The sequence below is a fragment of the Lates calcarifer genome, linkage group LG17 (genome assembly GCF_001640805.2).
Source record: "Lates calcarifer isolate ASB-BC8 linkage group LG17, TLL_Latcal_v3, whole genome shotgun sequence".
In the NCBI taxonomy this organism is placed as follows: Eukaryota; Metazoa; Chordata; class Actinopteri; family Centropomidae; genus Lates; species Lates calcarifer.
The window spans coordinates 2,732,993-2,793,940 of NC_066849.1; the positions used below are offsets into that span (position 1 = coordinate 2,732,993).

A 60,948-nucleotide genomic window follows, 5' to 3' on the forward strand; every position below is an offset into this window, starting at 1 on the left:
TGTGTACAACTGCACACTCACACACAATGACTGACTAGTTTCTAAACCCATAAAATATTCTCAAAAAGCACATGACAATGCTGAGATACAATCCCTGCATCAAGTGGAAATCACTATATTCCTCTGCAGTGTGTGGACCGATGAGGCTAGCTGCACTATTGTGAACTCCACCATTATGTGGGATGTAAACTGTTCGTACAGCTGTGGAGCAGAGTGCTGGAAGGTTTCCCGTTACCCCTGTCTCCAGGTCTACGTCAGTCTCAACTCCTCAGGAAAGGTGGTTCGACTGCTGCACAATGAGGAGACACAGGACAATAACCCTGAGGTACTGAGCGAAGTCATTTGTTTTTGGTCATTATTTATTCTAACAAATTGTGTTTTTAATTATGTGTATACGGGAAAATGAATATAACAAAAGGAATCATATGTATTTTGAACTCTGGCCTCAATGAGTGAAGCGCCAAAACACTTCTGGGACCTAATAATGCATCTGGATTAACATTAACATTAATTAATAACAAAACTATCTTTCACAGAATAAACTAAACACTGTTTATCTCTTTTTTCCTTTGCTTCAGTGCTTCTACATCCCAAAGTGCAGTAAGGACTATGCAGCCACACAGGCCATAGTTCAGAACATTTCTGAGCGTCTCAGGTCTCAGCACACAGTTCAGTGTTTTGTAGACCCTACAGACAGGATGGACAATGCCATTTTGACTCAGATCTATGGCCAGGTCGCCGTCTTCCACTCCCTGTTCTGGCCAACCTGCACCTTGATCGGAGGAACCCTCATCATTGCCATGGTGAAGCTGACCCAGTACTTATCCATTATGTGTGAGCGGCTAAGCCGCATCAAGAGGTGAAGGGTAGAATGGCTGTAAGTTCAGATGGGAGTTCCCATTATGTGGCCATGGGGACAACTTAAACAACTTCATGAAGCCAGCTGTGATTAGTCTGTGACAGCTGGAATGCTGAAATGGGATTGAAAAGAAAGTAGCAGTGACAATCTAGGAGTATATATTTCTGAGACAGGTAGACTGATGCTGGTTTGCAGCTTGACATGAGTAGGATCTGTTGGTGGTTGAAGCTGAAGTAATAATTCACATTGTGTCTGTAGAACAGTCTTTCAGTTTATGAGATATATGCAAATACATGCTTATTCTGCATTCACTTGCTGTTGAACATTGTGGAAAATACACTTATTTGCTCTCTTTCCCTTTCTGTCCAGTGACCATTAAATATAAAGCAACAGCCAGCAGTCAGTCAGCATAACTTGCAGTGCAAACAGGGGGAAACAGCTAACCTGACCTTGTCCAAAGGTCTTCCAGCACCTGTGAAGCTCATTAGTTAATACATTATATCTTTAATCCAGGCAAGCTGTTACCACCTGTATAGCTTCATGTAGTATACACATTTGAGTTATATCACTCTACTCATGTAACTCTTAGCAAGAAAGTAAATGTGTACTCCTCAAAATGTCAAAGCGGTTCTTTAAAGATTGATCTCCTTAAACTGTTGTTTGATACCAAAATTATTTTAGGCCATCTGGACCCACATGAAACAAGCCTTTCTTTAATGCTTTACTGAGTCCGTGTCTCAGGACGAGAGAATTTGCAGTGTGGGACCAATGTAAGGGAACTTTATCTACCACTGCTCTGATGTTTGAAAGTTTGTATACTGTATACTGACACTGTGAACTATAATTTAACTGAAATTAACACATTTGACACCATATCTCAGGAGTCATTGTCTAAGTTGGCTTCTAAACCTACTACCTGCCTCCCTGACCTTTGACCAGCTAAACTGTTCAAAGATCTATGGGCAGTTTTGGGACCTAGAATCCTAAATATTGTTTATCAGTTACATCTGGCATCATCCCCACTAGCTTTAAAACTACCATGTTTAAAGCATTTACATAAGAAACCTCACCTTGATCCAGGGTTGCTCAGTAATTATCAACCAGTGATGTGATCCAGAGAATGACCAGGACTTGGTGGTAAAAGTCAGGATAGCTCAACCTCTGCTGTTTATTCTTTTCAGCTGTTGGTTTTTCATTACAAGTTGATTTGATACAATGTCTTTGAATTTGTTTTGTAGAAACAAGTGAGACGGGTGCCTCTGAATGGATGTAAGAACATAAATTGTTCTTTAGCTCAAAAGAGTCATAGTGGAAAAGCAAACAAATAGTTAAAATGGTTGAACTCATTGGAAAGTAAGATGAATAGAGAGATTTTCCAATAACTCCATCAATTCTGCGTCACTCCAATCCATTTACCACAGTCTTTCTCTTTAATTTCATCTTGTCATGCTGAAGCTGCAGGTGAGAGTACAGTAAACTACAGTATTCTGCACATGATTACAGCTTCTTTAAACAAGGGAAGTGGCCTCCAAGAAGAAAACCAGTAAAGTCAATTTTCTACTAAGGGACTTAATTTAAGATATTCAAGATTTACCCACAGCTTCACACATTAGAACTACTACTATCTGTGACTGATCTGACCTTTTTTTCCAACATGTTTTTTTTCATTTGAATGATTTTACTATCAAATAAACATAATGTGCCTGTTACGTCTTGATGATATTATTATTAATGTATTAAATTATTTACTGAGTTTGATGGTGTCACTGTTTGACATCCTGCCAGTTAACTGTTTCATAATGATTGACAGTTTGATTGGTGCTGTGACTGTTTGGATGGCCATCATTTTATATTATACATATAACTGTAACCACAGCAGATATAATCAAAGACAGTGTTCTTATCAAATATCATATAAGTTTCATACTGAGATACTTAACATTGTGACCCAATTTTGAAAATCTATTCTCTACCTCTTGGAGTAACTGCTGCTCGGAAATGTGATGTTGATATTATTTTGAGTTGATTGAAATACAACATGGAGAGGAATTGGATAAAAAAAAAAATAGCTTGTTCTGTTGGGATGCAGGTTTAACATTTACTGTGGCCAGAATTATTGAAAGATAATGAATATTTGATAAAATGCCAAATGTGCAAATGTAAATTGTTTATGTTGAAAAGGCAGTTTCATGATTAGATATCAACTAATCTGTCAAAGATGAGAGTATTCATGAAAACTGTGTCTTTACATTGTTGTGGCTGAAAGCACATATGCTGAGACATTTGTCAGCATCCAAGACTAATATCTCACACCTTTGTCTACTCACTGTCAAATGTGGAGCTTAGGCGTGACACTTAGCAGTGAGTAGAAATAGGCCACAGATCAACTCATTGTCATTATCGCTTGTCAAATGTCAGTCAGATTAGTGCAACCCAATACAACAGACCTGCAACATATTGTTAATTCTTTTGAGCTTTTGAAGTCACCATGGAATATTTGCATAAGTTATGTTTTCATTATTTAGTTCTACTCACACACTAAATGTTAGTCCTTTACTTGTATTGGTAGCTGAAACTATAAAGTTTGTCCTTGCCTGGCTGGGTAGCACAGAGGAGAGGCATGGTAGGGTTTGAGGAATACTCATGTCTTTAGTAGCCTTAAGCAGACTCTCTGAATTTCATTTATTTATTCTGTCCACCCTGCCAGAAATAAAACTCTGGTTGAGAAATACTGGGTTGCATTGCTGACTATCCCCAGGTTGTTGATACCTTCAAAATCATAGAGGATGGGACCCCACTGTCCTCAGTAGTAGCTAAAGTCCCAGCCATGGGTCATCAAACTAAAAATAAAAAATTGTTTTTCCTTCCATAGTTAAGTCGGTTTTATTTATATAGCACCAATTCACAGCAGAAGTCATCCCAGGACACTTCTCATATAAAGCAGATCTAGACTGTACACTCATTTACAGAGACCAAGCAACAGTCCATGGACTTTGTTTCAAGTGGAAGTATTATTCAACAACCGATTCAATTTCTGTTTCATTATTCAAATACATTTAAATCCACTGAATACACTCACAAAAATGATTTTAAATTAAAAATGTGACTTCAGTCAGTCATGATCTGCTGTTCCTGTTCCTGCTGACCTGTGTCACAAATGTGACTCAGGTCAGCTCTGTATATGTCTGTACTGTATGTTTAAACTTTTACAAACCATATGCACCAGAGAGTGTTGATTAGTGGGATCATAATATTTAGATAAGTTAGTCATTAATCATCACTGAATTAATCATTACTTAGACAGCTGTGTAATCTCCCCCAGCCAGAGTAATAAAGATGTTCACAGCTGCATTCTCCTCCTGTACAAAAACAAAGAAGTAACTTTACCTCAGACACACCAAGGCTGGACAGGGTCGAACCAACACTCATCTGCTACTGCGTGTGTCTGGAGCCATGTCGCCCACTTACCTAATTCTGCTCTTTGGCCTTGGCCTGGTAAGTTTAACCCTATGCATGTCATATAACACATTGTATCTTAAGTGTAAGTATAGCCATTGCTTTAATATTGTGTGGTCTCTCAGGAATAGATGCAGGATCGTTTGTTTTTCTATGAGCTGTCATTAGTTATTTGTGCTTTTATTTTACAGACAGCAGCAAAGCTAACAGGTGAAACAGGTGAGTCAGATGATATGATGAGTTCTCATCAGCTTTGTCAATCAAAGACTTGAGTATTTTTCAGGTTGAGGTTAAATAACACACAACTTTAGAGTCTTTAGAGTCAAAAGCTCTGATTCATTCTAAACACTTCTGGTCTTTTAGCATTGAGCTGATTTTTAGGGTCAGTTGAGCTCACTCTGCACCATTTATATACCTCACAATGAACATTCAAGACAACAAACAAAACTTTACCCTCCCCACATTGTAAGTCAGTATGAATGCTATTTTTAAAGTAATTTATAATAAAATGTTGAATAAGTCTCGTGCCCTCTCCTCTGCATCATGACAGTGTGGTACTGGAGGAGGTGCAGGGAACAGCCACTGGCAACAGTTATAAGATTATTTCTTGCTCAGAGGGTTTTTTGTTCTTATATTTTAATCTGATTATTATTGATTCTTTATCTGCAGAAACTGATGTTGATGAAGGCCAAGACTGGGATATCTTCAACATCAATGAAGGTTTGAAGGCTCTCATTGTTTTAGTTTTGTTTTGTTGTGTAATGTGTCTGTGTCTCTGAGAGGATTTTCATCAACTGACACAATTTTCCTTTGCAGCTGCTGGGCTGGACCTGCTGGAGGGAGATATCGAACAGGATCAAGTAAGTGAGTGTGTGCAGACACCAAAGACAAGACTGATTTTATATACACATAAGTTATATTTAGTAGTAGTTGAGTGCTCAAAATATTCCATTAAGAATATTGACACAAATATATTTCCATATTTGAGCTATATAAAAGCCAGGCAATATAAACAGCATTGATAAGATGAGTCATTTAGTTCTGATGTAATTGTACAATGATATCAGCTCACCTATGTTAAAGTATTTCAAATAATTAAAATGATGGCCATGCACAGATGCAATAAATAGACAGTCCTTTCCGTATTTACATAAATAATATTGTTTTAGGTCTCATTAAAAAAAAAAAAAAAAAAAAAAGCAAAACCTCTCTAAGTGTGGTTGTTTTGAGTGACACTGACGAATTCCATGACCTGATAGGAACAGTTTTATAACTACATGCTTCCAAATGGCAAAATCTCCAGAGAGGATAGATGCATAGAAATCAAGGAAGGCCAGCAGTTTGACATCACATGTTCACAATTGTTTCACTTAAATGAGTGATGAGTTTGTTATATCTTGTTTTTTCCATTTTCATCAGACATTCAGCAGAAACTCCATCTTAGGTGATAAGTATCGCTGGCCAACAACCATTCCCTACTACCTGGAAGACAGCCTGGGTAAGACACAGTCTTATGGGAACTCTCATTCACAGCACTTAACATGTAGATATGCTCTCAATTAAGATAGTTTTCCATGTTCTCTTCTCCTATGCTAACATGAAGACATGAATGCAAAGGGGGTGATCCTGAAGGCATTTGACCAGTACAGACTGAAGACCTGTATTGACTTCACACCATGGAAAGGAGAGGAGAACTACATCTCTGTGTTCAAAGGCAGCGGGTGAGTTTGTGTCCATATACACTGTACTGTACTGTACTGTTGAACAAACAAAACTATCTCAGTGCTTATTACATGCTCTCTGGTTTTATGTGCCTTTCTAAATGAAGTCACAACAATCATCCATGTAAATAATGCTGTACCTAACAAATTGCAACTTTGCACCAGCTGATGTTTTCATGCCATACTGAGTGAAAGGTACAGTCACTTGTAATGACAAACCCATAGAGAAGGTACCATCCAGCTCTGCAGATCCTCAGCTTTACAGAGCAGTTTAGCATCTTCCAGCTCATTGATTTGCTGTTTTGTCACTTTGCCGTTTTGGTTCAGTCTCAGCACTCACATTAATCTTGTTTCCAGCAGCAACAGGCAGCTGTTTTCACATAAACCCTAAGTACTACCTGCCCTGCACTGAATGGCAGACAGTACAGACAGTATTAGCCACTATCAGGTGAATGCAGTGAAGCATTCAGCAACTACAGAGCTAAACAGAGATAAATGAAAAGTGATTGTTGGAGTTACTGTTTTCAGATAAACAGAAATGTGACTCAGATAAACAGAAATGTTACTCTCACACTGAGACAGGATCTAAACTGAGGCTGAGAGAACTACAGGCGTGTGTCATCTTCTGAACGTCTCCTTCTGTCCATGGTTTAAAAGACCATTTACATGAACTCACATCTTGCTTCCCATCTCTGTAGATGCTTCTCCTCTGTGGGCAACCAGCATGTGGGAAAGCAGCAGCTGTCCATAGGTAGAAACTGTGATCGTCTAGGAACTGTTGAGCATGAGTTCCTGCATGCTCTCGGATTCTGGCACGAGCAGTCCAGAGCTGACCGTGATGATTATGTTAACATCATGTGGGATCGCATTGAACCTGGTAATATTGATGAGTGACACCTGATCAGTGACATTTTTCTCTTTATGTTTGCTCACCATCTGAATACATTTTTACTCAATATGATGGGCTGGTTCTTGAAAAACACTTTTTTTAATTAGTAGAAATCAAAAGCAAAGGACTGAATTCCTGCTATTCTTCTTATACCTTTCTCAGGTAAAGAGCACAATTTCAAGACACGTGATGACACAGTGTCCAGCGCTCTGGGCATCCCTTACGACTATGGCTCTGTGATGCACTACAGTAAGACGGCCTTCAACATCGGCTCTGAGCCCACCATCGTCACCAAGATCCCTCACTTCATGGATGTGATTGGTCAGAGGATGGGCTTCAGTGCTAATGACCTAGCCAAACTCAACCGTCTCTACAACTGCAGTAAGTCATCTCAACTTGTCATTTTGTGCACAATCAAAAAGACAGGTTGCAGAAACCATATTAGATGTCTGACATTTATGTAAGGCAGTCTTGAGCAACACCTACCATATATACAGTATACTGTAATCATATGGGAACACAGTAAAGCTGAGTGGTAGCATCAGAAAAGTCATGAAGACACTGTGGCAGACAGCAATGCACACTGATCATACATTATGTCTAATTCAGCTTTTCTGCAATATGTAGTAGTTGTTCTCACAAATGGATAACTGGATAGCAAACAATGAGAAAGAATGAAGAGGAAAACCAAGAAACACTGACAAAATTGATGCAATTTCAAAATATGTATTAGTATGCTATTATCAAGCAGTACCACAGATTATTAAAATATTAAAAAAATATCAATGACAATTGTTGATCAAAAAGGGAAAGCACGAAGATGAAAAAAATATTGAAAAATCTACAATGTAATTGCATATTTTGGAAAACAGTTACGATCATGTAAAGGATGTGATCTGCAGTACATAGGCTAAATAAACCTGCAATGGAAGGTGGTTAAAGTTACTAAATCACCTCATAAAATAACAATGATTTTTGTCTCATAATAACCCAGCAGAGTTAAAACAAGGTTCAGAGTCTATCTGGCATAAGCTGATGCTAATATGTATTGATAATCTTGGGCAATAATCTATATCACCCTCAGGAAGCATGAATACCCTGGAGATGCCACCAATGCTGAGGCAATCATTTATTTATGAGCCATTATTAATCTCAGGAACACAAGGAGAAAATAGTGACTGATATATTTTAATGAGGAGATTATGATTCCTCACACTAACTTTAATGTGCTTCTGTATATTCAGGTCCACCGCTGGTTTGTTTTCAGGCTTTGGTTGTTCTGGAAGCTGTTTTCAGTTCTGTTTCTCCTCTGAGCCCAGATAAGCCTCAGCAGTCAGGTTTCTCTGCTGCTTTTTTAGCTATATGTCCTATATTTAGTCCTGTTGTCACATTTACAAGATTTGCTTTCTAACTGCAATATCAGCCTTACTTATCAAGATGGAGCCAATGCATCATATCAACATCTTCATCTCATCATTAGCCCATTCAGGACAAATAAAAGCTGAATATATGATAACAGAGTTGATCAAAGGTGTCCTGATTCAAACTCTTATATAAGAAGTTTCCATCAGATAATTACTGAGACTGATATATCACTCACTCAGGTCTGATATTCAGTAGTGATTTACACAGTATTCATGGCATTTTTTGAATAATTGTGTTTTGTATAATTAATCTATCTATATCTATATGACTGTAAAAATGTGTACATTTTGTAAGCCTTCCAGGATTATGACAGAGATGGTAATGAATGTCTCATCAGCTGTTCCCTCTCCACAGCTAAGTCATCTACCTTTGTGGAAAGCTGCAACTTTGAGGAGGAGAACATCTGTGGGATGATTCAGGGTCCTGGGAACACGAAGTGGGAGCAGCTTAGTTCTTTGAGTGGAGGACCTCAGACTGACTTCACCAACATGGGACAATGCAAAGGTGACTATCAGGCATTACAAATGCATGTTATAGTGTCAGTTGAGAGTTTTAATTCTGTCTGTAGTGAAATGTAATTTCTGAGGTACATATTTGTGGATGTTTGTTTCAGCCTCAGTTTCAGAGCTGATACACCACTATAAAATACACCAGTGAACAGAAAGACAGACACAGTGTAGAGACACTGCTTGAGATACACACACAATACATATCTTTGAGTGGTAATATTAATGCCCCTTCTCTTATCTGACTTCATTACTACCTGGCCTTGGTGTTGTGTATCTGAAAAAAAAGTAGCAGAGGTGATTTACAACAGCAACCTGTACAAAGTACAGACTGGCTTTAAAATCATACTGATACAGTCTGAAGCCTAAAGATAAACATGAAAGTAGTTTATTAATTTCAATTTATTTAGTACAGTCAGTAGGAATACACTATCTGCTAGATAAGCAACTCAACTGTTGAACTGCAAGTATCACCTAACTGTTAGAGGGTGTCATGTAGGTCAACTTGGCCATTCTCACAAACTACCACTTGTGGCCCACAGATGGTAGGTTTGAGCATCATACATACATCCCTCTATATTTTAATAGAGATAATCTAGTTTATGTTCCACAATGTACTTTTTGATATTTTTCCCCCTTGGTGTTTCTAAACAGCACATTATTCTATGCTTTTCTGTCTAATACATTACTTCTGTACTGGCTAATAAAGTTGGGACCAGCAATCAACATTTTCTTTTTCAATCAGGAGACCAAACAAATCAAACTATGCCCAAGAGCCCCAACACAACCCACCAGATATAGTAATAAAATCTGTAATCATGCGGACGTAACTGTAATATGACACACAGTTGAAGCCTAATATTACTTGTTTCTTGGCTGTTTTACCCAAGGAAAAGGCTTCTTCATGCACTTCAGCACCGCCTCTGCTAAACCTGGTGACCATGCATTTCTGGAAAGTCGTTGGCTTTACCCGAAACCTGGAGCCCAGTGTCTGCAGTTCTTCCTCCATAACACCGGAGCAGCTGATGATGTTCTCAATATCTGGGTGCGAGAGTATGACAAGGCCAACCCCAGCGGTAAAATGAGGCTCTTCAAGAGCATTTCCGGTAACGTATGAAATCTTATGTGTTTAATGATAATGATTTCATAAGATAGAAAATACACAGCACTTAAAAATGAAAAGCAACATTTAGACTGCTCCAATTTTCCCCAGGATTCTTTCACTTCTCGACAAAAACATGTGTAAACAGAATATTTAAAAAATATTACAATGACAAATTCTACACCTTGGTGCTTTAAAAGCACATACAGGTCATATAATAATAGAAATAGTGATTCATATTTATATTCTTATTTATATTAATATTTTACTCGTATTTATGTCTTTGTCTTTTCAATCACTTATGCTGCTGCAACAATGTAAATTTCCCCATTGTGGGACTAATAAAGGATTATCTTACCTTATCTTATCTTATTCTCTCTATTCTCTCTGGTACAGGAGGTGCCATGGGCTCCTGGGAGCTTTACAGCGTCAATCTGAATGTGGCCCAGAAGGCTCGTGTGGTTTTTGAGGGTGTGAGGGGAAAGAGTCCATCGAAGGGGGGTTTCTCTCTGGATGACATTAACCTGTCATCCACAAAGTGCCCTCAGCACATCTGGCGCATTCGCAATATCACAGCCTTGATGGCCACCACACCAGTAGGAAGCAAACAGTACAGCCCTCGCTTTCTGTCTCCAGCAGGTTACTCCTTCCAGGTAAATGCCCTCTCTTTTCAACATTTTTATTGTACATTTTGACCAATTCAATTCATGTAGTGCCAAGAACTAGTTTTCATATCAGTGAAATATATAATATATCAAGAGTTCCATTCAATACCTGAAAAACTCTTCTACAGTAATATAACTAGGACTGTGAAATTATAAACTCCTCTATCACACCAGTCTAAAGAATTAAAAGAAAGCCAAAGAATGATTTTCTTTAAAAGAGGTCAATAAATAACTTGCAGTCCATTGTGTTTTCTAATTTGAGCTTAGATTGTGAGACTACTGGGTTAACAATAGACCTTAAGGAGTCTGAGAAAAGCAGTGCTGGTATAAAGCATGAGAGCAGCAGACCCTTAACATATTCAACCATGTGATGCAGTGAATAAGAGATGGCCTCAAATTACTCACCTGGTAATAAAGCTGAAAATGTGGCAATTTTTATCTTGTTCCTCATTAGATTTTCATAGAATTTTCATGTGCAGGCGAATAAAATTCTAAAATATCATGAGGGCACAAATCTGTAACTTCAGTTTTATTACATATGCATCACTGTATTGTTGCAAATATACAATGGTTGTGGATAAATTTGAATCATATATCTTCTTGTTACTTTATGTGTTAGCATTAGAGCTGCAACCATTTAGTAAGCCAAAAAAAAAATGTGATAGTTCCAGGTTCTCAAATGTGAAAATTTGCTGTGTTTCTTGATCTTACGTTATGGTAAATATATTTGGATTCTGGACCATTAGTCAAGTCTGATGAAGTCATCACAAGCTCTAGGATATTGTCATGTATTTTTTAACTGTTCAGTTCATAGAAAACCTAAACAAAACTTTCGGTGGTGTCATTCTACATGTAGAAAAGTACCTAATGTCAGCAAGATGATAAAGTGGTTAACACTGTCGTCTCACAGCAAGAAAGCTTAGGGTTCGAGCCCCAGTTTGCCCAGGGCTTTTCTGTGTGAGTTTCCATGTTCTCCCTGTGCCTGTGTGGGTTCTCTCCAGGTTCTCCAGCTTCCTCCCTTCAAAGACATGCAGGTTAACTGGTAACACTAAATTGCCTGTAGGTGTGAATGTGAGTGTGAATGGTTGTTTGTGTTTATGTGTTGGTCCTGTGATGGACTGGTGATCTGTACAGGGTGTACCCCACCTCTCACCCAGTGTCAGCTGGGATAGGCTCCAGCTCCCTGCAACTCTTAAGGATAAGTGGTATAGATAATGAATGGATGGAAAAGTCCTTAATGCTGCTCTGTGCTTTGTAGGTAGGTGTGTACCTAAACGGAAGAAGTGACCGTCCAGGGTACATGGCCATCTACTTCCACCTGACCTCAGGCCCCAACGACCACAAACTCAAGTGGCCATGTCCGTGGCAGCAGGCAACCATGGCCCTGATGGATCAGCAGTCTGACATCAGACAGCAAATGAACATGCACAGAATGGTCACCACTGACCCTGAGAAGATGTCATCTGATGGTAAGAGAAGGGGGCAGAAGTTGTAGTGAAACAGGCTTGACTGTCCACATATCAGCTGGGCACTGCGAAGCCACTGAGTCGTTGAGTTGGTCAAACAGAAAATGACATTTTACCTGTTTGTCTCAGGTAAAGAGTACTACTGGGATGATCCCAGCAAAGTGGGCTCTAAAGTGACTGCGTCTGATGGCAGCTATTATTATCGAGGCCCAGGCACTGGAACAAGTTCTTTCATCACACACAGCAGACTGAGGAGCAGAAAATTCATCAAAGGAGATGATGCCTTCTTCCTCCTCAGTGTGGAGGGTATGGAAGTCAGACTCCAGTCGACAGACAGGACCAGGATATCACACAGAACTATACTCTGTAAGTTTCTCCTGTATCTGAAACATCATGGTTGTTGTCTATTTGTCCTCAGATATATCTGACCTGCTGGTACCTCAGCCCCTGCCTCACTCTGCAGTTCAAGCTGACAGCAATCTGATGAAGGCTGCAGACCAAGACGCCCCGCAGGGAGATGCTAATAACCCCACCGTGATCACAGCTGTGGCAGCATCTGTGGCAGCCACCATGTTGGTGGTTTCCATGCTGATTGTAGGGATCACCTGGAGGACGAGGAGAAGACAGCAGGAGAGTGACGGTGTGGTGATCATACAGGACATCCCTGGATTCATGGAAGTGAGTCAGACTTTTAAGTCCGCACAAATTCACATCTCTACACATTGTTACTAATTAGTGTGCCTCATTAACACTAATGCATCACACCTAACTGTAATGTGCTCAGTTAGCGTGAAAAATTAGTACTGAATGTGTCTCTGTGTCATTACAGGAGTGCCCGACCAAAGATTTACCCTGTCCTCTCAGCACCCCATGATGTCCTCACTGACCAGAAGAGAGAGCACATCACTAGATGTTCACTGCAACTCTCCAGTCAGATTTCCACCTGAATCTTTTTCATGTATAATCTGAAGTTGTGCATGAGAAGTAAAATCTCTGAAAGCAATCGTCCTCAAATCATTTGTTCCTGCCATCACAACTTCTCTCTTCATAAATAGTCAGTGATTTATTGTGGTGACCTCAACCATGCACAAATTGAAAGCTGTTACGGGTGTTAAAGTCAGTTTGCTAATTTATGGTTGAAAACTTAGTTGTGAAAGACCATAACAAACTTGTCAGTGACTTTGTGGCCAAACAGCAGCTTGATTTTTAATTTTGTTTCTGGAAGGCATCATCTCATCTCAGTTTGAAGAGCTCTGTTTTCACCACAGATTTCGACTGTCTGGGCAACACATTTAGAGGACATTTGTACATTTGTAGTAATTTGGTTTAGTTTAAATGTATTATTTTAAATGTATTATAATCTGAACCCAGAATTTCTATAATATGAAATAGATTTTCCTTTAAATGATATATCAGATCTATCATACTGATGATTTGCTTCAGTTTTAAACTCTAACTTGTGGCAAGGCAAAGCAATGCTGAAGTTCCTGGTATCCCTGGTGTCATTATCTGGGAAGTGTAGTACCAACAGCAGCCACAGAGAGGAACCATACTCAATATTAGTGTTCAGTGTGGATTCATGGTTAGAGAACACCTGCCTTCTATTCTCCTACTGAATTTAAAATACATGTGTCAGTGTTAAGTGATCCCTTATGTCTTGGTCTTCATATAAGCATGTTTTAGATATTTTCTAGGGGTGTAGTGAAATTCAACTATTCCAGCCCATATCATACAAATCTCCAACTTTACATCTTACATGGCTTAAATAAATAAAATATCCATTTTCCTCTTTAGCATTTCATCCATCACTCCCTAACCCAAAAACACCAGACAGACATCAGTTTAAGTCAAGCATCATTTTTATTATGAGATACTGAAACACAACAGCGTGAGTGCTGATTCATTCTCAGCTGGAAAGGCTGTAAAACATGGGCTTACTCACACAGTTTCATTCACGTTGTATGTGTCTTGTATACAGTGACCTTCTCACATTGTGCTTCTCTTGAGCAGAAACATAAAGTAACATCATTTGCCTTTAGTCCAGTGTGACCTGTGGGACATTCCATGAGGCAGGATCACTGGATGAGGATATGTTATCTGGAAATAGATATTAACATGAATTCTTTACATTAACAATGTGTCATTGAGAAAAAGTATTACAATTTATTTAACCCAATCATACATCCCACAAATATCCCACAATTCTCTGGAACATCATCAAGTGCTGAAATCCAACTTCTATAATTAACTACTCCTCAACCAAACTGGTTGAAACCAAAAGGAAGACCGTAATCAAAAAAGGCAACAACTGTCTTAAGGATAGTCTTTTGATATTTTGAAATACTACGCTGTAGACATGACATTTTGGAGTTGTTCACACTCCAAATGATAATATCAGTGCAAATTCTCCCTCCCTCATCAAATCTTTTGGTTTCGGTTGTCTGGTAGTTTCATCAGGATTTGGTATATCTAGGCCGATGGAGCTTGTGCTAGCTGGACATTTATTCTCAACCCTGATTAGACAACAGTAGTAGGTCAAATTTGGCTTAAATTATAATGACATATGAAAACATATTTAATGCATTTAACAACAGATCAAATCACTGTGTGTGATATAGAAGGAGTCATTTATGGTGACAAACCCACAAAGAATTATCACCCAACTCTGCAGTTCATCTCAGCTCTAAGGAGCTTTTTTAGTCATTTTGGATTGCTTTTGTTTTCTGGCCCACAATATTAATCATTTATTGCAGCTTTAAATCAGAATTAGAAAGAAAAACAACTTCTGCCACTCACATGAAATCACAGTTCTTTGTACCACTAGTAGACACTTTTTTGCAAGGGCAGCTCAAAAATGAACCAAGCAAAGTCAATGTCAAGGTTTAATCACTGTCGCAGTTTTATTTTTCTTATTCACTTTTAGTTGACCAATTTCATCAATAAGCAGTCTTATGTGTGTGTGGGCTGAAATCACACTTCGTAATCTTGAGTGAAAGATTTATGTACCACTGCAATTAGTTTTTTATATACTGTGCTGTAAAGAATTTCAAGGTAAGCCCATGTCATGTGTTCTTGTTAACAGGAATGGATACTATAGACACACAGTGTAGAAATGGCTGGCTGTATTCTTGCATATTAACTCCTCAGTTCTAAACAGACTTTTACTCACATTGTCCTTATGATTTCAAATGGTTTCCAGATTGCCTTAGCAATAGCAAACAGGCATACAGCACTTCAGCTAGAACACCTCTCACACACACACACACTCACACGGTAATGGAGGAAAAACAGACACACACTGCTGTCTTACACAGACATGCCATGCACACAGGTAGACAGCTCTTGCAACTTATAAACGCTGTCTCCAAAAATTCTATACTTGTCTATTCGTACACAGACACACACCTTGTCCAAATTATCTAAACACACACTAATGCACAAATGTGCTGAGAGCTTATCAAAGTCAGGCCTAAAGGTTAGGTGCCATAAAATAAAAGCACGACCCTGAATCTGCCAGTGCACAAAAAGGAGCCACGCTGAGCAGCAAAGACAAAAAGAGGGCAGAAATATTGTCTTAGATGATGGACAGTGGAAGGTTAGCTAACTAGCAGACCCAAACGGCAGTGGGAAGTGTTTGAATATACAGACTTCAACATCCAGAAACAATTCAGTACATTTTACTCCATCTGAAGAAGACTGTGTTACTATTTTGTGTGGGCAGAGATTTCCTTTGGGTGTCAGATGGGAAAAATCTTGCCTAGTACAACTTCAACAGCCTGAGGAGTCACTACTCTTGTCTGAGTCAGAGCCACAGACATGTGAAGAAAGACAAGGATGGAGGACTCCAGAGCAAGGCAGGAAGAGGGGAGGTCAGTATGCAGGCAAACAGATCAGCAAACTTCATGCATACATACTAAATCCTTAGAGCCCTCGGTTTGTCCTGTTGACATGAAGCTCACATACATTCTCAACTCAATATGAAATTCTAACTGGAAGAAAAATGCTGCCAACTCATCACTCAATCTGTGACAGAGCTCTTAAGGCATGTGACTCTGTTTTTCAGCCCATCTTCTCTCTATGTACCTGCTGACCAATGCTGTGAGCTAATCATCAGTGCTGCACTCTACCACAACCCACACAAAAAAGAACTACAGCAACTCTTGGCTGCTGCTCTGAGCAGAACTAATGCCAGTAAGTACAAAAAGAATGCATGTACCAATTAGACACTAGTATTTATAGAAACAAAAAAGGTAATAAAAGTAACTAATCATTTTAATAGTCAACTGATCTTTTATATGATTTATTTTTAAAAAGCTTAACATTGACTCACCCCATCTTAAAAAGTGAGAATTTACGGTTTCCTTTCTTTTATCAATGTCACTTTGGGCACTGAGCTAAATTTTCATTGGTATTTGAACAAATCAATCAATAATTAAAAAAAAAAAAATTGTTCAGCCTTAGTTTGCATACTGTCATACTGATTTGGTAGAAAATGATGCATGTCTTGTGTCAGTGCTAGTCACCTTTAATGTTCCAGTCAGGTCAAACTGGGCTCTGTTGGTATCTCTTGATAGTTAACTGTGGCACGAAGTACTAACCATGTGCACACAGTGTCACCAAGACTGAGACAGAAAAGTCCACTAATATCACATTAGCTGGGTGTTACATAAATAGTGTGCAATGAAGACTGTGTAGCAATGTTTTTACCTTTGTGCGTACTCTGCTTCATACAGGCAGCAGGCATCTTTTATTAACCTGTGTATAGCACACAATTTAAAAAAAAAAAAAGCTATCTACACAAAGAGTGAAAAACTACTTTCAAACTGATATATTTAAGAATAATTCCACTACCGTAAAATCAAAAAAAGTGATAACTATTGCATTAAACACAAAAAACTGCTGCTTTTGTAAATCCCAGTGCTCAGCTAGTAAGAGGATGCTTTCAGGATTGAACTTAAATGATTTCCTACCCCAAACAGGATCAGCATGCAGCAAACAATGTAATATTATATCAGGTCAACTGTAGCCTTGATAAATATTTGAGACTAAAGACAAAAGACTTAATGTCTTACTGTAGGCGCTCACAGCTCTGTGGCAGCAGACTATTTCTTAGACTATCAATGATTACAAGGCAAAAGCTAAATGAACCAAGTCTGAGCAGCACTAGGCTCAGACCAGCAGGGAGCAAATATTGTGAAAAGCTGAATTAATTAGTGAGCATTCATAAAAGCAAGGCAGTCACATTATAATTCGAAGGTGCAGCCATTAATAGACAAACCTGCTTTGCCCTTTTCTATGTAAACTAGAAACAGTACAAACCACAACTCCATACACAACCAACAACCTAATGTTAACATTCATACAGTCCAAACACTTATACTGTTTGACTCTCAGATTCAGAGTCAGTAACACCCTCCAGTCTGTGACACAAGATGACAAACAAACCAGAGTATGAATCACTCATAAACCATGTTGCAGTGAACTGAACAATGGCAGTGAGTCTTTTAAACTGTGGATTCAGTGGATGGTCATGTCAATAAAGTCATTAGCAATGACATAGTAGTCACATCTGCTTCTTCCTTTTCAGTCATCTCTCAACTTCATCTCTTCGCTTCCGTTTTGTCACCTGGCTTTGGCTATCACCTGGCTTTGCGTTCATGTCGCCTGAAGGGATTTATGACAACCACAAGCCAAGCAGTGACATGGCAGCTTTTCAAGTGACATTGGGACAAGGCAGTTTAGGTGTGGAAGACCACATGCTGCACAGATGTGTTGGGAATAAAACCCTTAATATGAAAGATCTGTGAAAGACAGTTTCACTTGAGTTGTCATGTCATTTTGTCATGTAAAGATTTATCACTTGTTGCCTGTGTCAGAATTTGTTGTATTATGTGTTGCTGTCTGTCGTTTTAGAAAATCGTCTTGGAAACTTTAGTGCATATCTCACTTTAAAGGTGATGAGGAGGGCATCCCAATGACCAAGTGGTGAAGACACATATCATGTAACTGCAACAACCCTGGTTTGATTTCATCTGGGATCTTTGTTGCATGTGATACTCCTCTCTCCCCTAATGTTTCCTGTCAGGAATTTAAATGTGAAGTATGTACTGACAGCAAAATGCCCCTATCTAAAACAAAAAATGTAGGCCTCTAACTGGCCCTGCATCTCTAAACTTTGCAAACAACAAAAAAGAAATAAGACTTTATTTTACTAGAACTACAACTTTTGGAAGTTAATAGTTGGACAAAGATCCACAACCAAAACGCTGAATTTCTAATACACTTAGTGGTGACTCAATACCAACAGTTTCTTTGGCATGATGTCATCCTCCTGTGCTCTGTCCACCAGGTATGTACTGGACAAGACTTAGTTTGTAGTAATTATAGAGAAAATACAGACAAAGTTGGAAGGGTACACTTCTAATTAGTTCAATTCAATAAATTATTGGTGTAACCCATGGACTTTTCTAAATTTGTTTACAGGTAAGCACAAATTTCAACACATACAAAGGATGATATTTCCAATAATAAATGAATAATATATTAATAATTACTTGGGTTTAAAATTTTGTTTTTCAATAAAATTGTACCTCCCTGAAAATTGTACCAAATCACATGATTCTTTCAACATAACTTCCGAGATAATTATTACGACATTATGGACCTGTAAAATAAAGCATAAAAAAAATAAAACAATCTATAATCACATTGACTGAGGTCCCAATCAACAAAAGCTGCTGGACAGCAACCTCATTTTCAGACTCTATACACTCTCTAACACAGCCCCTCTAATTCTTTAAATCTACACTCACACAGTGTCTCAATACCATGTAAAGAGCACAACCCACACACTGATTTGTCATGCGACGTTGAACACAAACACAGGGAGTTCTCTTCACCATGTCCAAACTCCCTTTAGTACTTTTCAAGCCATACTTGTTCTTGCAGGGGACCAGGTCAGTACTCACAGCAGCCCTGCTACAGAAAACTAGACAAACTATCATGTATTTGTCTGTGGGAACAGCAGAAGATACTTATGGAGCTGCATAGATCCTAAATGATACAAAATGCCTTAAAGGAACATCTTCATATTACCAAAGATTCATTTTCTATACGAGGTCCATGACAAACTACAGGACAAATGATATAACGTTTGTGGAATAAATCATTGGTTTTTAGTCTGGTATTGTTATTTAAGGGCCACTGGTTACAAGCATGTGACAACAATGTACCAGAGACTGCTAATTTAAATGTCCTTTATAGTCATGTGGAGTCTAATTCAAGTTTTAAATCAAGATATTTAGGCCAGTGGAAAACTCTGGAATTCACATTTCAGGCACATACAAATTAAGTTTGTAGAAAAATATGTTTTTGGAGTACTTTAGAGACTCCAACTTTCCTCTGACTCTAGGTTTTTATATTTTTTGTTGCAGAATTTAGATATATTTTACTACTGGAAGGAGCAACACAGTATTTAATAAAAATAAGTCTCAGACAGAGGAAGATTCACGTGTCCATATTGCTTCAAACATGTTCTCATTTTACTCTTCAGTTTTTCTTCACATACTCAAATCAGATGATCCATTTAAATGGAACAGACCTCTGTATTTGTGCTCTACAACGTTACAACCAGTTGCAGTTTCTTATACACCAGACTATGTAACTTTTACACATTCTCCCTCTTACAAATAAAACACTGAATTCATAAACACTAATGCACACATCTGTGTGAGTATTATATTATTATTTTGCATTTTAGCTAAATAGTAAACTATACTACTAAAAGCCGAACAGTAGCTTGGCTAACACCAGCATTAGCATAATACCATCGCTTTCACTTGTAACTGCAGTGGCTGCTATTCAGTAAAAATTACATACTCTGGCTTTAATAAGAATACATTAAAAATGGGCAATGAATAGCTTTATGTAGACTACGAAAGAGATTTCTGCTCCATTTTTATTGTCAGCAACAATCTAGTTTTGTTAAGTGGGCAGCACTACATCTGCTGGAAGGGATTTATTTTCTAAGGCATCTGCAACGGCTTCAGCTACGTAAGGAATCAACACATACAGGCGTAGCACCACCTGTTGTAATAGTAGCATTTTGGTTAGTTAGCTAGCTAGTTTGTGAATATCACAGGGCACTTGTGTAGAAATCATCTGATGCTTCAGTGTGACTCAATGGGCTCGGCAATGTTACCATAGCAGACCCAGTGGAACCAAAACAACAAAAGAATTTCTGGCACTACAACAAAAAGTACATTCCACTGAGAAAATACCAGGCTTGCTGACAATCACTACTATTCAAAACAATTGTGATCATTTCTGGACTCCACTTGGTAAAATTGTAAAACAATATTGCAAGAAATTTTCATTTCAAGACTGCATACTCTATGACAATTCTGTCACATTGATTCATAAAATACAGAAGTATGAAACTATTCTATGTCCTGTATTTTAGGAACTCCTTGGTAAAATGTATTCCCACAGGACAGTAGTGCTACAAAGTTGGGCTGGCAGTCAACCCTCTGGTTCATGCACAAACTAACTTAGAGACTAATAGGTGGAACACTGGAAAATTGCATAACATTACACTTGATACTGTCTTGAGTAGCCACTACAGACTCTCCTTTCACTTACACAATCCTTAAAGCCACTATGTGTAGGATTTGAAAACTATGGCCACAGACTGCACCAATTATGTCCAGGATTGTCTGTTTTTTCTTTGATCAAATGCTTCTGGAGTCATTTGAAAGATGCTACAAAAAATTCTACACACAGTGGCATTACACTACCCCTTACATGGTAGAGGAACAGTTGACTGCATATCTGCATTTTCCATTGTCTCTGTAAGACTACTGCTTAACATCTTGGCTCTAAATTGGAATTTCAAATTGCACTATTCTACGAGGTAAAATGAAAGGGTACTTGGCTTTAGTTAGTTAGAAGTCATTTTCTACCACAGTTGGAACTACTTTTCTCTTTGTTCATAGACTCATTCTCCAACTGGGAAAGGATTAACATCATTACATTAGATATTCAGATGAATATCTGATTCTTTTCAGCACATTCTCAAAAACTTGTTCTTATGCACTTTCAGTGTTGCAGTCAAAACACAAAACTCAGTGTATGTCAGGAGCATTGTCAACCGATGCTAAAAATATTTTCTGAGTATGGTGACTTTTGTAATGAAAAAGCTACAAAGCATAGGGCTACAGTGCAGGGCACAAGGAACCCTTGGCTTGCTCAGATAATGGCAGAGAATGAGTGAAAACTACGAACTTGTGGAGGGGTCACTCCAAACTATTTCTACCTGAAAACTGCCTGAGCAGCCAGCGAAGGCTGCCTCTATATCCCATTTACCACACCATTTCCTCTCATTAATGTTGAATATAACAACTATAAATAGGCAGCAGTAGCATAATTATTATTATGAATAATTTAACAACAGGATAGTACACTAGTTTCACCACAGGACATCATCAGTTTACAGGGATTTGTTTATCATCAGTCATAAAACTCCCATTCATTACTACTGGGTGATCAGTGTTATCCCACTGTTTCTGATCATCACATCCCTGATTCAACTGATGAGATAAAGGATTTGACTATTTTATCTAGACAGATGCTACTATTTAGATGTTGTGTTTAGATGATGTAAGTGTTGCATACGTTCCACACCAAGTTTAATCAACTGTAGAAAACCACATGGCTAACATGCAGAACTTTAAACTACACTCATTAATTAGTGAATCAGTTTTAACTGCAGAGCAGCCACTCATAACTCAGTGTGGTCTAGTTATTTCTATAGGGAGAAAATGACCCTGGGGTGCCCTATGCAGCTGTGTTATTTCATGCAATTGCAGAGGTGTAAATTGAGCTTCAGGACTTTACTGCACAGTTTGATACAAGTAACCTCTTTTGTAAGCGCTGAGAGGGTAGAAGGTGGCCACAACAAATTTCCCATCGAAAGGTGCGTCCTGTCAGCAATCTCTGAGCCTCTTTGGAGTCACTGGAGTTGGCATACTCTACAAACACCTGGTGGACACACAAACAATGTGGATGAACTAATGGATGATATTAAACACATGTTTGCTTAAATCATTATTATTAGTGGCTATATTTAACTTGATTTAATGGCTATACTACAACACATTGACGAATATCTGTAACTCTTCCCTGAACTGTGTGCATTACAGTTGCAGCAGAAAAGCTGTCTGTCTGTCTGCCTGTCTGCCTCCCTTCCTCTCTCTCTAAATAGTTTTGCAGTACATATGTCAAGACTAGAATCAGTATCAAATGTAGTGTATTATCAAATATTAATTTGAAATAAAAAGTCAGTAAATAAAGGCATATACAGTATATAGAGTGTAAAGGAATGGCAGATGACCATCTGCAAAGGCCACAACAGAAGTGGAAGGCACTGCAGTTGCACCCACTGAACATTGGAGGTCAGTGAGAACAGATCAGGTGTGGTGTAAAAGTACTTGAACCAAAAAGTAAAAAGTAATTTTTTATTGCACATTAATGTGCATATTTGGTGTAATTTGGTGTACTACCCCATGAAGTCTGCCAGTAAACGCTTTCTTTGATGACATTGCTGCAAAATAATCGTTATTAAGATTTTACTTGAACATTTTCTGAAGATCCTGGTCAGTAAAACAGTCTTACCTGTCCTTTCCCTGGGTTCTCCTTGGGGATGAGCAAAGAAACCACTGAGCCGTACTTCTGACACTCCTCTTTCATGTCCTCCAGGATGTCTAGGAGCAGCAATGAGTCATTTTTATTTACTTTTACCTCTATAAACTTATAAGACACTGAATATCAATTCATGAATTAACAAAGTCATTCATAATTTAAAGTTTTTTAAAAAATGTTGTACCTTCATATTCCTCTTCATTGTGCAGATGACTGTCATCAATCAGGTTGAGCAGACGCAGAACAGGAGAGGGCAGCAGAACCAGGTCCTCAATGTGAGGTGCTGGCACACGCGCGCACCACACACACACACACACACACACACGCATGCATGCATATGTAAATATGGCACACTCAGAGATAATTTAGTCTTGGTAAACTGGTCACAAATGTTGACACAAACCAAAGGGAATACTGAAGAACGGGCTCAGCAGGGCAGTTTCAGCTGTGCATCTTTGCTTGGGGTCATTGAGAAGCATGCTGCAGACACAAAGTAACAAAAGCCTAATCAATGAGTGGAGACATTATACAGACCAGACTACAGTCGTCTGCTTACAGGGAAGGCAAGGTTATATCACTATACAGTACAGGTCAGAACACTAGACTGAGTTTACCTTTTGATAAGGTCTCTGAGGTGATAGACAGGGATGGCAGGGCACAGCAGACTGTTGCTGGCAAAGATATGGTCAACAATGGCAGCACTGTTATCCTAAAGGAGAGGAAAAGAGATTGCAGAATAATATTTTTGTATTGCAACAAAGTGTTTGCACTACTGGACTTTTTCTTGCTTAAAAATTCAAAAATGTTTTTTCCCCATCCTATATGTATCATATAATTTGTTTTTTGTTGTGTTCATTTTTTCATAGTTCCATAGTTTACTTTTTAACTGTTACTTATTGGGGGAATTGTCAAACCTACTCCTACAACCAAAGACTTCATTCCTTTAACTATTTTTTGATTGATATGATGATATGATTAGTTGCTTATTCTAGCTTTCCAAAAGAATCTTAAGGAATTAGAATTCACCAAATATTTGAAATGATTATTCTTCCATGAATTATTTTATCTATATGAATTTTAACAGAATTAGATTTTGCTCAGGCAACCTCCCATAGGTAGGTAATGTTTTGCCCATAGGACTACATATATTTTGAGGCTTTCTGATTCCATTAAATCAATATCATCAGTCTAATCTGAGTACCTTCCACTCCTGCGAGCGGACGGTGTCTTTGAGTTTGATTCCTGAGAACATCTCCAACAGGATGATGCCCAGGCTCCACAGGTCCACAGCGGCCGTGCAGCCCGAGTCTCCCTCCACCTCCACCCCGGCCTGAGCAAGGCTGTTCTGAAGCTCAGCCTCCGGAGCGCGATACCCGTCTGTCTGGATGTATTTGACATCCTGGAGGAGGTTAGGAAGAGTAGGAGTCAGAAATGACAAAAAAAACCTAAGCTGTCCCAGCTCCTATTTCACTGACTTTTAAATTCTCAGACACACCAACCTGGTTTCCCTCTTTGAAGCTGAGGCCAAAGTCGATGAGCTTGAAGCACTCGTCATCAGCGCTCCAGAGGATGTTGCGTGGCTTGAGGTCGGCGTGGACGTAGCCTTCTTTGTGAAGGAAAGCGAGAGCCTCCAGGATGTCTCTGGCACAGTGCTGAACGAGCCACATGGAGTGGCCCTGCTGGGGTCTGCCAAAAAATAGTGTGAAGTTACATAGACAGTTTAAGCTCTCCTAAATATATGAAAGCGATAGCATTACAGTGACAGCTATTTGCACCACATAATGTTTAGTATGGCTTTATATGCAACGTGGGATATATGATGGTTATTTCCTGTGCATTTGTTTTACCACTAGATGGCAATGTGCAATGTTTTGAATTAAACTTTGTGCAATAAAACGGTTACTGATATGATGTGCCAGGGCTTCATTACACCACAACTGCTGATCAATTTTTTCCTGCTTTGAGAGGCACAATATTCATCACCATTGTATTTCGAAGCAGTAGATGTTTCAGCAAAGGATAAAAAAATTGACAGCAACCTGGGTAAATAAAATAAAAACTATCTGCCTGCCTGGATCACTAGTGATAAACAAGACAACAATAAGCAACACTCTCAAAATACATCAGTGCTGGCCACAGACACCGTCAGATAGACACTGCTGACTTAACCAGCACAAACAAGTGTGCAAATGCAACACAATCAGCACTTGTATGCAGTATGTAATACTATTTGTGGAATCTGTACACGGTGGAGCTAGTCCAATGAACTGGCAAACTGCCATAGTGAGTGTTATATATCAGAGGAAATCACATTACTCACCTACCACCCTGGGTACCACTGCTGCCTCTCACCAACAGCTCAGACACACTGACATCCAAGAGCTCCAGCAGAAGACAACGGGTGGCAACACCCATACAGCTGTGGTTGGTGAACACCCCATACAGTGTCACTAAGAAGAAAATAAATCTGTTATAACAAACAGCAAGACTTCTGCTGATGCACTGACATCATTTTGACAAGACATTAAATATAATCCTCCTAGTGGACAAGAACATTCACTCCAGAATAATGGCAGTGACACTACACTGTAGATTAGAATAACACATTCTGCTATGTTCCACCTGAAATGTCTGAAGACCTCTACCAGACCATCTTGTCAAATGCAATCCACTCTATTTTAATAAAATGTTGCCAACAGGATTACAAACCAATTACAAACCTCTTGTCAGAGATTTTTGCCTGAGATTTTTTGTGTAACAACAACCTGAGAATTACTGTAGTGAAATTTGTTCTTTCTTCATAGATTATCATATGGAGACTTAAAAACAGACCTTAACTATTTATAAATGGTCACACAGCATAATATACACATGGCAAGTAAGTTCAAGTTAAATTCTTAAATTTTCTAATGGAATTTGGTATGTGCTCACTTAAACGAGACAACAATTAAGTGCTAGATTCCACCATGAAAGCTGTCTCTGTTGAAATGTTTCTGGTAAGTAACGACATTTCATTTCCGTGTCAGCATAGCTAATTGTTGGTTTTGATGACTGACTGTGATGCTGCTATGCTACAGGCTTTGATCCAAGCAAAGTCTCTACCTGTCACATACCTAGAGATCTACAGGATTTCACATTAAAATAATGTTGTTACCGATATTTTTATGTCCCTGGATGTCCTCCAGCACGGACCTCTCCTTGAGATACCCGTAATCTCCTCCCTGAGTGTCGGCCTGGAACTCCTTAACAGCGGCTGTGGTGGCCCTGCCTGAGCTGACCCGGTACACCGAGGCCGAGACTCCCTGGCCGAGCCGCGACTGGACGGTCCATATCTCGCCGAAGATCTCGAAGAGCACCGGCTTCATGCTTTGGTCTACGCTACCCTGCGACGGCAAGATGCTCTCCGGGCGCGGTGTCTGTGCTTTTGCGCTCGGTTCGGAAGAGCCGCAGTGAGCCATTGAGCAACGGCAGGTGGGACACAGGAGACAGGAGACAGGAGAAGAAGAGCCAGCTAGTTGACAGGTGGGAGCAGCTGCAGGAGCATTGCGAGCAAACTGGGCTCTGTTAGCGCCACATAAAACTACCAGGACGAGCTAACACCAGCTAGCAGACAATACGGCTACACCCGCAACCTTGTTAAAACTAAGCACGGAGCAATGTCCGAGCATATTAAACTATTGTTTGCCTACTGAGGCTGTCAAAATTAGTTGACTCCAGCCAACTCACAAAAAGTTAGCTAACTTAGCTCCTCCAAATGACTAAACTAGCCACTGAATTTGAGCCCAAAAACAACCCACTTCCACGGCGCGCAATAACACGACTCCTCCATAATGTGCCGGATATTATTACGGCATTTTAACTGGACATAACAACATGGTAAAGTTAATCGGCCTCGAACGCTGTCAAGTTTTCCCTGAGTCGTGAACTCAGGTTGTTGATATTAATCTAGCTTCCGTTCCTGCCCCCCTCTTTGCAGGTTTGCGGTCCATCTTTTCCTGCAGTCTGCCCCCTGTCGGTAAGGAGTGTACCTACACCTATTTTTGCTGCGCACATAAAATCCACTTATCACTGTTAAGAGGTTTGCTTTTGAGTTTGTCTAGTGCTTCATGAAAAATAACTTATACACACCTGAAGAACAAAACAATGATATGAAAGGCTTATTTTGAATGTAAAGACATGGGTCTGTGCTGCTGCATGGAGGATCACTGCCTCTTTCTCATCCTTTGTGGCTCCTCCATGTAGATTACCTCTGACCTCTGCTGGGAAGCAGCAAAAGAGAGACATTTATTATGTAGTACTCTGATTTGTTAGTCAGACATCCAAGAACTCTTTAAGCACCCCAGTGCTCTGCTTTTTCATAAGTAAAAAAATTATGAACCATGTCACAGTAGCTTGGAGTTACTAGTCTGCCAACAAAAGATAAGGGTGGACAATGCAAAATGAACACTGAAATATTTATCACAGCCTTATCTCCATACTGATGTAGCAATATTTACTGCTCTTTTTTTTTATTTTTTTACTTTTAGAAAACCCCTGCCTACAAATGGATGGCTTATATTATATTAAAGTATGTTATATTGAAATCATATTTCAGCACAGCCATACCTGGAGCCTGGTATGGACATCATGACACAATGCTTCCATCAGAGAGCAAAGAGTCAAGAACATGGCAGTGGAACCAGTTAATGAATCCACAGTATATCCCTGTCAAATGTCCTCACATTCAAAATTGTGATGTGAATTTGTATTGATATAAAACATTCACAAACCATAATAGCTTTAGGTGGATTTGAGTTCCTGCAAGTCTCCTGACACATAGAAGACCAACCACAGATCAGTTTACTGGCATAATAATAATAACAATAATAATATGTGATACTGAAGCCCTGTAATGAGTTTCAATTATTTTAGATTTTAGAAAAAAATCATACTAAAACCTGAAACATCTGTAACACAGCCTGGCACTATTTCCACCGGAAACAGAGGAGTCATCATCCCGGATAGGGAAATGTCAACAAAATGAGGTGGTGTTTTTGAACATTTGGCAGAAAACGGTAGCCTTGCATACTTATCCTGCCTGGGAGGACTACAAGAGGAGGTCCTCGTTTGAAGTCGCGGGTTTTAAAATCTTGAAACAGTAAGTTTGCGACTTAAATATAGCGGAAAAGCCGCCGTTTACTGGCTGATGTTATGTAATTGTGCAACTGAGCCGAACCGACCATGCAGTCATTCAAATGTCAGGTCCTAAAGCAGATGTTCCGTCGTTTATGTTTTGACACTGGCAACAGGGTGAGTAAATCGATAACTTTTATAGTGGTTAATCCAGAGCATTGTAGGTGTGCATATTCAGCGTTTAAGAACATTAAGTGAAGGGCGAGTGTGTTTTTGATGTGGAAGAAGCTAAAGCTAGCTAGCTGTCATTTCAGCTAGAGCTTCAGCAGTGACTTGTTTTTATTGGGCATTTGTTTTTTGTTCGAAGGATAGATGACACAGTGACCACTGAGCGAACCCACTTAGTGATGTCTCGGTGTTTAACCTTAGTCTTTATAAATTGTTGAACGTCAGCCATGTCTTTATATCGCACCACCCCTTGCTTGCTAATGTTAGCTGTTAATATTTGAACGTGCTAATCGGACACAAATCTATCCATGAACAGGTCTTCACGTTGGTTTTGAGGTGTCAGAGATGCAGAGCTCGAGACCATTGTCGCCGAGGTGTGGTCGTCGCGCGTGACTTTTCAGGAAGTCAGCTGACAGATGTGGGTTTTGGAAAGCCTGTGGTGCCTCACATAACTTTGGTCTTGTGTGTCTATATGTTAAATGATCATAACGTGCATTCTGTGCGCTTCTATAGTGTCGAGCTTCCACACGACACAAGGCAAGTAATACACATTAATATGAACTTTAGCTCTTTTCTTATAAACTACTGAATACTTAAACTTCTTCAGGATTGAAACACTGAAAATGTCATAGCTGGTAGACATATGCAACTAATAATAATAGAAGATATTGTAGTTAGGTTATTAATCTTGTTGCCTCTGAATTTGAGAGTGGTGACTTTTGAAGGAAGTGCAAGTCAGCACTCCTTCTGTGGAAGTCAAGCCTGACAGCGCTTTGATTAAGATTTGTTCATTTCTGTGCAAAACTAAACCCTCTTCCACACAACCTATTGCCAGACTACAGTGGGCCTTCTCTTCAGTTACTAAGTTAGTTTAACCTGTGCAAGTCACCAGCTGATGAACTTGCAAATCATTTCCACACACTGATATTTCCACCCCGTGAGTGTGTTTATATAGATTTAATGCACAGCGAAAACAAACTGTATTTCTAAGTAAGTGAGATAATCTTAGATTTAAAATCAGGTCTGACTTGTTATGAGTATGGATAGGATTCTCTAGTGCTGGCTATACAAGTCTGCTCAATTTCAGTTCAATACAATTCAATTCATTAAAGGTCTTTTACCTTAATTAGAGTTTAGTCTTTAGCCTCTGGTCTGCTTGTGACAAAATACCTAATTTTAAGGTTTAGACTTTTTTTTCAGCTGGTGGCCCTAGAAAAGAAGTCAGGGGATCACTATAGTGATTAAGATTCATCCTCTGGGGATTATGAATCTCTGCACCTGCATTTGGTCCAAGTCCATTAGGTAGATGAGTTGAGATATTTCATTACAAATATTTTGCTTCATTCAGAACCAAAAACAGCAGTCTTACAGTGGTGATACAGGAAAAGCCAGGGGATCACCAAAGTAATTCAGAGACATCATTGTGGGACCATGGATGCCAGTACAGTCTGGATCAGAGCAGTAGATGTGCTGATCAGTATTGCCATAGCAAGAGACAGAGCACCAGTGGTCAGTTGGCATGGTGGCTCAATGGTTAGCACACATACTGGTATTGCCTGTGTGAAGTTTTGCTATCTAGAAGCAAGAATAAGACTAATCTCATTTTAAGTGATTTAATCTTGTTTTCAGAATTGTGCTCGCTCGACATCTGGACTGAAGCTTTGCTTGTTTCAAGCAAAAGAAAGATCACATTTAAAATGATTTCACTTAAGTCTGATAGGGCATTTTTGCAGTGTGCTTGTCTTTTATTACAACAATAAAATGTAGTCATTTATTGATGCTTAATCACCATGCCTTAAAAGAAGCATTTTTGGAAATGAATATACTCTTGATGCCACAATTTGTAATCCAGTAATATCAACAGCAGTAAAATATTTCCTAAGAATGCTGTGAATCCTACCGAACCTTTCATGTCCACTCCTGTGTTTCCGTCACTGATTGTGTTCCTCTCCATGAATCACTGACAGAGTCAACTTGCAGTGCAGTGTTTTTGGCCTGTATTTGCAGTGTGGGCTGCCCCCCCAGACAATGGTTGGAGAAACACTGTAGTGAACTTTTCTGTATTTTTCTCCATCATGCTGGATGCTGCATTGTTTAGTTTTTCATGAATTGGCATATTGTTGTTGGGCTGTGGCTCCTGGCAGACACTTGATCAGTGATTACAGTGATTTTTTTTTTTTTCTCTTTTCGGAAGAGACCAAGTTTTGTGTAGTGACAGGATATTTTCAATGTGTGACCCTTATCTAACCCTATTATTTTTTAAGGTGATAGTGGTGATTCACACCTGTGAAGCTTATTCTCAATTTCTCTTACAATTTGTGGAAGAGTAAAAAATAAAGACCACATGTGTTGCAGTCTAAATACCTCAATAAGTCCAATGAGAGGGGTGTATCTTAACTGAAAATTCTTGCTACTGCAGCTTTAAACATCTGAGTAAGCCAAGCAGCTCCCTGTACAGACTGAGTCATGCTCTCTTTGTCCTTTTTAAGGTGCTTCTGAGAGGCATGAATGACTTTGCAGTTCTCAACACGGGGCGGAAGATGCCCCTCCTTGGACTGGGGACTTGGAAGAGTGAGCCAGGAAAGGTACAGGCTGCACTTTTTACCTCTTGTTTTTAGTATGTTTGATGAATGGTCTTATTTTATAGAATTTCTCTCTTAATAACAAACAGATACCGTCTCTACCTGTTCAGTTCCCCTCTTTCCTTCATCTACATGCAGAAATATCTGTAGTGTCAGACAGTGGAGCCACACTAATAGATATATAGATAAATATTTTTTTATTAACAATGTATCAAATGACTTAGTGCAATGTGTTGCTTGTGCTGACATCCAATTATCAGTGAGTCTAGCCCAGTGGTGTGTTTTAGCATCTCTCAGCTTATTGTTACGATTTCATGACCCACAACTTTAATATTTTGGTTTAGTCTTACAGCTGTTTTTTTTTTTTTTTTAGCAAAAAGCTCTAAAAGACAACAGAGAAAGACAAAGAGTTACTCACTGTTGAATGAAGTGGAGAATTTAAAGAGCCAGATTTTTCCCACAAGTTTACCATATCAAGTGCCACACTTTATTAGTTGATGACCATGTCTGTACATAATCATTATACCCTTTCAAGTGTGTGTTAATTGTAACAGATGCGCCATTTACCCCTGTTACAGGTGAAACAAGCAGTTATTTGGGCCTTGGAGTCTGGGTATCGTCATATCGACTGTGCAGCCATTTATGGCAATGAGGTCGAGATTGGAGAAGCCCTACAGGAGACTCTCGGCCCTGGCAAGGTAAATCAGCTTCACCACATTGCATCAGAAGCTCACAGTTTCAGTGAGAGTGTTTTCTGTTCAGTAACAATTAGGGATGCACCAATACCACATTTTTTCAATCCAATTACAAGTACTTACATTTGAGTAGTTGCCAATACAGAGTACCAGTATGAGTACTTATTAATGCCATTACACTTCATACATTTTACTTGAAAACGTGTTTTAATTTCATCAGATATTGTTTCATTCTCTGGCTGTAAGAAATTGCTGTGACTGGCATTTGAACATTCCATTATATATGGCACTGCCACACATTTTACTCAAATAGAAGTACTATTATTGACATTTTAGCATTCAACATTCATCTTTTTTTTTTAACAAACAGCCTTACCACATATTTCACTTAAATATAGCCCTGAAATATAACTGCACCAACATAAAACAGTGGCAGAGCAACTAAGGCATTATCATGTAATAAGCAACGTCTGTCTGCGAGAACTAAGTCTATTTTGAAAAAGTGAGGGGCAGGTTTTATTTAATGAAAAATAGCTTCTCTGCATTATCAGCTGTTAGTCTGTTTCGGTTTTCATCTACAATGTGGGACACTGAGCTAAAAAGCCTTTCACTTTCCACACTGCTACTGTTTTTTAGAGATTGCTTGTGTTGAAAGTAGAGGTCGACCGATTAATCGGTTTGGCCGATTAATTCCGGAGCGGAGTTCTAAGGGCTAAGCGGCAGCAGAGAGAGGAGACGACACGCGTTACTGTAAGTGCAATAAAACCTTCAGGAGTTGAAAGTCAACAAACATAACCAATAAGGCAATAAGTCCCACTTGGTCAACAAGCATAAACGTGCATCATATTTCAGCATAAACAGCCACTTTTCCCAGCATGTTTAGCCTACATGACCGCAGTGCTTGTTAGTGAGTGTTCAGCAAGCGGAGGAGAGAATGCAGACAAGCTCTGTTTCCTCCATAACAACATCAGGCTTCTCAACTGGGATTACTGACTTTGAGGGAAAGAAATAGCTCCCACTCCCACTTATTAATCACTTTGAGTTTGATGTTCAGTTCGAGATTTATATATTCATTTAGTTGTTTACTTTGAGACTGATGTTCAGTTATTCAGATTTCTTTATTTATTTAGGTATTTATTACTTTCATGTCCATTTCCAGGATTATATATTTATTTTGTTATTTATTACTTTTGACTGTTCAATAAAACAATTAATAATAAAGTGAGATTGTTCATTGCCAACAGTGTTGAAAATGATGATATGATATCGGCCGATTAATTGGCTATCGGCTTTTTCCTGCTCCAGACTATCGTTATTATATCAGCCTTTAAAAATCCACTATCGGTCGACCTCTAGTTGAAAGTACTCGCTTTCGTCCCTCCCCTTGACAACTTTGCAGAGCATAATTTGCAGTCCGCTTTACTTTTGTCACCATCATCCACTTTGAAATACCTCCACATCGCCGACATTGCTCCTCCTTGCTCTCAATTAGCACCTGACCGCCCAACTGGACATCACGCTGCCATAAAGTGGTATCAGGCTGTGGTATCGGGACACTTTTATGAATACGAGTACGAGTACAGGAACAGGGTATCGGTATTGGTGCATCCCTAATAACAATGATATGTGTATATGATATAAAAATAATATGTCCTTTGAGGGAGATTAATACCAGATGCTGAGATCTCTGTCCTTCAGTCTGCACTTTCTTATCTTTGTTATCCGGAAATTTCAAGAACCACACAATCATTCAACAAAAATTTCACCCAATGTTCAGTCTATATCTGACATATTGGCTGCGTCCTAGTCGCTGAGGCGAGAAGATGTGTTCATCACATCCAAGCTGTGGAACACCCGACATCACCCAGAAGATGTGGAGCCGGCCCTGCTGAAGACCCTGAAGGACCTGAAGCTGGAGTACCTGGACCTCTACCTCATCCACTGGCCCTATGCCTTCCAGTAAGCCTAACCTACTTAAAGGTGGAGAAAAGATTTTCTCCTCTTATCCTGGATCAACAGGGTCATAACATTATTATCATCATCAAGTCTTTATTCCAAGATAATGAGAAGGTTAACTTGTTTACAGATTTAAAATTGATTTTTGGACAAAGAAGAAATGGATAAATATTCAAAAAATGTTAAAAAGTTATGATTCTGCATTCATCTTCACACTGTATAGACCTTAAAGTGAAACAAGCAAAGGGGCCATATTTCAAGAAAATATGGGAAAGGACAATTACAGGTTTATTTGTTTTCCACTTCATCTTTCCTTCAAACGTGGCTCCCTCTATGTATCTACTAGACGAGGAGATGCCACTTTCCCCAGAAAGGAGGATGGTACCTTGCTGTATGACGACATAGACTACAAGCTGACCTGGGCTGCCATGGAGAAGCTGGTGGGGAAGGGTCTTGTCCGATCTATCGGCCTGTCCAACTTCAACAGTCGGCAGATAGATGACATCCTGTCTGTTGCCAGCATCAAACCAACTGTCTTGCAGGTACAGGATGTTTGTGATGATAGGTTAGATGAGAAAATAGATGTAAAATGTCTTAGGTCACCCTGGTATCTCTGTATTTTGGTTGGACAGGTAGAGAGCCACCCCTACCTGACCCAGGTAGAGCTGCTGGCCCACTGTCGGGACCGGGGCCTGGTGCTGACGGCCTACAGCCCCCTGGGCTCCCCTGACCGGGCCTGGAAGCATCCAGATGAACCTGTTCTGCTTCAGGAGCCTATGGTCATCTCCCTCGCAGAGAAATATAAAAAGACCCCTGCTCAGATTATTCTGAGGTAATTTCAAGTTTCTAAATATGTGTACTTCAGCCAAACACTGCTGGTTTTAAAATGTTTGTTTCTGTATTTAGCATTTTTAATTGATTGCATGTAGCATCAAACTTTTATACTCTATACTAGTTGAAGGTAATTTACAGTCAAAGTCTCTGTTACATTGTTTGTATTGACAGGATTATTTTTTCAACTAAAATGAATAAAACTCTCACAGTCATTCAGTATTAAAAAAAGTTAATATTGGCCAATAGACTGTTACCAGATTACCCATTAAAAATCAGTCATGCTCTATCAAAAACAAGCAAAATGACACCCAGTGGCATGCTTTGAAAAACTGTTTACAGCATTGTGAGGTATACAGTTAGGCCCAACAATATTTGGACAGTGACATAATCTTCATGATTTGGGCTCTGCATGCCACCATATTGGATTTGAAATGAAACAACTACAACAGAATTGAAGTGCAGACATTAAGGTTTAATTCAAGGGGTTGAATAAAAATATATGATTAAACATGTAGGAATTGTAGCTATTTTTATACAAACGATCCTCATTTCAGGAGCTCAAAAGTAATTGGACAAATAAACATAACCCTAAGTAAAATGTTACTTTTTAATATTTTGTTGAGAATCCTTTGCAGGCAATGACTGCCTGAAGTCTGGAACCCATGGACATCACCAAATGCTGGTTCTCCTTTGTGATGCTTTGCCAGGCCTTGACTGCAGCTGTCTTCAGTTGTTGCTTGTTTGAGGGTCTTTCTGCCTTAAGTTTTGTCTTGAGCAAGTGAAATGCTCGATTGGGTTGAGATCTGGTGATTGACTCGGCCATTGCAGAATATTCCACATCTTTGCTTTAAAAAACTCCTGGGTTGCTTTTGCAGTATGTTTTGGATCATTGTCCATCTGTACTGTGAAGCGCCGTCCAATCAACTTTGCTGCATTTGGCTGAATCTGAGCAGAAAGTATATCCCTATACACTTCAGAATTCATCCAGCTGCTTCTGTCTTTTGTCACATCATCAATAAACACAAGTGACCCAGTGCCATTGGAAGCCATGCATGCCCATGCCATCACACTGCCTCCACCATGTTTTACAGAAGATGTGGTGTGCTTTGGATCATGAGCTGTTCCAATTCTTCTCCGAACTTTCTTCTTCCCATCATTCTGATACAGGTTGATCTTAGTCTCATCTGTCCAAAGAATGCTGTTTCAGAACTGGGCTGGCTTCTTCAGGTGTTTTTTGGCAAAGTCAATTCTGGCCTTTTTATTTTTGAGGCTGATTAATGGTTTGCACCTTGTGGTGATCTTTGTATTTACTCTCATGAAGTCTTCTCTTTATGGTAGATTTAGATACTGATACACCTACTTCCTGGAGAGTGTTCTTCACTTGAGTGGATGATGTGAAGGATTCTGCGATCATCCACCACTGTTGTCTTCTGTGGACGTTCAGGCCTTTTTGAGTTCCCAAGCTCACCAGTGCACTCTTTTTTTCTCAGAATGTACCAAACTGTTGAAGAGCCCATGCAGCCTTGTTAATTTTTTTGCAGCCTTCTGAGTCAATTGTCCAATTACTTTTGGTCCCTTGAAAAAGAGGCGGCTACATATTAAAGAGCTGTAATTCCTAAACCCTTGCTCCAATTTGGATGAGAATACTCTCAAATTACAGCTGAGAGTCTGCACTTTAAGCCCATATTGATATATAATTGTATCCTGAATATGTTTTCATAAACAGCTAAAATAAACAAAACTTGTGTCACTGTCCAAATATTTTTGGGCCTAACTGTACTTGATTTGTAGTAACAGGGCTAAGATATGCATTGGTAAGGTCAATGCCAATTCTCCAGTGATCATATATTAAAGACAGGTTTGTTGTATTTGCAGGTGGCAGACACAGCGAGGAGTGGTTACAATCCCCAAGAGTGTCACAGAGTCACGCATCAAAGAGAACATTCAGGTGGAGTAACAGTTGTAGTCACAGCAATTCATGTCCATATCATGAATTTAGGTATTTGAGGTGATTTCTTTGATAAGGTTCTAAATTCAAAATATGCTGATGTAATTTTCTGTCTGTTGTCAGGTGTTTGACTTTACCCTTGAGGCAGAGGAAATGAAAAGCATTACTGCACTGAACAAAGGCTGGCGCTACATTGTACCAATGATTGAAGTAAGTGGGGTTAATGTACTGTATCTCATGGTACATGGTTGGCATTGACAGTGTTAGATTGTAATCATCCTTTCAACTGGCAAAATTGGTGTTTTGTCCATTTCATTTTGTAAGAGATAATATACAGTAGCCTGTGAATATCACAGATTAAGTTCCTAGTATGATTTTAATAGTATAGTAGTTATTAGAATTACAGTTAGTTTGTATGATAAACTACATTATCTGTATGAGGCTTTTTATCCTGGCAATAGTTAAAAGGGGCAGAACTCAATTTAAGGATGTTTCAACTTCAGTTCAAACATGTCAGTATCAGTCCCACTAAAGCCACTTTGGTGAATAGCACAAGCACGTCTGTCAGGTTGAAGAGGTGAACGTGAAAATGTTACTAATCAGCAGAGGGAAATATTTCATCTGTGTTTTGTTGCAGGTGGAGGGAAAGCGTGTTCCCAGGGATGCAGGACATCCTCACTACCCTTTCAACGACCCTTACTGACAACTCGCACTACAGCCCGAATTTGTGCCTTCAACAACCCCATCAACTCCACATCACCCTCCCACATCACTGATAAATGTTTCTGGAGCCTGGCCTTGGAATTTGTCTTTAGATCAGGTCAAATCCTGCATGAGTCATTAGAACATTTCAAGTTACTGTTAGTGATGAAGATTGGAAAATCTGGTATGACTGTACACATACTTAATGCGTTATTTTTTAAATAAACATTTTGTTACTTCACTTGGAGGTGTCTGTATTTGTCCAGTTAAAGTTTCTGACTGAAAGCCTGCAGAACAAGATAGTGTAGACGTTTTGCTCAAATTATAAATGTACATAAGGGCCACCTGGGAGTGCATACCACAGGTCCAGAATAGCTCCTTACTGCAGGGGCCCAGGTTTGAATCTGGCCTGGGCCCTTTGCTACATGTCATCCCTCACTCTCCCGTGCTTTTCCTGTTGCTCACTGCTATCACCATCAAAATAGAGTGAAAAAAATAATAAAAACCATGAAAAAGCAAAACATAGTTATTCTGTTCCTCAAATGCGGGGCAGCAGTGGTGCGGTGTTGCCTCACAGCAAGAGGGTTTCAGGTTTGAACCCCGATTTGCCTTTTCTGTGTAGAATTGTTTTCCCATGCCTGCGTGGGTTCTCTGCAGGCAATCTGGCTTCCTCCCACAGTCCAAACACATGCAGGTTTGGTTAACTGGTGACTCTAAATTGCCTGTAGGTGTGAATGATTGCCTTTGTATGTTAAACAACCTATCCAGACTGGTGATCTGTTCAGGGTGTACCCTGCTTCTCGCCCAGTGTCAGCTGGGACTGGAGTCCAGTCCCCTGCAACCCTCAAACTGATGATGGATGGATGTTTCTCAAATGTAGATACGCTTTTATCCATTAGTAACTTTTAAAAAAAACACAGTATTGAAGTGTGGTGTGTTATTGTTAATAAACAATGTTCAGGACAGAAACCATTTTGCCTCATTTTCATATTTCTTAATATTTTATTCCCTCTTTTGGCATCTGTGTTAACCAGAACAGAATGACAGTCATGAAGGTGTAACACATTATTACATACAAATGACAGCATGGCTGCTTTACATTATATCACCAGCAAATGGGGGTGTCATCTACAAATCACTCAATAAATCCATTTAAAAAAATCTGATTTATCTACACATGATGGTATCACATGATTTTAACTCATTTAAAACTGAATGTATGATGTGATTATCTGAGAATAGAGATTCATAATATTAGAGTGAACTTTACAGAAGAATCAGTTCTGATCTTCGTGGTATGCACTGTGACTGATCGACAACAAATATAATCTCATAGAAAAATTGAATTTAATTATGTATAAATCTTATAGAAAGAAATGGCAAATGTCTCTTGTGCTGCACATGTGGGTACAGTAATCCATTTCACCTCAGCATCGACTGTCATGTACAGTGGTGGTCTGAGTCTCTCATCTCCTGCAGCACCTCCTCTAAGGCTTCCTCCATTGTGAGTTTGGGAGATCTGTGCTTATGGATGTACTGTGGAAATAATGAAGAACTATTGTAGACAAACGTGTTTGCTTTAAGAAACCCTCATTTTAGTCTTTCTGATGCAGTCTTGAGTTTGAATGAAATACCAATTCAAAGGATGACAATGGTCGATGGACAGACTGCCAGTAAATGCAGGAAAGTTATGTGTGCAATAAATGTGCAATAAATGTTATTGTGTTATGTAATTATTTTTTTGATTATATAAATCAGGATTATTCACAGCTAAAAGTCATTGTGTGAGTATGCGTATGCAGTATGGTTTACCTCCTTGGTGTCCTCCAACGTGGTGTATCTGTAGTTTGGTGGTTCCAGGCTCTGCACCAGGCTGGAGTGAAGGTGTCGGCTGCTTTCGATGAACCGTCTCGTCATTGCAAGCTGCTGTTTCAGCATCTCATTGAGTACAAATATAGCTGGATTGAAGTTGCAGAGAGCTGAGGAAGGAACATTAGGCACACACACACAAATAGTGCTATGGTTAGAACACCCTTAAGCACAAAGTATCTTCACATCTCTACAGGGTTAAGAGGAGTGAATAATTGTCCTGCTCACTTCACCACAACTGATTTGACAGCTACATGTTAATAGCAAACTACAGTACTCTTAAAGGAGTAGTTTGATATTTTAGGAAGTACTGTTATTTGTTTATTTGCAGAAATAGGTGAGAAGAACAATACCACCCTAATAACTATGTAGCTGAAACTAGCAGCTGGCTAGCTTAGCACAAAAACTGTAAACAGGGTAAACAGCTAGCCCTTCTCTCTCCAAAGGTAAAAACAAAATCACCAACATGCACCTCTAAAAAATCTCTTTTGGCTAAGTGTTTCCCCGCTTCCAGTATTAATGCTAAGCTAACCATTTCCTGACTAGCTTAATATTTAACATTTAACATCAAGACATTAGGTTGGTATCAATCTTCTCATCTACCTCTCAGCTAAAAAGCAAATAAGTGTTTAACAAAAATTGAATGAAACGATTATTTTAATTACTTAACTTGTCTAGCGTAGTATGCCATAAAAATATTTTAAGTGTATTTCCAACACTAGCACTTATATCTGTAAAGCCAGACTGTTGTTAGTGGTAACCTGCAGCTTCTTTAAGCCATTGTATTGTTCTTGTAGGCATGGTCTGGCTCAGCTCCAAGTCGCCTTAAATCACATTTCATCAACAGATGGCGCTACAGAAACATGGTAAATGTAAATAGCCCTTCATCATAAAAAAAATATTTTATAATTTTGCTAAAATTTTGCATTAGTCTTGTTGAACAAAACCCAGATATTGCCCCAGAGGACTTGTTGGCATTGTTGTATGTCTCTATCCTTTGGATGTAGATGTGAATTCAGGTGCAGTTTGAAAACTACTGAACATTTTCTATTGTAAAAATAATCAGTTTAGAGCATTGTCTTGTTCGAGGGAGTGCTTTCAGGATTTCTATGAGTATTAATGTTGTATCTTATTCTCAGTTTAATTGGGTCTTACCTTCCACTGTTTCTGCACTGAGAGTATGAGCAACCACTGGGGTAGGATTCATGTAGGTCATGCTCAGTAATGGCTCAAATGTAGCCATACCTGCAGAGAGGGAGAATCAGAGATCAGAAGCAGACATAGCTGTTGCATGTTTAGTTATCAGCCTTGTGTCATACTGTATATACTGTACTGTATATGATGCACGTAGCACTTATCAGCATGTCATTGTCAAAAAACTTATTGATAAGAAAACAACAGAGAAATGTGACCTCTACCACATCTTAAATTCATTAATGTATGGTAAACTAACCAGTTGACCATGTGTACGCCATGGTATCAGGCTGGGTCTGTACTGCTGCCTCTTTTAAAACCTTTCTGGCTGAAGCAGGCCTCTTCGACTGGTGAACTGAGGTCCGGCTGCCACATGACACTGAGGATCTGGAGTCGCTGCTCCTGCTGCATGACTTTGATGTTTGACTGTGGTGTGACATCTGTGAGGCTGTGTCAGAGAAAGTGCTCGAGTAATCATCTTCTGTCTTCTCTCTGGACACGTCTGAATCCGAAGCTGCATCCCTCATCTCGGATGTCACCTGTGCTACATCCCCATCTCCTTGCAAGTGCTCTGAAACCTGGCTGGCACTGTAATTTGGCTCTGTTCTGCTCTCACTCTCAAAATCACTTTGGTAGTCCAGCACCTGCTCCTCCTCCTGCTGTTGATCTTCTTCCTTCTCCACCTCCCTCAATCTTGGCAGCTGCTGACATCTGTTGGGGAATCCAGGAGGGGTGCTGTGTTTGGTTTCTCTCTGTTTATGCAGGAAAAAGCAGGTAAAAACATCAGTCCTTCAGAAAATCCAAAGAGATTTGCAGCCAAAAGGGAAATAGCTCAAACTATGGCTAATAGGACTTTTTTCCTAACTTGTGGTTGCATAAGTACAGCTATTGTAATCCTTCTGATGTCTATCTATACAACCCTGTATAACAAATAATAAATTTGAGGAGCTCTGCGTTGGCATCTGGGCAAACCAAGTCCCAACTTAAAATCCATATGGGTTTAACAAAAGCTTTTTTATTTACTATAGGGGGAGTCTGGGGGAATAATCAAAGTTAACGTTCATTTTAGGCATCATTCTCATTTATGATGATGTTTTATATACCATTTTGAACATAACTGCATGGAGCATTCACATATGTGATAAAACAGGTTTTAAGTTGCTAGTTTAAAGCAGCATAAATAGATTTTTTGGTCACACAGGGTTAGTGGAACAAGCTGTAAACATATTTGCTCAATTTCTTTCTATCTACACATGGTTGGAATACCTGGCTCTTTAGCTGCTAAATGCTGCACTATGTTCTCCAGTTGAATTTGTTTGATATTTGACACAAAACTACTTATTTGGGTGACATTTCCCTATGGGTTTGTCACTGAAACCAACATCTTTCACATTACACATAGTCCATAGATCCCTAATTATATACAAATATATTAATTAGCACAGCTTTAAGTTAATCTGGGTAAACTGGGGTTTTGTTTAAAACCTATAGTTGTCTAACTGCTTAACAGAAATGAGGGTCAAAATGCCAAAATAAAAAGAGTTAAGATGTTTTACAGTAATATATTACCATAATTCATTTCATTACACTGCTCTTCATTAATTTCTGTCATTCCCCACCTTGTTTCTTGGCGTTTCCTCTGTAAACTCAAAGGTAGCAGGGACAAGGTCATCTAATGTCATCACATTTATCTTGAAGTCTGCAACAACACAAGATCATAACATATAAACTATTTTATAAAATGACAGTGTATATGCACATGCAACAGGAATCCAACATACATTTGAAGCAAAACTCTAGGCTGCTATATCAGTTAAAAATCTCATAACACAGTTTATGCTTAAAAGTGGTACATGTCAGAATGTATTATAATACCTGCACAATATTTGCCTGAAGACTTAGGAATGTTTACACATTTCTAAAAAAGCTTGTCATAAGCCTGTGATGCCCTGAAAGGCAATTTATTTGGTTTCACTTAATACCCCTGTAAACTACTGCCCTTTTAAGTATTGCCAAATGAATAAGATTTATGTACCTTGTCCATCTAGAATGCAAGAGATGAGGAGTGAAGAAAAAAATGATTAATAAACAGAAGAACCATGTTACTTCTCTAGTATGCAAAATGACAGGCTGGGCAGTTTGACCATTTCGGTCAGTAAATCATTAAAACAATAATAATACAACTATGGTATAACTGGTAGACACAGAGACAAACACTTGATTTTAAGTTCTATTAACTGATGCCCTGGTGAACTTCTCTCACCTTCAGAAGAAACTAAACTCATCTCACTGGAGGGATCTTCAGAGCCAGGCCCAACAGGGAAGAGCTCCTCCAGAGAGTGCACCTCACTGCGGCCTGACATAGAAGAGAGGGAACGCTGTGGACTGCCCAGCCTGTGAGGAGAGTTCAGTCTCCGCGGAGGAGAGGGGGAGACACAGGGAGGAGAAGGGGAAGGAGAGAGCACAGAGGGGCTGAACTGGGCCTGAGCTTGGTCGGTGAATCGAAAAGGAGAACGATGGTGAGAGGGAGAGGCGGGGGAGTGAGGTGATGCTGTGTTTGAGGGAGATAAAGGACAGACAGCAGCAGGCGGAGGTGTGGAGCGGACCTTCTGACTTTTCTGTAAGAGAGGAAAGCATAGCATTGATGCATATGCTATAAGCAACTTACTGTGTAAAATATTTGTGAGTGATGATTTGCTGTGTAATACAAAGTGTGCAACCTCCAAGATACATTTAATAAATGTTCATAAATCTGTTTAGAATATAATGTGAAAAAAAAAGAAACTGACTTCAGCTCAGAGTTTTTCCAGAGTATTAAAGCAATTCAGTACCTGCTAGTAGCTAATGCAACATGGCATCTCATAGTGCATATCTGCAAAAAATGTACTTTAGGCAAGGAGGCTCAGATCACAACTAATCCCCTATCTGTGTCCCAGCTCCACACTTCACACTAATAAGTAGATTATGGAATAGGAGTGTGTTCTCAAGTATACATACTAAAATAGGCTTGATTTTTGAGTGCGTTTGTAATGTACTTAAAAAACCAAGCCTATAAAACCTAAGAAAAACATTTTAATGTCTCTCTTTTAGTTTAACTCACGATACCATTCCTCAGTAACAGTGACTGACAAGCATCTGCACATGTATACAGTTCATGGTTCTATTATTTCCTGTTAGTACCAAACACTTAAGCACACTGATACCTTGTGCACTACCTCCAAAAACGGTATACTATGAAAAGCATAACAGTGTCAGTCATTACATGTTTTGTATGGCTCAGAATGTGCCATCAACATGTTTCTCATATCCTCTGGAGTACTACTGCATGTTTCTGTTTGTCAGCCATGTCAAAGACATATATCCATTCTTTTTTTCTGAATCAGAAACAATTTAACTTCTTAGAAAACATTTATTTCAGAAGAATCTGTTCTAGAACAGTGATGTGTGGAAAATATCAATATATAGCATACCTGTCTAATACATGTAGTGACTACACCATAAAGCTGTAAATAAAGGGAGTGAAAACTAAGCAAAAACTGAAGTTTCAACAAAGTTGAAAGGTACCTTGCCTGCTGTTCTCATGGACAAGGGTCTCACTGGTCTTAACAAGCTGTTGTCTGTTGAATCCAAAGAGTCTCCAAGCAGTTTCCTCATGTCCTCTTCGTCACTTTCCAGACTCACACCTCTCACTACTCTCAATGACTTCAAACCCAAACCTGCCGAAGGGATTACAGTACCAGAGGCTCTGGACTTGGACCTGACACCAACCTCTGGGCTTTTTGGAGACCCTGAGGCAACAATGTTAGTGCTGTCAACAGCTACATCTGTCCTCTTCTTGAGGAAACACTTCCCTTTAAGACTCTGGTCGCTGCTGGACTGTGCTGAGGCTGGCATAGAGGCCTCCAGGGACTGGGAGGCTGCTCCAGGTGGTGGTGAGATGCCCTGCCCAGCCTGTTCCAGGGCTTGCTTCCAACTGCGGATGCGGCTCTCTATTTGAGCCAGCCTACTCATAGCAGCCGTCTGGGAGCCATATTGCGAAGATGAAACATATCTGACCAATTGGTAAGAGAGGGATGCATAAGGAGGAAAAAGTTTCAGCAGTGATTACTTCATTCTGTCCACTCCTGTGCTCATTATTACTTTGGCTTGTTTTATGTCTTGAGAACCATACCTTGGTTGAGAGATCTGTTGCATTTGAGTCTGGCTGCTGTTGGTAGCAGGTGGCGGAGCCTTCTTCAAGAACCTGCTCCCTCCCCCTCCTCCTCCCAGAGAGTTCTGAGGCCTGAGGTCCTGACAGAAGAAAACATCACTGGCTCAGACAGCGTCACAAAAAGTGGAAGCAACAAATGTCCCACTCTCTTAGTTTCCACAGCATTCCACTGCATTTATGTTCTGAGCAATACAACATCACATCACATACAATATCCAATAAAGTTGTTTACCTTGGTAGAACCCCCCTCTCTTCCCTGGCTCTTCTCAGGAGCAGCAGAGTCAGCTCTGTTCTCAGAGGCTGAGCTGACCGAGGACAGGTCACTCAGATCTGAGAATAAAGTGTGGGTATTTGGGGGAGCAGATCTGGTTTTCATAGACCCATCCACAGCACCCTGAGGAGAAGGAGAGGAGCGACAATTCAATTTTCTGGTTTAAAGAATACCTTGGAGTTTGCTACTTGCCAGTGGTGGAAAACAGATAATTACATTCACTTCAATTCTACACTCAAGTACAGTTTTGATGTACATGTACTTTACTTTCCATTTTATACTACTTTATATTCTTCTACCACTATTCACTCCACAATACTGAACTGACAGCTACTAGATACTTTGTGAATTCAGATACACACAAAACATATAGTTAACTTATTAAATGAGATGGTTCGTTCAGGGATTAAACCGCCCATAAGCAACAATTAAAAATAACGGGGTTAATTCTGAATAGTACTTTTAGCTTCAAATTTAGAGGACAATATTTACGCATTTTTATTGAGGTCCTGATACAGGACCTTTAGCTGTTGCATGCGATTGACATGTACTGCAATCTTCTATAATAATCCTGCAGTTCATTAAGGCATGCTGGAGACTCACAGTGTGTGCCCGTGTTGTTGGGGCTGTAGACCCCACGTTCTCCCCGCTGTTCCTCTTGGCGGACAGCAGAGCCTGAGCTCGGTCCAGAGCAGAGCTTCGACCTCCTCGTTTCCACATCTTCAGACCGACGCTCTTCCTAACGCTGTTTGGCTAACTGTCAAAGACTGTTAAACAGCTTTCACGTTATTTTAGCAGTAGCAAACCAGGTTCTGTACTGTTTCATTCTCCGTTATAGGCAGTAATATTAGCCAGCTGGTGGCTAAAAGCGTGTTAGCTAGCTAAGAACACACAGCGCACTTTCCGATAAGGTCCGTTATAGATTCATTTTAGGGCTCTTCATAACCCTTTGTAGTTTCACGTGAAAAAGTGAACAATGAAACCAACTTCTACCTATATTCTGCCTACTTTGTAGCTAGCGAGCATGGAGGCGTCCCTTGTTTCCATGGAGCTTCCTCTTTCGTCTTCTTCTTTGTCTTTAATGGCAGTCAGGTCCTCACCGGAGTACTAGCGCCACTAACTGTTCATTGTGTTTTAAAGAAAACAGCTTAACTAAATGGATGGGGCCAACCTATTTGAAGATATAAATTATTTTTCCATAGGGACAAGAAACAGTTTATATGATGCTGAACTCCTACAACATAACAACATGTGTTTTCTGCCTAATTATTGGCCACATTCCGATGTGGGCTAGTGAGATCACTGTGAAACATTTGCATGAATAACAGACACAGGAGTTAAAGCAATGTTTTATGTCACTGTCCCAGTCAGTCCTGCATTTTTGATACCAAATTACACCTTAGTACACTGAAAGAAAACAGCTGCTACTCTGTGATGATCCAGTTTTATTAGAGTTATTATTAAATGTGGTGAAAATGAATTTGAGAATGATTTATTGAAGTGAACATTAGAAGTTTTCAGGAAATCACCTTGTCTCATCAGCCTAAGCATGTGAAATGTGTGGAAAATCAAGAAAATCTTTAAAGACAGTGTGTGGATTTAAAATGCAAAGTCAGCACTTCCAAATTGTGTAACAATAATAATAACCTGTAGCCAGTGGCAGAGTTGTGATCATGTCAGGTACACCTGACAATAAAATTACCCAACTAAATCATTCTCCTTTCCATTATTCCCATAATTCCCACTATGACTGTGCCAGAACATTTAAGCCAGACATTCCCGCCGCTGTTGTGAGACAACCATCTAATGCTGTTTGGATGCTGCGGACCCTGGTGGTTCACTAAGTGAGTGTCTGAGAGCTCTGTGTCTGCAGTGTTTTAGGTGTACTTTGCCATCAACAATATGGAGGAAAATGTCCGCTGTTTTGCAGTTCTCTCTCAGACCTTGTGTCATCAAGCCATTCCCTCCACAGGCTTTCATCACCATAGCCTTGGAACTGTCACTATAATATTCAGTATTGTAGGTTGCTCTGGCATTTTCTTATGCCTAAAAACCTGTGTATATACCCTACTGGAAATATTCCATATCAGCCTGTACACATTATCACCACCTGTCCTTGTATCACACCTCTGCCTCTTCACTGACAAACAAGATGTCTTTAAATTACATTCTGGTAGCAGAAAGGACACTGCAGTAAGTTTTCCATTAGTTATCTTGTCCACTGATTAACCTCTCATTTCAGCTTAAGAATATTGATTGGTTTCTAGGTAGCTGGGGAAATAATAAAACTGCCATTTACAGTATAGGTCAACAAGGACCCAACAGCAAGTGTTTGTCCTGGTTCCTTAATCCAGCCACGAGCTGGGGCTGATAGGAATGTCATTAGTTTTGCAGGTATTTGATCAAATAAACGTATTGAACAAATTAAAATGTCGAGCTGATGCCGTTAGATGTAAAGTCAGGGCTTCACCAAAGTTATTACAATTCATCCTCATGGAGACTGTGAAATTTCATGGCAATCCATTAAATAGTTGTTTAGATATTTCAGTTTGAACCAAAGTGGTGGACCAACAAACTGACATTGCTATCAGAGCTGCCAGTGCTGCTGGCATGATAAATCATACATGGTGGAAATTTAATGGATTCCAATCTTTTGTACTTAAATATGACTTTTTCATGCAAACAATATTAATCGCTAAATAAAAGATGACCTTTTTCCTCACTAGGACATTTATTCCCAGCAGCGTAGAGAGGGTTTTAGAATTTAATGATGGAACATTTTCTTTTTAGTAAATACAATTAATAATTTTAATGCATAACATATGAAAAATACAAATACAAACAAAACTCAGAGACGTTCTTTTTGGTGTCAGAATTTTATGTGCGGCATGCATTTAAGGACACTACAAAGCCCTTGCCCCTAGAGCAGCACTAATTATACCCCAACCTCCTGCTTAATAATTTTCAACTCTGCCATCCTTACGGTAGAACACAAATTGCATCCTATATCCTCCAAAACAGCAGAGTGCAAATGGAAATGGTTTCCATCTATTTAACCCTACAAAAGACCTGTCACATATATAAATGCAGGAGGAGGATAGTTTATCAACATTATTGCAAAAACATTGCCACGACTCCACAGTCCTCTCAACTTGGAAACTAAGTAATTAGTTCCCTCTCTATCTCTACTTTGAAATCAAATTCAAATGTGAAGAATTCCACAAGTCAGATTCTGTTCCTCTCTTATCTCCCTCAACCATTTGTCACTGGAGTTTTTGCACCTTAAAAGCAAGGCCCCAATACCATGTGTTGTTTTCCCTCAGGAACAGGGTGGTTATGATGGAGGTTATAACACTTTGAGAACAGAGGAACCGTGGTGAGTTAGAAATTAATTCTCCATCGTTCTAGCTTGTGACTCCTTAAAGTGAACCAATGTCTACTTGTGACAAAGGATTCAGGATTGTGGCCAAAGTGGCAGAGTAAAAAAATAAATCCTTTTATTACCCTGTTTTTTTAAAAGGTCTAAAGAGCTAAAATTACACAATAATTTAGAGTAACAAACAAGATTAGCCTTGTTCCAGATCTATGCTCTTAATTGCTGCCCACATTTCATTTTGCTAATAGGTCTGGTGCTTTGTCCACTGAGGGTTGTCTAGGAAACAGTGAGACTTTCATTGGGTGGAATTCTGAAATCATCTGACATATCTTGCTAACTCTTTGGCTACATTTATGAAAAACACTGTAGCAACAGAAAAATTGTGAAAAGAGTGGATGACATCAATGCACCTGTACAAGCTGTTTTATGTCCATGTACAAAAATAATAACTTTCAAATCAACATAGTTAACTGATCCTGGCCGTTGAGTTTAAATCTTTTTTTGTATTCAAGCAAAACACTCTCTGTGCTTGCCAACCATAAAAAAGGTTGCCCCACACTTTACTTCCATTACAACTTGTCAAGCGACCCATGACATGTCAAAACATCTTCTCATCTGTTTCATTATTAGTTTCAGTATTATACGAGCGATAGTTCTGCTCTCTATTTGACACAGTGTGGCAGAGCATAGTCTTTACCAATTAACATGATTTTGTGGCTATAATTGTTGTTTTGGATGCTTCCTGTGAGCAACTGGTGTGATTGTGGTCTGATGAATGTGATCTTAAGTTGTTTGATGTCTGCTTTTATGTAATATGCATATGGAATATGACATTTACTTGTATATTTCCACTTGGAAGTGTTGGACCATTTCCTGTACAATTATTTGATGCATACATCAAATACATACAGCTAAAATATGATGCATTATTAGTGATTACACTGAAAGTAGTTAAATGAACTCCATCTTGACCAGACACAACATTAAAATTTGTTTTATACATTCATGCTAGAATAGATTACTGTGAGGTTTCTTGTAGTCTACCCTTGCATACCTTTAACAACACTGCTGCTAGAATCTTAACTCAAACCAGGAGGAGAGACCACAGATGTGGAAACGAGGAGGTCTTTGTGGCAACCTGTGTCTTTAAGAACTGATTTTAAGTTTCTTCTTTCAGTCTTTAAATGTGTCCACCACTTTGCCCTCGTTTACCTGAATGATTTGATATGTTCCAGCCAGTTTACTTAAATCATTGCATAGAGACCAGCAATTCCTACATATCAGTCTAAGAATGGAGTGTCAGCCAGAAACGTGAAACTTAACAAGAAATGAGGGATGGGGGCTTATTTATTTAGTCCAGTCGTCACTCTGGCTACATATATTCAGGCCATGCTTGGGAGTCTGCATTTTAAGCCCAACCCATGTAGGCTGCTGTAAATACCAAACGCATGTACTTGAAAACCTAGTGGACAGAATTTCACCAGTTTCGGTATGCATGCTCTAGGAGCAAGTGACCATCCATCCATCCATTATCTATACTGCTTATCTGTAAGGGTTGCAAGGGAGCTGGAGCTTATCCCAGCTGACACTGGGCGAGAGGCAGGATATACACTGGACAGACAGCCAGTCCATCGCAGAGCCAACATACAGTATATAGACCAACAACCACTCACATTAACATTTACGGGCAATTTAGAGTGAAGCAAGCAACCAAACTCTGAAATGCCACTGTACAAATCACACATGAGGGGACACAACAGGTCGGTCACCTGCTGATTGCTTAGAAAATGGATGAAAAGAGAGAAGACAGTGATGTGATGTAGGGTGTGTGTGAATGAAAGGTGGTAAGACTTTGTTATAGTGTTTCCAAACAAAAATATTAATATTATTATACTAAAAATATTAATATTATAGTCTCTCAGATGTGTGCATCAGAAATAAATGACTGAATGCAATATTTATTTTTTGAATAATGCATCAAAATAAAAAAGAAAAACTGTAATCCATACATCAGCTACAAGGAATAAAAATGTGATAAAAAAAAATTTAAAAAAAAAACATTGGGAAGGTTGGCATGAAAAATTTAATTATGACAGTCACTAAACTTCATGGCTCATTTTTGGCAAAGTTGATACCACCAAAAAATATACAGGCTGACAGCATCCAGATCAAAGCTCACAGACCTGAGCCACTGCACACTGCTTAACAAGAAATGCTGCATCACTTCTTTAAATATGCACCTGTGTATCTCCCACACTTTGAAATGTATTAATTCATTTTTAAACTTATGTAAATTGTGAACTTCCATTTCAGAATTTTCTCTGAGGAAATTTGGGGATTGGAGGGTGCTATACCAAAATTAGGCAGTGTAGTGTTGTGGTGTGCAGGTATGATTTCCATCATTCCATCTTCATGGTATTTTTCTCATCTGTGACATACTTGCATGAAGTGAGTAGTAAGTGATTAGTAATATTTAAATGATTTGATGTCCAGGGAATAAATCTATGTTGACTTGTTGAATGTTTACTGATTTGACAGATTTAGAATAAATCATCTGCATAGCAAGTCATAAAAATGCAGTATGTGAGGTAAAAAGGTGCAGTAAGATCAAAGCAAGAGACAAACACAAACATGTCACAGCTTTAATTACTTTGGAAAAAACACATTTAAAGGCTAAGAGGCAATCGTGCTACAAATACAAGATTAGTAAACATAACCACAAGTGTTAATGAGGCTGTTAATAAGCTCATGAACTGATGAACTTATGAAACTGAGACTGATATTACTTGAATATTGTTAAAATGAGCTGAGCAGTCAATGCACAATTGAGAATTTACAGCTACAACATGAAGCCAAAACAAAAAACCAAAAAAGTGTTCATGGGACACAGGCATCAAGTACCAAGTTACATGGCAATCAATTATCACGACATTTCACTCAAAACCAAAAATATGACCCTCATGATGGCACTTGAGAACTGGTCAGATAACTGCTTAAGTCAGTAGGATTGACAGACTTAGACACTGTCATCCCTTGGTCCATGCATTTAAACTGTAAATTTCCCCGTTGTGGGAAATTATAATAAAGGATTATCTTATCTTATCTTATCTTATCTTAGCATATGCATTTAGCATTTGTCAAAACAACTCTAAAATATGCTGTAAATATGGCTGCTGTAGAAAAGGCTGCATAAAGATGCTCCACTTTTGAAGCATTTCCAGTGGGCATTTGAAATGAGAAAAGAGACACGACGCAGCTGGAGCATGATGTAACTGCATCCAGTGGAGATTAGAAACACACTTCCACTTGGGGGACTTGGGAGTGAGAGATTTAATCAAAGCAGAGAGGGAGATATCCTGACTTTTAGTCTAGATGGGTCAAATTCCAAAAACAGTTTCCGGCCATCAGTTTAAATGCAAAGAAACCATAATAGGCACAAACAAATCAAACACACAACGCGTCAGTAAACTCAGTACCCTCAAAGATCAGGTCACTACATTCTTGTTGTTTGTAAAAATCACTTAGTCTCTCAGGTTCAAAAAAATTCTATCAGTGATGTCAAGGGTTTCTCATCATTTAACATAATGAGGTTATTTCTCAGTGGATCTAATTTTAAAAACAATAACTTCTGCACCTTTTTTTTTCAGTTTTAAAGGCATAAAATGCAGGAACAGCAAGTGCTAACAAACTCTTGACATTAGGGAAATTGCTATTGAAATGAGCTCTAATGAATTTATTGTAACTCATCCCATCTCCTGTATATAAAACCATTTAAAACCATTTAGTCCAAATAATCTGTATTCAACACTTGCTGCAAACATTTCCCAAAGACCCCTACTGCAGATTTACTACCATTCATAGCAATAATCATTTTCAAACAATGACAATTCCTCTTAGGATTGCTCAGATTATGTGGTAATCTATAGTTTAGTGTAGTAGTAAACAGGTTGGCATCCAATATATAAGAATCAAAGTAAAAGTATCTGGTCAAAAAGTCAAATATTCCACAAGTCTATGCAGGTCCCTCAACTTTGATAGATGTCACAGTGGCCATGAAACAACGCTGGAAAAGGCGGTCAGGGTCCGGGGGCTGGTTGTCACAGTCCAGCTTGCCACTCAGAAAGTGTTTCCTGAGGCCTTGAGGACCAGCAGGCACACTGGTGGTATGACTCATTCCTGGTCTTTGTGGACTTGATGTAGAACCTGGAAGACAGATAATTCATTTAGTAAGTAAAGAGCCTGACACGTCACAAAGACAAAACACTGTCAAACATAATGCTTTAGGAAGCTGTTACAATCAATATTTTTATTGTAACAACAGTGAACCAGAGTCATATTGGTCAGAGAAGAGGGGGGGCAAACAAGAAAATAAAATGTTTATTAAGTACAGCGAGTAAAGCAGTTTTTGTGGTCAATAATTGTGGTCACATATTGTGATTATCATTTCATTTATTTGAGTGCACAATGCAGTGTTTGATGTGAGACTACCCTGTCAGATTTCACACACTATGCCAGTCAGTATACTGTATACACAGTGTAATACATAAGTGTACTAACTGAGGTATCTGATTTGAGACAGCATGCTATTGGTTATAACAAAAATCTCCAAAGTAATTACTGTGATCTGAAAGCAGCAACATCACCAAAAATAGGTCCAACAAGGACGCATTGACATTATGAAAGAATAAGCTTCCACTTTGTGGTAAAACTAAAAGTGACTATACAGAATTAATTTCCAAACTTTTTACATGACATAAAAACAAGAAATATTCTTGAAACATTCTGTTTTATTATCTGCTGTTTCTTCTTTTGTGTTGCACATCTAAAGAAAATCTCTACATACCTTTAACAAGTTAAAGGAACTGTTGAACTGTTGTTGATCGATATTAACCACAGACTGTCTATACTTTTCTATGGATTAAACATACAAAGACAACATGTTAGTGAATGTCTGAGGTGTATTTCTGAATGCCAGACAGAACCAGCTGTTTTTCCCCTGCTTCAAGTGTTTACAGTAATAAGCTAATCACTTCCTGACTGTGACTTTACATTTTGCATAGAAACATGAGAGAGGTATCAATCCTCTCATTTAACTCTGAGCAAAGAAGCCAATAAGCGAATTTCCCCAAGAGTTTCACAACAACATACAGAAGAATTAGACTAGAATGAAAGTACAATTTCAGCATATTTTCTGTATTCCTCTGTGAAAGTAAGACCTATATAGCTATACGTACTATATACTCTCCTTAAATGTATTTAGACTGAATAGCTGAGGCAAATGTCAAAGTAAGGGACAGACTAGTGAGCGGCTGATCATGTTCTGAGGGAGTAACTTAACAGTAACTGAAAATCTTGTTTTTGCTGACCACCAGTGGATTAATTTCTGTGTGTTAGTGTGTTAGTTCACTGTGACATCGCTGTTGGGTGTGTTTTCAGGTGCAATAGCACACTATTGACTTCACTCATTAGAGGCACGTTTCAGAGGTAAACTCTGCCTACAGAGACCTAAAGCACAAACAGGATTCTCCAAATCAGGACTGGAGAACAGCCACAGAGAGATTACATTTTAGCAGATATTTATTTATTCATCTATTTGTTAGTTTTGAGTGAGAAGTGGGATTTCCTTTTCTTAGTGCCTTTTAAGTTGTTTGCTTTGGCAGTTTATATCGTTTGCATGGAAATTCATATAAACATCAGTGCAACATCCATTTGCCTTGACCTGAAGGTTAAGTGTTGTCCCTGTCACATTCTGCCTCCTAACAAACACCAGGCTACTTCCCAGCATGGTCTGTTAGCTTGGTCCAATGTCTACAGATATTACTGAGAAACAGGTAAAAACAAACTATTATGGACATATCCTATGGAATTTACTGGGACAAAGGTTGGTGGTAAGAGTCATTGCACATCACCAACTGCTTACAATCTGAAAATTCTGATACTGCATGTAAGAGCCATATTGTGCTTTACCCTAAAGAGAAAAATAGAATTATGTAACTTTGTTTTACTTTTTGAGTAATGTTTTGGAAAATGGAGTTACTACTCAAGAAGACTTTTTGTGCGTCAAGATTATTGGCAAGAGGCTGCTTAATAGTAGTGGTAATGTGGAGGATAGAAAGGAGGAAAGATAGCCGCTATGTGAGTCAAAAAAAAAAAAAAAAACAACAACAAAAAAACTCTTGATGGAAAGAAGAACAGACTAACGTGGATTAAAGCCATTTGTGCATGGATGAGGAACCAACACAAGCCCTCATATTGGAAAACAGTAAGTTTGTGGATGCTTTGCAGTATGATTTCAACTGCTAAGTAAACTAACTCAAGGAAAGTGATGGAGTCAGTCAGATGGCTTTAATTACCTTGTTAAGTGCCTGCTGTCGGAGCTGCGCAACATATATACCGTGAACACATTTCATTGAAGTGTATTTTGGATATCTCAAGCTGCAAAAATCTGCTGTCATAGTAGAAAGAAAACCTCAGTTGCAACAGCTACTGGGTTCTCAGCACGTATGAAGGAAGAAGCAGAGCATGCAGCCTTGGTACGTTCAGCTGCTTTAAAAAGGAACAAGCGCTGGAGATTAAAAAGCTGCAGCTGAAAGCCAAAATGGAACAACTTGCACTGGATACAGTTATTGTTACAGTCTAATGCGTTCACAAAGTAGACCTAAAGAAGAGAGTGATGGGGCTTTGCTGACCTCAAATGCTGCTGCAGGACAAGCAGCATATGTTCAGATATCTTTCAAATGAAAGTGCTCGCTTCAAAACCTTTGTAGCGAACAGGGTTACTATGATAAGGGAGGTGTTAAAGTGGGGAAGTTCATGCAGAACAAAGATTGGATAAACGGTTCCGCTTTTTTGCTGAGACCTGAAAGTGAGGGGCCAAAACAAGTGGATAAAGAAGATTTGATGCCAGAAGAAGACCCAGAAATCAAAACATGTGCCAGAGTGATCAAGACCAGCACACAAGAGCGCTACAACACTGTCAACAAGCTTATCGCTTACTACTCGACATTGCAACGACTAAAAAAGGCGGTTACATGGTTTCTCAGACTAAAAGATACACTGATGCTACTGAAAAACAAGAGAAAGGAGCTTGAAGCCTACAACAGTCAGTCTGTGAACAACCCTGACAACCAGAACAAGCTCAATGCACAGCACATGAAGAAAATCAAATCAACAATTCAACAGAATTCGTTGTCAGTAGAAGAGCTAGCTGAAACAGAAACAGAGCTCCTACAGCTAAGTCAGTTACAGGACTACGCTGAAGAAATCTGTGCTCAAAGAGAAGACACTCAAATCAAGAAAAAGAGCCAGATCTACAGACTTGACCCCATATTGCTAGGATGGCATACTAAGAGTTGGAAGAAGGCTTAATAAACCTGAAATGCCACAAGAGGCTAAACACCCTGCCATCCTTCTCTATCCTCTCAAAATTCACCTATAGCCAACCTCATATTCTAACACATCCACCAAGAAGTTGGACACTGTGGTCGCAACTATATGTTGGCAATATTGTAACAAAAGTATTGGTTCCCTTAAGCTAACTCAGCTGTAAGGAGGATTATTTCAAAGTGCATTGTGTGCAGAAGGCTCAATGCTAAACCTGGAAGACAAAAGATGGCAGACCTGCCTGAAGATAGGCTACTTCCTGATCAGCCACCCTTCACCAATGTGGGGGTTGACTTTTTCGGGCCATTTGAGATTAAACATGGAAGAAGCCTTGTTAAACAACATGGCATGATTTTCACTTGTCTCACAAAGAGAGCTGTTCACATTGAGGTAGCTCACAGCCTCGATACAGACTCCTGCATCAATGCCATACGCAGGTTTACATGCTGAAAATTTTACGCTCAGACAATGAAACAAACTTTGTTACAGCAGAAAAAGAACTGCGCAAAGCGTTGGAAAACCTGATCAGACTAAACTACATAACACCATGGCCAGAAAAAGGCATCAAGTGGATTTTCAACACCCCAGTGGCCTCACACCAAGGTGGCGTGTGGGAAAGACAGATCCATACTGTAAGACTGTACTGTGTTGAATTCCGTGCTACAGCAACAGACACTACATGACGAAGGACCCAAACTATTATGTGTGAAGTTGCGGCCATCATCAACAACAGTCCAGTAACATACTCATCAGATTTCCCTAATGATGTTGAAGCCTTAACGCGTAATCACCTGTTGCTTATGAAAACACAACCCAATGACAATCAGTATGCAATGATGGAGACAGATACAGTATGTAGCCAAAAGTGGCTCACACCATAGAGGAACTAAGACTAAGACTGACGTATTGGACAGACTTATAAACAAACTGTGCCTGCTGAAACATGCAATGTGAACAGTTTGAGAATGTCAATAAGAGTTCATGTATATAATTTTTTATCTCTTTGTGTTATAATGTACATGCAACGGTATAATGTAATTATGTTGAATGTTGTATGGCTCTCATGTTTATAATATGTGGTAATTGTGGTAAATGCCCCTGGTGACGTCACAGCGGCTTAAGTGGCAGAACAGTTTAAGCAGCCCAAGGCGAAACACAGGATTTTTTTTTGACCATGTGCTTTGCTAAGCAAAAAATAGAATGGTGTAACTTTTTTTTACTTTTTGAGTAAAGTTTTGGAAAACAGAGTTACTGCCCCAGAATACTTTTGTGTGTCAAGGTTATTGCCAAGAGGCTGCTTAATAGTAGTGGTAATGTGGAGGATAGAAAGGAGGAAAGATAGCCGCTACACTGCACTCACATTTTGTGCTTTTGAATATGTCCCTGCACATTTTCAAATCTAATCTTGTTATTTCATTGTAGACTGAATATGTTCTGTACTCATTTAATAGTTTTGTCCTTATCTTCAAAGCAAACAAAGAAGCACAAAAGAAAAATCATAAACCATGTGGAGTGGAGTCAATATCTGAGCAGTTAGTTTGAAGATAGGAAAATAACAAGCAACCAAAGACTAGAAATGTCTGGTTCTTTCTTTCAAAACCTTTGGGTCAGCCACAACTATAGTATGTATCAGAGGGTTGCTCCTGAATAATTCAGTGTATGCTATTGATGTGTTAGCAGAACAGACCCTGCGGGAGATGCAGTATAGTACCTGGTGCTCGGAGTGGCAGCCCATTGTCCAGACCCCTGGGTTTGGTGGTGATGAACAGATAGCAGAGGACACACAGAGTGATGATGAAGGCAAGAAGAACCACAGCTGCTACAGAGAGACCCACAAGAGCTCCAAGACTGTTGGACACAGAACAAAGACACAGCAGGAGTATTACCTTGCACATTCTCTCAGAATGATGCTCATAAGAGAGCAAACGCAACACATGATGGATCCTACTGCATCAATTTGAAATTACTTTATTGATTAAAGATTATAAATGAGTTTCCTTTATGTTTTTAAAAGGAATATTCAAATTAATCGGCAATCTGGGTATTATTTCTCACTGGTTCTAGATTCCACACGTAATACACAGACATGAGACTACAAGAGAGACAGAGAGCAAAAAGTGAATTTCCCTGAACTTTTACTGAACTTTTCCTGCGTAAAAAAAATTCAAACATGTTTTGAAGACTTCTTCTTCCTTAAGTCTGTGTCTCCTATATCTCTACAACAGAGCTACAAGTAAAATGTTATCATGATCAGTCATCGTACTGGACAAGAGCAGGTGAGTTCTCAACCATATAAGACAGATGAAATGACAATAAACCAATAAAAGAATCTTAAAATTGATTCTGGGACAGACGGGACACCACTGCAAAGATTTCTAAATTGGAGTGCCATGAGCTCTCTGCCTGATCTTTGTCAGAAAATGATCTGCTGCAGCATTCTGCACAACCTGCAACTATCAATAGCTGTCTTACACAAACCAGACAGAGGAACATTACAATAGTCCATTCTGCTAGTGATGGTAGAGGAAGCTTTTCTGAATCCATCTGGGAGAGCTGAGATAGCAAACAATCATTCAGTAACATTTACAGAAAAGACCCAATCCCCTGCCCCACCTCCCCACCTCCCCACCGCAGTAAACAGTGTTTAACCAGTGTTGAATGCCTATTACCAACTCCCTATACACTTCCACATTTAAATGGAAAGAATGTACTGCTTGCTGATTAATATTAAGGAGATTTTTCTAACTTCACACACTGTTTTGTTGTTTGTGCATCCTTGTGCCATGGCTTCTTCATGGACGTCTTCAGTCAGTTCAGACAACCACAGTTTACAAGGGTGGGGGCCAAGTCTTTTTTACATTTGATTGGCTCATGGTGGCATTTAAAAAGGCCAGGGAGAGATTTCTACTGTTGTTAATGATCACAGTATAAGGAACATATCAGCATGGTTCTTCTGACTCTGACTCATGCTCAGATGTTTTATGCGTGGTCCCACTTTATGTATGTGTTAAGCTGTTACTTTTATGGAAGCACTATAACAAGCAGGTTTTATGAAAGGCATGGCAAATTGCAATGCTGCTGAATTTATCTTTCACCTGCATATTTGCACTTACATTTGGTATGACTGATTTGTTTGTGTACTGTCAGTAAGGGTAAGGAAATAGACAGAGTGCACTTGATGTGCAGCCACAGAAAGCTGAAACAACAAGAAAAATGGAATTGGTTTAATTTCAAATTCCCTGGAAAAAAACCTAGGCACTTAGTCTACTTTTAAAGGATGAAATATGCAAGATGTTTAAAATCTTTTGTAACTGATGTGTTTCAAATCTGCAGCAGCAGATCGCATGATGATGTTTTGCATTAATGTGTGTTGTACATTCATGCCGGATCATATGAATGCCTAGTCTGTGCCTTGAGCGTAGTAAAGCACTCCAGTAAGCCTGAGGATCAGTGGGATGCTTTGTACGCATAAACACCAGACCAAACACCATGACCAGATATATGCTGCCCAGAGCCAACCAATTTCACTGGACTAAAATTTCCACTAACACTTTATATGACTTACACTGTGATTGTAAACAGATTAAAAGCCCATTATAAGCAAGGATAACCAGAAATGCTTCACAGAATTACATTTAGTCATAATAAAGCTAATTATATGGTAAAATATCCACTAATTCACATTCATTAATATTGATTTTCACAACATATTATACATAACAGTTGGATTGAGTACTTTCTACTATTATCTCACTTCCAACATCATCTTACTTATCTGTAGTGGTATCTGACCATTCATGTACTTGTGTGTTTCTGAGAAAAGTGTTCCTGTGTTGCTGTAATCCCAGTTATCTCTATTATATTAGGCTGGTATCAGAAATCTCCGAGACAAATATCTTAAACATGGACAAATAAAAACAGAATAATCTGGATGACATCCAACTAGAAGAAAGTGAGTAAAGTCAATAATTGAAAGATAGAAATTCAACCAAATAATGGCAGTAAGTAAATGATGCATTCTGAGAAACAGAATTATTAAATTTAATGTGAGGGAAAGTGATCTCTCTCTCATGCATGTAGACACATTCTGTATCAATGAAAGCAGCCACACCACTGAGATGCTGTAAAGAGAAGTTGGACCTATGTACTCCTAACTCCTAAATTTAAGATGCATCAATAAATAATTATTATCTTATTCATTCAATTAATATATTACAATGTTGCCTTTAAGACATAGAAGGCAAGGTAGCATTAGAAATGATTTCTCTACTCCCCACATATTGATTCAAGACGACTCAGATTGTTTGAAAAGGTCGTCAAGTCTTTGTAATTGGTCTTCAGTTTCAGCTGTGACAGTCACTTAACATATATAATAACAGTCACAAACTGCAAAATGCCATCAACAGGTTGGCCTCTGAACACAAACCGCTGTTATAAACAGTAGATCATGCGCTTTTCATCATACACTTGTATACTTTTTTTTCATTTTTGAGGCTATTACTGCTTGAATATGAGTTTTGAATATGTGTATGCTGCAGCCGATTCTACATAATAAATTTAGTCAACATCATACATGTCTGACGGCGTTCATAATGTGAAAAAAAACTATGAACAACATTTAAATGTAACTGCTTTTTATCTCTCCTTACCTTAGCCACCACATGTATCCATATTCGTAGGGGAAAAAGCTGTTGGGGTCATCACAACAGTACTTCAAGTCACTGAACCCACAGCAGAAAAGTGCCGTGGTGTCACCGTCCGTTTTCGGACACGTGAAGCCCCCCACGAACACGTTTTCTTTGCTGTAATAACTTTCGCAGTCCGAGCTCATGTCAGACACGGGCTGTCCGCACATGGACAGCCGGGTGCGGAGTGGCGCACGTTTAAACCCTCTCTCATCTCGAGCGATTTCCTCTGCAGCGACTTCACGTCACCGTTTGTTGAGTATCTGATCCAGGAGCTGCTGGACTGAGAGTAACACACCCCCACCCATCTCCCTCTCTCTCTCTCTCCCACTTACCCTCTCACTCATTGACTATCTATCTATCTAAGCAAAAATCATCCTGAAATTCATCAAAGATTGAGAAACCAGACAATGAAGTCTGGAGTTCATAAGATACATTGAAAAATATACTGAATGTTTTAAAATGATCTCAACAATTACATTAAAAAATCATGTATGATTTAATGCAACTTTTCTAATGTTGTTTGTTTTCTTTCTTCTTCTGTCTTTATACCTCAGGAGTTACAAACTTCAGTCTGTAAAGCAGTCATGTGAGGCTGTGAGGTTACACATCTGCACAAATCAATAGGCATCAGTTAGCACCCAGATACTTGACTACAGATACACAGAGTATATCAGTGGTTTATGAAACCACAATAAGAGCCTTCACAATGGTGACATAGGTAATGATTAAACAATGATACATTGAGGTCATTCATATTTTTTGTCAAGTATGTTTGACCAAGAGTAACAAAGACAAACAATTTCACTAGAAAAACAAAGTACAACAAATAACGTTCAACTTAAATAGTCATAAGAGGATACACTCTCAATAACCCCTCCCTCCCTACAGCTCAGTACATAATATGTGACAATAAATTGGGTACACTTTGGACAGGTCACCAGTTTGTCACAGCGCCAACATACAGAGACAAACCATCCATGCTCACATTCACACAGTTAATTTAACCTGCATGTCTTTGGACTGTTGGAGGAAGTTGGAATATCTGGAGGAAACCCATGCGCGCACAGGGAGAACACACAGACTCTACACAGAAAAATCAGCATGCAGGTTCAA

The 60,948-nt window shown here is 39.1% G+C and overlaps 6 protein-coding genes across 10 annotated transcripts in view; 3 read left to right on the forward strand and 3 right to left on the reverse strand.

The window, feature by feature from the left end:
• The window catches only part of si:ch211-247n2.1 (calcium-activated potassium channel subunit beta-2), a 14,119-nt gene extending 11,551 nt beyond the window's left edge, over window positions 1-2,568 (forward strand). For both annotated transcript variants that reach the window (XM_018669782.2, XM_051077375.1), the window contains exons 5-6: window positions 130-325; window positions 579-2,568. In XM_018669782.2, the coding sequence (XP_018525298.1) occupies window positions 130-325; window positions 579-863 (481 nt within the window). In that variant the 3' untranslated portion in view covers window positions 864-2,568. The remainder of the gene's footprint in view (window positions 1-129; window positions 326-578) is intronic.
• Window positions 2,569-4,193: 1,625 nt separating this feature from the next.
• LOC108878817 (meprin A subunit beta) lies at window positions 4,194-13,092 on the forward strand. Its single transcript, XM_018669791.2, has 15 exons — window positions 4,194-4,354; window positions 4,507-4,534; window positions 4,985-5,035; window positions 5,132-5,175; window positions 5,735-5,813; window positions 5,919-6,036; window positions 6,735-6,913; window positions 7,088-7,306; window positions 8,705-8,854; window positions 9,747-9,962; window positions 10,355-10,611; window positions 11,882-12,092; window positions 12,219-12,395; window positions 12,508-12,767; window positions 12,919-13,092. Exons 1-15 carry the CDS (start codon window positions 4,313-4,315, stop codon window positions 12,961-12,963), a joined length of 2,076 nt encoding a protein of 691 aa, XP_018525307.1. The 5' UTR covers window positions 4,194-4,312; the 3' UTR covers window positions 12,964-13,092.
• Window positions 13,093-13,930: 838 nt separating this feature from the next.
• Window positions 13,931-26,795, reverse strand: uhmk1 (U2AF homology motif (UHM) kinase 1). The gene is given in 10 exon segments (XM_018669792.2): window positions 13,931-22,060; window positions 22,062-22,127; window positions 22,761-22,849; window positions 22,972-23,070; window positions 23,191-23,267; window positions 23,402-23,496; window positions 23,989-24,186; window positions 24,287-24,473; window positions 25,108-25,237; window positions 25,942-26,795. Coding segments are annotated over 10 exon segments (1,326 nt in total). The 5' UTR covers window positions 26,246-26,795; the 3' UTR covers window positions 13,931-21,979.
• Window positions 26,796-27,756: 961 nt separating this feature from the next.
• akr1a1b (aldo-keto reductase family 1, member A1b (aldehyde reductase)) lies at window positions 27,757-37,085 on the forward strand. Of its 4 annotated transcripts, none has more exons than XM_018669796.2 (10): window positions 27,766-27,924; window positions 28,444-28,545; window positions 30,617-30,712; window positions 31,288-31,407; window positions 33,212-33,363; window positions 33,707-33,902; window positions 33,993-34,192; window positions 36,070-36,142; window positions 36,266-36,352; window positions 36,780-37,085. In XM_018669796.2, the coding sequence occupies exons 3-10, from the start codon at window positions 30,632-30,634 to the stop codon at window positions 36,843-36,845; spliced, it is 975 nt and encodes a 324-aa protein (XP_018525312.1). In that variant the 5' UTR covers window positions 27,766-27,924; window positions 28,444-28,545; window positions 30,617-30,631; the 3' UTR covers window positions 36,846-37,085. The 4 variants fall into 4 exon arrangements, with proteins under 4 accessions (XP_018525311.1, XP_018525312.1, XP_018525310.1 ...); XM_018669793.2 differs by lacking the exon at window positions 27,766-27,924 and adding an exon at window positions 27,971-28,076; XM_018669795.2 differs by lacking the exon at window positions 28,444-28,545 and having other exon boundaries at window positions 27,757-27,924.
• Window positions 36,881-45,470, reverse strand: lg17h19orf44 (linkage group 17 C19orf44 homolog). Its single transcript, XM_018669790.2, has 10 exons — window positions 44,992-45,470; window positions 44,350-44,511; window positions 44,079-44,197; window positions 43,472-43,958; window positions 42,171-42,525; window positions 41,527-41,606; window positions 40,167-40,659; window positions 39,869-39,958; window positions 38,657-38,823; window positions 36,881-38,380 (listed from the first exon to the last, which is right to left on the reverse strand). The coding sequence occupies exons 1-10, from the start codon at window positions 45,106-45,108 to the stop codon at window positions 38,285-38,287; spliced, it is 2,166 nt and encodes a 721-aa protein (XP_018525306.1). The 5' UTR covers window positions 45,109-45,470; the 3' UTR covers window positions 36,881-38,284.
• A 4,550-nt stretch (window positions 45,471-50,020) lies between these two features.
• LOC108878815 (protein shisa-like-2A) lies at window positions 50,021-60,079 on the reverse strand. The gene is made up of 3 exons (XM_018669784.2): window positions 59,797-60,079; window positions 56,859-56,995; window positions 50,021-51,967 (listed from the first exon to the last, which is right to left on the reverse strand). Exons 1-3 carry the CDS (start codon window positions 60,000-60,002, stop codon window positions 51,777-51,779), a joined length of 534 nt encoding a protein of 177 aa, XP_018525300.1. The 5' UTR covers window positions 60,003-60,079; the 3' UTR covers window positions 50,021-51,776.
• Between the last annotated feature and the right edge of the window lie 869 nt (window positions 60,080-60,948).

Coding starts and splice junctions, on each gene's coding strand:
- akr1a1b (XM_018669793.2), top strand. CDS start 28,008: ATGCAGTCATTCAAATGTCAGGTCCTAAAGCAGATGTTCCGTCGTTTA. Junction 33,364..33,706: donor CACTGGCCCTATGCCTTCCA/GTAAGCCTAACC, acceptor TGTATCTACTAG/ACGAGGAGATGCCACTTTCC. Junction 36,143..36,265: donor GCATCAAAGAGAACATTCAG/GTGGAGTAACAG, acceptor GTCTGTTGTCAG/GTGTTTGACTTTACCCTTGA.
- LOC108878815 (XM_018669784.2), bottom strand. CDS start 60,002: ATGTGCGGACAGCCCGTGTCTGACATGAGCTCGGACTGCGAAAGTTAT. Junction 56,996..59,796: donor GGATACATGTGGTGGCTAAG/GTAAGGAGAGAT, acceptor TGTGTCCAACAG/TCTTGGAGCTCTTGTGGGTC. Junction 51,968..56,858: donor GCTGCCACTCCGAGCACCAG/GTACTATACTGC, acceptor TCTGTCTTCCAG/GTTCTACATCAAGTCCACAA.
- LOC108878817 (XM_018669791.2), top strand. CDS start 4,313: ATGTCGCCCACTTACCTAATTCTGCTCTTTGGCCTTGGCCTG. Junction 7,307..8,704: donor CAACCGTCTCTACAACTGCA/GTAAGTCATCTC, acceptor CCCTCTCCACAG/CTAAGTCATCTACCTTTGTG. Junction 12,768..12,918: donor ACATCCCTGGATTCATGGAA/GTGAGTCAGACT, acceptor GTGTCATTACAG/GAGTGCCCGACCAAAGATTT.
- lg17h19orf44 (XM_018669790.2), bottom strand. CDS start 45,108: ATGTGGAAACGAGGAGGTCGAAGCTCTGCTCTGGACCGAGCTCAGGCT. Junction 43,959..44,078: donor CAACAGATCTCTCAACCAAG/GTATGGTTCTCA, acceptor CCAATTGGTCAG/ATATGTTTCATCTTCGCAAT. Junction 38,381..38,656: donor CGTTGGAGGACACCAAGGAG/GTAAACCATACT, acceptor TTATTTCCACAG/TACATCCATAAGCACAGATC.